Consider the following 72,089-nt stretch of genomic DNA (forward strand, 5'->3'; position numbering starts at 1 on the left):
ACTAAACAATTTGCTTAGCGAGTTGGATTTTCCATCGCGTAGGTACTGGAGACCAGACACAGCAGCAGCCGCCACAATAGTACTCTGATTACAGTTGTCCAGATCTGCTACAGTCCAGAGCTCACCTCAGTAGTGTTTATTTTGGTAGGGCCCAATGCAATTAGGATTTTGCATTTTAGTTCATGTATAATGAAATGTGTATAAATTCTGAACATTGTAAATAAATGTAATTTATATTTTGGGATTGTAAATAAGTTTGAGAATTTTTGTATATAATTTTCATATGTATGAAATGATATGATATGATTATATGAATGTATGATTATATACAAGAATATAGAAATATGAGACAGATATGAAATACCCGCCAGATGCTAATAAAACAGAAAAGGTTATGTCCGGGTTTCCACAGAAATAAATTGTGATATAAAAAAATAAATAAATAAATATTACTACATGTTTTCTAATAAGTTTAAAATTAACAATGGACACGACAAGATAAGATAAGGTGCTCCAGTACCGAATGTGACACACCTTGCTTAGCTATACTGTAGACGGGTGAGAGGTGTTACATATATATATTATTGTTTGATTTAATTTTTTTTTTTTTTACTATTTTTATAATTCATATTCTTAAAAAGACGCTGAAAGTTAGTTTTATTTAATGTATATAATTTTATAAGCATTATTGTTGTTTTATTTTATTATAAATGTTTAGTTTAATTCTTTTTTAATATATTTTACTGCTGTTTAAATTTTAAAAATTAGCTTGGCAGGAATTCATATTCATGGTAAATTATTTCGAGTTTTGTATAAATTCAATCAATTATTGTAACGGTTGAGAATATATATTTTATTTTTTAAGTTTTTAATTTAATTATATTATTATGACATTAAAATTTATAATATTATAAAAGTATAAATAAATTCATAAATTCGTCTCTATTTATATATACACATTGAATTGTTGGGCATAATTTGTAGCGAATTTTTCTCTTTAAATACTAACATAAAAATTAATTACCATCTAAAAAGATAGAAATTAATTTAAAAACAACTTATTACTAATAAATAAATAACATCTATTTCGTCCATGGTTCATGTAATATTATAAGTAAATTTAAAAAATTTATCTTAAATGACTTTAAAACTCTGTTTGGTTTAATTCTCTAGTAAAATAAATTTCATGATAAAATTTATTTACAAATAAATTTTTTTATTTGGTACATTTTATAATAAATATGAAATTTATTTCAAATGAAATAAATTTTGTGTTTAGAATAAATAAAATAAAATAATATATAATAAAAATAATTTTGTCACTTGAAATATATATGATTTTAAATTTAAAATTTATTTATAAAGAATTCCAAATAAATTTTTATTTAAACTAAACACTAAAATTTATATTCACAAATTCATTTATACCAAACATTACCTACAAGAATTGAATATGATAAAATTTATAAGAATTTTTTTGTTCTTTTCAAATATTAACCTTTTCTATATATATATATATATAAGTCATTCAATCAATAGAATAGTAGTAGAGTAATATGATGTCTATAATAATATTAAAATTAAAAAATTATGATATAACTTTGCAAAGTAGGGAAAATCTTTTAAAACACTATATAAGATATCCTTTTATACACCTTTTAAATTGTTTTGATATCTCAACATCTTATTTTAATGAAGCTTCTCTCATAAATATTGTAGTATTTTGAGAGATCAGGCTTATCCGGCACAAGTGATTAGTAATAATCCAAAATCAATTAACATTTTTCTGTAGAATATATATATATATATATATATATATATATATATATATATATATATATATATATATATATATATATATATATAAACCACCAGATATAGAGATTAACTTGTTACCTATATATATTTAGATTTAATTTAAGAATTATAATAGAATTTCTCAAATTAATGTGTCCCTCAATGTCAATGTTTGTGTTAATCTAATGTATCCCTCAACGTTCATACTGATGTGTCCTCCATGTTGTGCTGATTTATTTTTTCTAAATATCATAAATTCAGTTTTGATTCGAAATCTACTTATAAATTAAAACTGAACTAATATTTTAATACATATTTGATTCGATTCTTCATTATTTCAATTCTAATACAATTCCTATTTAATTCATAGTTTTTGGAACAATTTCACACACTGATTTTCATAAAAAGTTATATTTGAGTTAACATTTAAACTTTGAAATAAATTATTAATATACAATATATCATATAATATATATTTTATTTATTTTTAAATTATATAATCTTCAACTATAAAACATATAGATAATTTACAATTATGCATATTATATAGTGCAGCAATACAAGTCTATTATATAAATATCTTTTTATCTATTTATTATGTAATCTATAATTATTATACACAAATATAATTATGAATTAAGCATATATATATATACTTTGAAATAAATTATTAATATACAATATATCATATAATATATATTTTATTTATTTTTAAATTATATAATCTTCAACTATAAAACATATAGATAATTTACAATTATGCATATTATATAGTGCAGCAATACAAGTCTATTATATAAATATCTTTTTATCTATTTATTATGTAATCTATAATTATTATACACAAATATAATTATGAATTAAGCACATATATATATATATATATATATATATATATATATATATATATAAAAAGTGATTTAAAATATTTTTAACTAAAAATATTAAGATAGAGAAATGAAAAAATAATGTTAAATTATATATGATCTATATGCACATAAAATATATAATTATATTGAAAATATATGAAACATCTAAAAAAATCATAGAAAAACATTATGTATAAAATTGATTTTTGGTTACCGAAAAAAAGTATCAAAACAAATTCGATGGAGCACAAACTGTACACAGTCCTAACCATAAATCTGTCCTTTGTGTTTCATAGACTACAACCTTTTATACAGGAGAAAAATGTTTCAATTTGGAATTGTAAACTATTAAGTGGAAGTTAACAGTACAAAAAAAATATATAGATGTACAAAATAGCTGTTATTGAACGAAGAGAAAGTAAAAGGCAAAATGAGAAGGCATTTGCAGCTTCTGCACATTTTGTTTGGGTTTCTATGCCTAGCTGCACATGAACAACAAACGATTACTCTATCCTTCACTCCATAATCGGATACACCTTTAACTAAAACCAACAATCTGTTCATCTTCTGCGAATATACAACTACATTTTCACCTGCAAGGTAACCAACTATGCTAAGCAAGCATTTTGCTAATTACAGATTAGATTTTTTTTAGGGAAAAAAAAAAAAGCAAAAATAACTTAATTTATGCTTGCCGATAAGTCTAGTTGTATCTCGTGAATGTAGGAATAATGCACGTTCTCCGTACAAAGAGATGGAAAAAGTATTCAACCAGTAAAAAAAAAAAAAGAAAAAGTTAAAAGACATTGGAATTTCAGTCCGTGAAAGGAGAGGGAGAGATATAAATCACCTATGTTGAACTGTGCAGCTAATGAGAGAGGCGTTTGGGATGCAAATTTTTCGTTACCATGCTATGCAACTGAGAGGGTCCCACATTAGATTGGTCCTGGAAAAGGCAAAACATGATATAAGCTACCAGTGGAAGCAATATAATAATCTCAAGCAATGACATAAATACCATTTCTTGTAGACCATCATGCGTGTCGAAACAACTGGGAATAGTCTCTGATCTGCAATGTAACTGCCCCTGCAGGAACAGAAAGATTATCACTGTAACTATGTCGTATTGGATCCAGCATTATAGATGACATGTCTATATGAAGGAAAACATCAGATTTCAGTATGACTAGCCAGTTTATAGAAAAATAGCCCTAAACTGATGCATGATAGATACGTGCTTGAGAGCATCATTGCCCCCATAAACTTCAAAAAAAACACAGTAAAATGGCATACCATCCCTTGTATCCTTTGCTGAGTGATGAAATGAGCTTCATGAATACTTGCTATTGCATTTAATTGTCCCTGTAAGAAGAATAGGATTTAGGTGCTGTACCTGAAGATTCAACAAATAACAGTATCCACATCAACTACTCAAATTTCAATAAGCATTACCAGCCTTTGCATGCTATGTTCATTGCTATAATAATCATCACAGCTAGAAGCTAAGGAGTTTAACTGTCCCTAAAAGAAAACCGAAGTGTAACCAAATTAGATAATTATTTGATTACCCTAAGATAATGTGATATAAATCCAGTGACTAACCCCACAATTTGTATTGTTGAAGAAATCACATACCATTCCCTGCACAATTTGTTGAGGACCAAAATATCCATCAAGGTTTGGAGCCCTTGAGTTTAGCTGTTCCTGCAATGAACTATTTTATAACATGGAACTTCCAGAAACAATAATCATTTAAACAAGGACAGAATAAAAGTTAAAAATCATCACTGTTAGACTGCATCATTCCGTGCCTTGCATGAACAGTCACAGGCCGATGCTCGTAAAGTTGAGTGTCCCTAAAACATGTAAAGAACCCCACTTTAACAAAATCATTTAGGTCGCATTTGGCCATTTTGTTGTGGATACATTTGTAGGAACCAGCTTCAGACGTAAGGAAAGGCCCGACTAGTGGATTATGACAGTAGCATTTACTTATTTCCTAATTATTATCTTTAATGTAATTGCTTATTTTCTTCTTTAGTAATAATCCTGCTTGCATTAGGACTTTCATTCCTGATAGGATTCTAAATACAATCTGTAAACCTCTACTATAAAAAAAGGGTCTGATGAATTGACAAGGCAAGCAGATTTTCTTCAATACAACTGAGGTTTGAGAGACTCTCTATTAACGAGTTTGGGGCTCCCTCCAACAAGCTTCTATTTTCATTCACCATAGGTTCTTCAAGGTAGGGTCGTAGCCACAGCAAGGGCAAAGCATCAGCTTCAGAAGAAGACTATCCTGTTCTTGTCCTGGGAACTCAACAATTTGGTGTCAGAGCCAACCATCATGGGTGATTCCAATGCAAGAGAGGAATTAAAGGCACTCTTCCAAGAGGTGCAATCAGTATCAGAACAAGAGTTGCACAGGCCAAATCAAGAATGGAGGCTTGAGTAGCCCAATCCGAGTCCAGATTGGAAGCTCATTGCTTGCCAGCTGCAAGAACTACTCAAGGGAATGAGTAGGCACCAGAGCTGAGATTCAGATGGGGGAACAGGAAGTAGTAACAGCCATATTAATTTAGGTAACCAGACTGAGGAAAGGGGAGAAACACGACCAGGAATGGGAACAGTGCCACAATATCTAAGCTTGATTTTCCAACATTTTATGGAACCAAGGATCCGTTAATTTGGTTGCAAAGATGTGAACAATTCTTTTCAAACCAACGAACGCCTGAGATGGATAAAGTTAACTTGGCAGCATTTCTTGTGACGGGTGAGGCACAATTATGGTTCTATAGATTGGGACAAGAGAAATCGAATATCACATGGCCTGTATTCAAGGATTACTGCAATATGAGGTTTGGTCCCCCAATCCAAGGAAATCCACTGGGTGAACTAGTCAACTTAAAACAGACAATGACTGTCGAAGAGTACCAGCGTCAATTCCAGAGCTTGCTTGCCCGAGCAGCCACGGTATGGGTTGATCAACAAGTAGACTTGTTCACAGCAGGGCAGATTGGGTGTGGAGATGCAAAATCCCCCAAGCTTGATTTACGCAATGAACTTGGCAATAACTTTCGAAAGAAAACAGCAGCTAAGCAGAACGGTAGGATGGAAGAAAAGCAATTGGACAAATCCAAAGCGTATCATACCTTTGGGACCGAAGTTGCTTATGAAACCAAATGAGAATATAACCCAGAATTCAAGTGTTGGCAGCATAGGCGTTACATACCAGAGAGAGGTTTAGGAAGAACAGAGTAGAGGAGTGATTAAATGTAATGCAGGTGTAAAAGAAGTGTTGAAGCTGAGTTAGTTGATATTTGAGGGAAATATCAGTTTGTAGGCAAGGGCCGGAACAATTAATTAGAAAATAGCATAGTAGTGAAATTAGTATAAATACTGTTGTATAAGAGATAAAGATCATCATAAGAGTAATAACAAGATTCAGTTTCTGCTTCTCATTCTCTCCGTTTCTCTTCTCTCTCAATCTGTCTTCTTTCTTCCCTTTTCAAATCTATTCTCTAACTCTCTTTCCTATTCCCAGTCTATTTTATTCTATGACCGACAATTTCTCATAGATTCCTAGAATCTATTGGGTTATTCTTCCTTTTAGGTTGCAATTATGACTAAATCTGTGGTAATTAGTGCTGAGGCAGTGAAGCTTGCGGAGTTGGAGGAGAAGCTTAAGTTGGAATCCAAGAAGGCTATCGAAGATCTCATGGGAGAGATCAAGCTATTTGCTGAGTCAGTTTTGGATGACTCAAAGATTTTTGTGGCCACTCTTGTCATGATAAAGGAAAAGGCATTTGTAGTGAAGCAAGTGGGGTTCGAAATGATCAAACCAGCTGTGATCAATCTAGAAGGGAAAGGCATTTTGCCAAACCCTAAGCAGAACTTGAACACTCAATCAAAAGAGGTAGAAAGTTCTTCTACCACAGTTGTAATGGATTGGGAAGCTAGATCCAAACTTTTATGTAAGGTGGAGTTAGTTACTTTTGATGACCAACATCCTAGATCTTGAGTAAAAAATTGTGTGAAATTTTTTGAGGTGTATAGGGTTCCTAGAGATCATATGTTAGAGATGGCAAGTTTGTTTTTGATAAGAAGAGTTGATGCTTGGTTTCACAATTGGAGTAAGGATGAGAAAAAGACTTCTTGGGAGGAGTTTGAGCAAAATTTGTGTATCAGGTTTGGGGTGCAAGGATTGGAGGATATAGTGAAGGAATTTATGAAAATGAGGCAAGAAGGAAGTGTGGATGTCACTGCTGTAAATGTCGACCAAAGGCGCCAGGCGAGCCGCGAGGCAAGGCTGCTACGACTCCCCAGGCCGAGGCGAGGCTAATGCGAAGAGGCAGCCGCCCCAGACCTGAGAGGCAATAGTCGACGAAGCGTTGTGGCACCGCCTCGTCAAAGTAACGGGAATTTTTTTTTTTTTTAATTGTTTCTTAACAGCAGATAGCCGACCACAAATTTTTGGGAAAAAGGTTTAGTTGAGTTGAGTTTCTTAACAGCAGAAAAAATAAAAAGAACCCTAAATCTATCGAGACTTACCTACCCAGTACCCACCAACAAAGATTGCAAGAAGCCAAGAACAGAGCAGCGCCACCAAGCTAGGAACAGAGCGGCGCCACCAAGCCAGAACTAGGTATGTCTTCCACTCTCTCTCTCTCCCTCTCTCTCTCATCATCACATTCTTTCCCCTCACTCTCATCTGCTAATCTTCTACCCTCTTCTCCTCTCACTCACATGCTGCCCTGCGATCAATTTTTTTTTCTTTTTAATTTTGTTTCTTCTTTTGTCTGCTCTGCTTTCACGCTAGCATGTTGCTCAACCTATTCCAGCACTTTTTTTTTTAATTTATTAAAAATTTAGAGTGATGTAATTTTATTATTAAATGGGTATTATGTGATATGCTTTTAATTAAATGGGTATTGTGATTGTGATATGTTTTTACTAAATGGGTATTGATGCTTCTGATGTGTAAATTGTAATTTAGTAAATTATTGAAAAAAAAATATGTCTAATACTTTAATTTCTTATTTACTTGAATTGAGAGTTTGGAGAAGTATTGAGAATTATTGCTTTAATTAATTAATTTGTAATTTTCTTCTCTATGTTGCATTATTGTTAGTATTATAAATGTTTTTTAAATATATCAATTTAGCATGATGTATAATTATGCAAATTATTGAAAAAAATCAAATATTTAATATTTTAATTTATTATTTGCTTGAATTGATAGTCATTACTTTAATTTCTTATTTTCTTAGCTTGTATTGAATTGAGATAGCACAACCTTTATAGTATTATTTTTTTGTTTTTCAATTATGTTACTTTCTAATTTTTTTTTTTTTTTTTTGTTAGATCATAGATGAGTGATAAGCGTAATACAACTGAATCTTCTACTGGCAGTAAAAGAACGGATCCAAGATAGACACATGTGATTCAAGTTAATGCAAATAATATGAATAATCTTTAACACATCTACTGTATGAGAGTTTATAAAAAGTAAGTTAATAGAATCAAGCAGCACCTTGCTGGATATTACAAAAATGTTATTCGGTGTCCAAAATGTCCATAAAATGCAAGGAGTCAAATTCAAGACATTATTAGGAAAAAAGAGAGCAAAAATCAGTAATGAATATGGAAAGACCGCCTGAATTTGAGAATGTTGAAACATTAGAAATTGATAGGATAAATTTTAATAACTGTCCCTGAGTTTATACGGCTGTAAAACTACAGTCCTTCAACTTTAAAATGTAACATAAAATCCGTTAAAATTTTAAATTGTGCACAGAAAAATCCCTCTGACTTTCAATTATTGATTTTCCAGTTAGAAGCTGATGTGAACAGCTCTCACATGACTTTTTATCAACATTTCTCTCTCCTCTCTTATGCAAAGTGTAAAATTATTTTCTCTATACGTGAAAATTATTCTGTCTATTCAGAGGAGAATGATTCAATTTACACATGGCTTAAGAGAGAAAAGAGAAATACTGATTAAGCTTCACGCTGGAATTGTCCAAGTCAGTGTCTAATTAAAAAACTAATAATTAGAGTTAAGAGGGATTTTACTGTGCAAAATGTAAAAATTAATAGGGTTTTATGTTACATTTTGAAGTTGAGGGACTGTAATGTTACAACTAGATAAGTTCAGGGACAGTGGTTAAAATTTATCCGGAATTGATGAAAATGAGAAAGAGGATGATTTGGTGCAACAAATTAGTAATGGAAAACAAAGGGAAACAATTCATAGTAGTGGTATTAGTGCTTCAAAAAGAGTAAAATTTCTATAACCATAAAGCAATAGAGAGCCTATTGATGCTTATTTTTCCCCCAAACAGGCTATTATGAAAAAAAATACGAGTCAAACTACTATTTATGAAAATAGTCCAGCTAAAAAGGAGTTAAGGGAGCGTGCTTATGTTGCCATAGCACGATGGATGTATCATATAGAAATAGCTTTTAATACTGTGAATCATGATAGTTTTAGGGAAATGATTCGCGCTATTGGAAATTATGGAAGGGAAATGAAACTTCCAAGTTATCATAAGGTTAAAGTTTCGTTACTTAACAAGGAAGTGCAGACCACAAATGAATTTCTTCAGTCTCATAAAGAATGGGCAAATTACAGATGTTCATTGTTGTGTGATTGATGGACGGATTGATAAGGGAGAACCTTGATTAATTTCTTAGTTAATAGCTCAAAAGGAAGCGTATTTATCAAATCAGTTGATGCTAGTAATGAATCAAAGACAACAGCATTATTGACTAGTTTGATTAAGAAAGAATTGATGGAAATTGATCCTCAAAAAGTGGTTCAAGTTGTTACAAATAATGCATCAAATAATGTTGCGGCAGGTAAAGTTTTTATTTAATACTATCTATTAAAAGAAAAATCTATTTTTTATTTATTTTTATTATTAGACAAGTAGAGCACATTAGGTTAGAGGATAGAAAGAAAAAAAGGGGTAGACCTAAATTAACTTGGAGGAGAGTAGTACAATATGACCTAGAAGCATTACAAATTTCTGAGGATTTAACCCAAAATCGTTTAGAGTGGAGAAAGCGAATCCATATAGCCGACCCCAAATTTTTGGGATAAAAGCTTAGTTGAGTTGAGTTGTATTTATTTTTATTATTAATGAATGAATTATCTATTTGTCAATGACAGGGAGAGTATTTGAAGCAAATTTTCCCCATCTCTACTGAACTCCTCCCATTGTATAGATTTGAGGTGGGAAGATATTTTTAAGATAAGGGTTCTCAAAGAAATATTTCACAAAGTTGTTGAACTTACTGGTTTCATATACGACTCTTCAAGAGTTCTAAATATGTTGCGGAATTTTACTAAAGGAGTAGAATTGCTAAGGACAAGGCAAACTAAATTTGCTACTGCTTTCATAGCATTGGGAAGGTTTCATATTCAGAAGGCCAACGTTAGAAAAACGTTTACTTTAGAGAGTTGGACAACTAGTAAATGGGTTAAAGAAGTGAAAGGCAAAAAGTATGAAAGGACAATTTTGAATCCTGCCTTCTGGAATCATGTTGTATACGCTCTTAAGGTTTTTGGTCCTCTTATTCATATGCTTCAACTGGTTGGAAAAAAAAAAAAAGAAAAAAGCCATGGGATATATTTATGAAGCTATGGATAGAGCTAAAGAAATCATTGCCAACTCACTCAATGGCAATGAAGAGAATACAAAAATATTTTTGAGATTATTGATACAAGATGGTCAGTTCAATTGCATCGTCCTTTGCATACTGCCGGATACTTGTTGAATCCCAAATTTTTTTATCCAATGAAGATGAGAATTGAGCGTGATGAAGAAGTGAATTCGGGCTTGCTTTTGTGCATTCATAAAATGGAACAAGATTCAGCAAAAATTGACATGATTATTGATGAGATTGATAAGTACAAGGCAACTACAAGAACCTTTAGTTATCCTTCTGTTATTAGAGAAAGAACAGTTAGGTCTCCAGGTTATTAATTCATATTCTTATTAATTTTTCATCTTACTCATTTATTAAATTATATTATGAATTTAAGTTTGACAATCATTGATTCTATATTTTAATAGCTACTTGGCGAAAAATATATGGTTCTTCAACTCCAAACCTACAAAACTTTGCTGTAAAGGTTTTGAGTCTCACATATAGTGCAAGTAGCTATGAGAGAAATTGGAGTGTATTTGAGCATGTAAGTAAAAAAAAAATATTAACTATCATATTCTTTGTTATTTGGAGATATGGAAGTGGCATAGTTAACTAAATTATTTAACAAGATTCTAAACTCAAAGAAAATGCCTCATGAATGAAGGAGTATTTTAGTACCTATTTTTAAAAATAAGGGAGACATATAGAGTTGCTCAAACTATAGGGGAATTAAACTCATGAGCCATACTATGAAGTTGTGGAAGAGAGTTGTGGAGCATCGACTACGTCATGATACTTCTATCTCTCTCAATCAATTTGGCTTCATGCCCGGTCGTTCAACTATGGATGCGATCTTTCTCATTAGAAGCTTAATGAAGAAATATAGACATGTGAAGAAAGATCTACACATGGTTTTTATTGATTTGGAGAAGGCGTATGATAGTGTTCCAAGAGATATCTTATGGAGTGTGTTAGAACAAAAGAGGGTATCTATTAGGTACATACAAGTGTTGAAAGATATGTATGAAGGAACAACTACTATTGTGCACACAGTGGGAGGGAACACAAGAGATTTTCCAATCTCAATTGGATTACACCAAGGATTAGCTATAAGCCCTTACCTTTTTACATTAGTTTTAGATGAATTGACGAAACATATACAAGAGAGTATTTCTTGGTGCATGATGTTTGCGGATGATATTGTTTTGATAGATGAGACGCGAAAAGGAGTCAATAGAGAGCTTAGTGAATTAGAAATGCAGGTATGTACAATTTTTTTTTCCTTTTATATTAACATCTCTTATCATTATTTGTATTATTGCTTATGCTATGAGCTTTAATTTTACAACCTCACTTTTATCTTTTACTTAAGCTGAAAATGTAGGTACACACAATTTTCAATTTCTCTTATCTTATATATAAACATAATGAAAATAATATTTTTTTTTAATATACATTTTTTTACATATAAAACTAGTTAAAAGTATAAATTTTTATGTTAAAAGTACACACACACACACACACACACATATATATAATTTAGACAATGACGCCTTGCTTCGAAAAGGCATTGCCTCTTGCTTAAGGACATAAGGTCCCTTGTCGCATTTCGCCTTGATAACACTAGTGGATATAGCATCCATTATTTTCCGATACTGAAATTTTTGCCGATGATGGGACTTTCTAGTAAAACTTAGGGTTTCGCGGATGGTGAAAGCAGTGGTAAGAGTTTAAGTGTTTATTAGTAGGCTTAGTACGTTGAGACTTGAGGTTTTGGAGTTAAAAATGAAAAAGAAAAAAGGAGGACTTTCGACTGCCAAAAGTGCCTCGGGTGCCAAGAGTATTTATAGACCTAGATAGACAAAAATTGGACAAAGTTGTCCATTTTTCTCTGTCTAGGTATTGTGACACTCCAAACTTCAACTCTCTCCTGTGATTTTCTCTTTTTGGATAAATTTTGATAAATTTAAATGTTTTCTTTAGTACTAGAGTATATATGAGAGTTAAGTGATTTCAAGGGGAAGTTCTTGCATAAATCAAGTTATAGGAGTTAAAACTTCAAAGAGGTAAATAGTTTCTCTTACATGTGAACTTAATCTTCTCTTAATAGCCCGATTCCTTATGCTTGAATAAAGAAAAGTACAAGATTTTAACTTTCCAAAGAGAATAAGTCTTTGTTGATGGGTTTATGCATGTAACAAATTCAAGTTGTTATTGGTTGATGCACGTTATGTTTTTTGGTTCTTAAAGCTAGTTGTAGTGTTGAACAGAAGTTGTATGCATTTGGAATTGAGTTTCAATAGTTTAAAACTTGAATGATGGATTGAGAAATTGTTATGGATTTTAGTTTTTGTGCTGCATGTCGAAATTCTAGGGTTAAAAGAGTTAGTTGATTAGTTTATGGCATAAGCATATGATTTGAGTTAGAGTTTTGGACCTTTAGAGATGAGTTGATGGTGTTTTGGGAATGTGGAATTTCTACAAAATCGAATTGGGAATTCTGAAAATTCCCAAATTTAACTGCCAAAGTGGCTACTGCCTCCTGGGGGCAATTGTAGTTCGGCTGCTTGTGCCAACCTATTTTCCCTTTTCATTTCAAGGGTCCAAAACCCAATTTTATGCATAGAAATGACCTAGAATTGATGCTACGATGTGTTTATAAATTATTAGAGATCCAGATAACTCAATACGGTCCGTCTTTTATAGGATCGGACTTGAGAGTCCCGGGGAACTACAGTTAGAAATGAAGCTACAATACATGTTTAGTGCGTGATAGGCTTCAAGAGGTGAGTAATACTAACTTTAATAAATGATAATCTCTTATCATTTCATGATATTATCAGGTTGTATGAATCTAGAACACGACTATATTGTATTACTACATAATTAATTGTTGATGCTCGATAGATATTGGATAATCCACTAATTATCCCTATGTTCCACTAATGTTCCCTATGTTATGGAAACAATATAGATATGATATAATATGATCATGCATGATATGATGTGGTATAACCAAATGAGAACTTATAAGCCCTTGGCTCACTAATTATGATAGAAGAAGTTTCGAGGAGCTTCTTTATGAGCCTGGCATATTGGTTATTTTATGTAATAAGAGTAAGTCTTGAGGAGCATCTTTATAAGTCAGGCAAATTAGTTTTGGCAAATCACTGGTTGCAGGAGGAGCAAATTTTATTTTCGGATCTAACCTGCATTTTTCTCTACAGACTATGATGCTTCTTAGTTAATAATTTTACCATGCTTATTTAATTAATTATCTATTTATTTATTTTATTCTTAGAACTCTATGTAACACTAATGCATAAATATGTTGTTTTAATTAATGGTATTAACTAGATTATGTATGTTGAGTATCAATATTGAGGTGGGCTTCCCTAGTTGTGTATATATGATCACATTTATAATATTTTATTTTATTTTGTATGATTGGTTCTGAGTTTGGGTCTAGTAATGGATTAGTGAACAATAAGGCTTATTCCGGTCTACAAGCTTTGGGGGCTTTATACTAACCCAAATCCTGCCGATCAAGCCTAATCATAGTTATTAAAGGCTCAATGAACACTAAGGCGCCAAGGGGTCCTGGAGCCTAGGCGCAAGGAGCAAAGCGAAGGCGCACACCTAAGCGAGATGAGGCGTAAAAAAAAAATAAAAATAAAAGTAAAATAAATATAAATATTCCATCAAACTTCAAATAAGATAAAACTAAAAATAATAATAACCAATAAGCATTCAAGCACTAAATTATTAAAACTTTAATAGTCTTTTAATCTTTCATAACTAAAGTTAAAAAATTATAAAATAACTATATCTTCTTCATCTTTTTCCACAGCTTCATCCTCTTAATATTCATCTTCGAAATCAATATCTCCATCATTTCCCTCACCTTTAAGAACTAAAGGAGTATTAACTTTTTTATTTGAAAAAGATAATAAGTGGTAGTGTTTATAATGAAAATATGAGAGGTTTGTAATCTTGAGTATGTTAGTTTGATGAGATTTTGGAGACTAGTTATCACCAATGATACTAATTTTAAAAACTTCTAGATCAACAAATTTCGAGTTGGGTGATAGTGCTTTTTGTCAATGGAAGTACTCGACAAAAGTAAAAATAAAAAAGGCGCGCCTTTCTAGCCTTGCGCCTGGAACAAGGCACGCCTATGCTCATAAGGCAAGGGCCTAGTGAATATTGCCCGCTTTTCTCCTGTAGAGGCGCTAGGCCTGGAGCCTGGAGCCTGGCGCTCCTTTAAAACTATGAGCCTAATGAGTTGGGTCTTAATAGTATTGGCGTTGTTCTTCAATAAATCCTCATGCTGCGTACGAACGTGAATTAATTGGCCTCTTTAAAGCAATACAACATTGGCATCCTTACTTATGGGGAAAAGCCTTCTTAATCCATACCAACCATTTCAATCTCAAATATATTTTGGAACAATGGTTGATAACTTCTCCCTAACAACATTCGATTAGTAAGTAATTTAGCTATGATTTCCGAGTCAAACACAAGGCTAGTCAGCTCAACGAGATGGTTGATGCCATATCTTGTCGAAATGATGAAGTGGGTACCCTTTTAGCCCTTTTAGCTATATTGCAACCCACTATGGTTTGTTTGATGTTGTGAGAGGAAATTGCTCCATCCACCTTTTTATCTCAACTTTAGGATCGCATCATGGTAGGAGAATATGGCACGGACGGGTCAGTGACTAATGATCTTATTTTCTTTTACAATAAAGTTTATTTATTGTCTACTTTTCCAATAATTTTCTTGGTGCTGGCAACTATACATAATGGCACTTATGAAGGGGTTCAAAAAACATTGCAGTGAGTACAACATGATTTTTATTGGCAAGGGATGAGAAAAACAGTTTGGGAATTTGATGAAACTTGCTTGGTTTGTTAGCACAACCAAACAGAACATTTGCATCCTGTAGGCCTTCTCCAGCCATTAGCCTTACTAAACAAAATCTGGGCTGACATCTCAATGGATTTCATCGATGACTTGCTAAAAGTTAATGGTGTTATTTGTAGTAGCGGATCGCTTCTTCAAGTATGCTCATCTTATTCCCTTATCTCATTCGTATACAGAAGTGAGTGTAGCCTATGCTTTCTTTGCTAATATTTTCAAGTTACACAGGTTACCCGAGACTATTGTCAGTGACTAGGATGTTATCTTCACCAGTCATTTTTGGAAGGAATTACTTTGCTTACTCACGTTACAATCACCTATCAATCACTCAGCAACATTGCCACAAACTTGCACCTCGATACTATGGTCCTTTCAAGGTTTTGAGCAGTATTGGGGAAGTAGCTTATCAGTTGGCACTCCCTTCTTCCAACAAGATTCACGACATCTTCCACGTCTCCTTGCTCAAATCATTTCGACGGTGATCCTCCTGCCATATCTCCTACCTTACCACCTATTATTGAAGGACATGTGGTTCCTATGCCAACTAAAGTTCTTCGTGTTTGGCTCAATAGAGGCTCTTGGAAAGTATTAGTTTGTTGGGATGGTATGCCCTATGCCGATGCTACCTAGGAACCACTGGACCAATTCTGAGTTGCTTATCCTGCTTCCAAGCTTGAGGACAAGCTCTTTCTCCAAGAAGGGAGTAATGTTGTGGATGCATTCATAAGAACCAGCTACAGATATCAGGGAAGGCGCAATTAGTGGATTGGGACGGTAGCATTTACTTATTTCATAATTATTATCTTTAATGTAATTGCTTAATTTCTTTAGTAATAGTCCTGCTTGTATTAGGACTTCCATTCCTGATAGGATTCTAAATACACTCTGTAAACCTCTACTATATAAAGACGGTTTGATAAATTAACAAGGCAAACAAATTTTCGTCAATACAATTGAGGTTTGAGACTCTCTCTATTAACAAGTCTTGAGGTTTGGGGCTCCCTCCAATGAGCTTCTGCTTTCATTCACCATAAGTCCTTTAAGGCGCGGTTGTAACCGCAACAAGAACAAAGCATCAGCTTTAAAAGAAGACTATTCATCAACCTGTGACGAGATCCTTGTCCTAGGAACTGAACACATTTTTAGTTGAAAGAATTTGAATTTAATAGGAGAGTTATGATATTTATAATATGTACCAAATTCATGAATAGAGATTGCAACTTGTTTGAGTGTGAGTTTGAAATACTTAGTGTTAATAACAAAAAAATCTCCTTGCAGTTTAAATAATATACATTTTGGTCCTTAATATTTTAAAATTAGCAATTTTAAAATGTTTTAGAATACAATAATTAAGGGTCTATAGTACAATTAAATTTTAAAGCCTTATGCATCAATTTGTAATCTAATTTAAAATGTCAAGGACTAAAGTGTATAGAAAAAATATAATTTTGTAATCAAGGAATAAAATGTTGTGTTATTCAGAAGCCATAGGAACTAAATTTGCTAACTTTGAAATAGCAAGAACCAAAGTGCATTTTGAGGCAAGCCTCAAAGGTTTTTTTATTTTTTAATTTTTGTAATTAATCCTACTTGTTATCAAGATGTAATTGCAAATAAACATCTAAAATTAGAATTAAGCATATTTTTCCATTCTCCTTTGAACGTACAAAAGAACCCAGACAAATTCTCGAATTTCAATTTTCACATCCCCTGATCAAAGGGACCTTAGAATATAATGTATCATAACGTGAATTCGTTAAATGTAAAACAGGAGGTGCACAACATAACTAACCAGTTGCTGCCAGCTTTCATGCATCCCAACGCTCATGACATCTGGCTCTGAATGTACCTAGACAATATACAAAAAGGCCTGCTCATATAAACAACCATAAATGAAATTTTCATGAAAAAGCAATTGCCACCTTAAACCCAGCTCACCTGTTTTTTCCTGGAAATACTATCCTTTTTATTTGTCTTGGATACACCAGTGGCATGATTCGCTTCTTCATAGTCATGAGGTCTGCCCGGAGATGGTGAGTTTGGCTCTATTACACAATGAATAGAATTATTCACATTCTCACAGTTTCTCAATGCATCTTCTAGTGCAGAAAATGCAATATTGTAACTTTCTAAAGATAAAGAACCTTCATCACCCAATTTAAAGGCCCGTCTACATAGATCATTGTAGCGTTGAACCCTGGACTCAACCTTACCTGACTGTTCCCTACTGGTTTCTCTACTCTTCGCATCCTTTGTCCAGCGTTTCAAAATATATTGAGATGGAATACTGTGCACACCAGACATTTGCATCACAATCAACACATGTCTACAAAGGAAACCATTGAACTCAAATGAACGGCATGAACAAGAAAAATAAGATGATGTCCCCTTCCACACCACAATGAAATCTTCATTCTCTTCAAAATCTTGAACCTTGAAAGTTTTAGTTTCTCCATCTTCGTTGTCCTTTCTAGGATGACAAGCAACTACTCCCAAAACCTCAACCTGGAATTTCTTAAATATTGCATGTGTGTACAACGTTGCCATTTGCTTCCCAAAAGGTGATGGAGATTTCAATCCTGGTTGTTTATGCCAACTTTCAAAGTCTGCTTTTGCTTCCTCTTCAAATTTCCCTTGAAGAATTGCTTTGTATTGTTCTAAGAACTCTTTCAATGTGGTCTTTCTTTGCATGTGCTTGTCAAAGAAAGAGCTTATACTGTCTGACCGTTGGGTTGTAGACATACCTGCCAAAAATTTGTCTCTCATGTACATCGGCATCCATTTTTGACGATCTTCATATAATGACTGAAACCATAAATCATTTCTTAAATTAAATCTCTCAGCCATTTTCCACCATCTCTTCTCAAATTGTTCATTTGTCCAAGACTTAAAGATACATTTATTAAATTTAGTCATGAAATTTTCATGCTGCCTTATTACATTACCAAGCTTCTCAGGAATCTTGCTCAACAAATGCCACAAGCAAAAACAATGATGAGAATTAGGAAAGACCTCTGCAATGGCTTGTTCCAGGGATTTGTCTTGGTCAGTAAGTATCACCCTTGGAGCAAGTCCTCCCATTGCTCTAAGCCATGCCCGCATCAACCAAACATATGTTGATTTGGTCTCATCAGCCACTAACGCACATCCAAGCAACAGACACTGGAAATGATGGTTTACACCAATAAAGGGAGCAAATGGAAGTTTGTATTCGCTCTTAATATATGTGGTGTCAAAAATAATAACATCATCAAAGTAGCCATAATCAAGCCTAGCTTTAGCGTCAACCCAAAAAACATTTCTCAAACACTGTTCTTCATTCAGATCTATTGCATAGAAGAAGTTTGGATTCTCATCCTGCATATACCTAAAATGCTCAAGCATAACCTGAGCATCTCCCTCATCTAAAGCCAAATGTTGTGTGCTGCCTGATATGTTTGTCAAACTACGCTTCTGATTCTCTTGTTTCTTATATCCACCTGATTGTCTAGACATTGAAACATACACTTTTTTGGTTCTTGCCCTAATAGCATGCAATGCATCAACATTATTACTACCTAGGCCTATATTCCTATGACCACGAAAAAAATATGCCTGGTCTGGGTAAATTGCATGGTTGTGCTCCTTAATGAAACTACGAACAACCCATTTTCCATCATGCTGCCTCCTCTTTACATGCATGCAAGCTTTGCAATCTGTTTTTGACCAAGATCGATTTATTCTACCTCGTTTCCTCTTGACAGGAATGCTTGTTGCGACATCTGTATCCATAACTGGATGTGCCATTTCAGTCATACTAGGTTCTCTCTTGGTTCCATATCTGGTGCACACAAACTTTGCATCAATAAATTTTCCAGATATCCTTGATCTACGGCTGGCTTTTATTATGGTGGCAAATCCCACAGACTTGGCATACTCTTTATAGAATGAAAAAGCTTCCTCCTTCGATTCAAATTCCATTCCATCATGGGGCTCTAAATCCTTTGCAGCATTCAAGTTTATTCCATCTCCAACATACACTTTGTGTGTACCATCAAAAACTCTTCCACTGACAGTTGGTCTGTCCTTATCAGTCCCAGCAACGTTACAGCAATCCACAGCAACTCTATTTCTGTCATGCAATCCACTATCCACCATATCAGCATTTACATTAGGCCTACTGTCTTCCTTGTGACATTCACCTGAAGGCTGTTCAAGATCTATGCCCATGGAGAACATTTATTTTTTAAACAAGACTTAATGCATGTGTCCCTGAAAAAGATCATACATTATACAACAGTTAAAGACCAAGTTCTTAGTAAAATTAACCCCTCCAAATGGTTCAGAGTAAGATTAATTTAATTCCTATGTAAAGCAACTACATCAAAAGCAGTAAACTAAAGACCAATGACAAGATTATTTTTCAATTCACTAACAAATGTAAACAAACAATTTACCGTTATTGTCACCAAACAACCACCCTGATAGTAAAAGAACATATTGTCATGGAGAAAAATCAAGCAACAAACAATTTAAGGCTATATACATGGACAGATAAAGAGAGCAATTGAGAGAGAGAGAGAGAGAGAGAGAGAGAGAGAGAGAGAGAGAGAGAGAGAGAGAGCATTAAATGGCAATTCATAAGATGTAGCGTGGCGATCATCCTCCCAAGCAATTTTAATCTGAAAATAATGGAAAATTTTAATCTGAAAACATGACAAACCATAACTGAATTATCCAAGAACTTCAAAATCTACCATGGAACAGGATGAGATAAAAATTTGACTTACTCTACCTTGTGACACAAATCTAAAGATATATACTAGTGTAGACATGACTTGCGCATACACAATCCCACACCCAAACAAGTAATGCTTGACGAAGGATTCTCATGGGCAAGAGAAAGGTCTACACTCAAATTCTTGACTTAGACATTCAAGGAAATCCACATGTTGCAAATGTTTTTGCAGTCATCAGGCAATTCTCACCGAGGTGGAAAGTGAAGGGTCGCCACTCTAATTTCGAGGGAAAATTAGAGGAAACCTTTTATTTGAAAATTTTTAACTGACAAAAATATTTATGACTTCTAATCCAGAGATCCAAGATTCGGTGTCCGTATACATGTAGGGAAGGTATTAGGCAGCTCACAACCGTCCCCAAAAAGGGCAAATAGATTTAACAGTGTGCTCGCAATAAATTAATGTCAATAATCTTAAAATAGAGTTTAAAATTATGATATTGGTTCCTTTTATTTTTTTTCAAAAAAAAGGATAAAATACATTAATATAGGAACACATAAATGTCTAACTATTATTATAAGTTAAATACAAAAGTAAGTGAAACGACCCTAAAAGTGAATTATGACTCTATTTATTTTATTATTTTTTATTTTTTATTAATAATTTTAAGAAAAGGTTGTCGATTTTTTGATATTATTTTTTTTAAAAAAAGTACAAGAAAATAATTAAAATAACAAGACTAAAGAATACAAAAGGACGCTTTCAAATTTGACAATTAGTGAATTTGCTAGGAGATAACCATAATTTATTTAAAAAAAAAAAGGAAAGACTTAAGAGGTAACTTTGCAAGAAAAATAAAATTGGATCATGAATCCCTTGATAAAAGTTAAATGTGTTTAAAATTAGAAAGGGGTAAGCAGAAAAAGAAACATAGACATTGAGTTCTTTACTCAACTCAACTCAACTAAACCTTTATCCCAAAAATTTGGGGTCGACTATATGGATTCTCTTTCTCCACTCTAAACGATTTTGAGTTAAATCCTCGGAAATATGTAATGCTTCTAGGTTATGTTATACTACTCTCCTCCAGGTCAATTTAGGTCTATCCCTTCTTTTCTTTCTATCATCTAACCTAATGTGCTCTACTTGTCTAACTGGAGCCTCCGTATGTCTACGCTTCACATGACCAAACAAACTCAATCTCTTTTCTCTCAACTTATCCTCAATTGGCACCACTCCTACCTTTTCTCTAATACTCTAGTTACGGGCTTTATCTAGTCTAGTATAGCCACTCATCCACCTTAACATTCTCATCTCCGCAGCTCTTATCTTAGACACATACAACTCCTTCAGTGGCCACCACTCACTACCATATAACATGGCCGGTCGTATGACTGTACGGTAAAATTTTCCTTCCAACTTATTGGGAATCTTGTGATCACATAAAACTCCTGTGACACGTCTCTACTTAAACTATCCGGCTTTAATCCTATGACTAACATCCTCCTCACATCCCCCATCTACTTGAAGGACTGAGCTGAAATATTTAAAGTGATTACTTTGGGACAACACCACTCCATCCTAACCAACTCCTTCCCTATCATCATTTCGGCCTTCACTGAACTTGCAATGCATGTATTATGTCTTTGTTCTGCTTAACTTAAAGCCCTTTGATTCTATAGTACTTCTCCAAAGCTCTAACTTTCTATTGATTCCTTCTCGCGTCTCATCTATCAAAACTATATCATCCGCAAACATCATGCACCAAGGGATACTCTCTTGTATATGTTTCGTCAATTCATCTAAAACTAATGTAAAAAGATAAGAGCTTACAGCTAAACCTTTGTGCAATCCAACTGAGATAGGAAAATCTCTTGTGTCCCCTCCCACTGTGTGCACAATAGTAGTTGCTCCTTCATACATATCTTTCAACACTTGTATGTACCTAATAGATACCCTCTTTTATTCTAACACTCTCCATAAAACATCTCTTGGAACACTATCATAAGCCTTCATACATTGAGTTCTTTGCTAAGTAAAATTAAATTTTGCCTAAATTTAAAACATATGAATATTGAGGATTGAGCCATACTATCAAAAGTGAAAGCCTTTTAAAAAAATAATAATAATAATAATAAGTAAAATATTAAATTTTGATTTTGGTAAGCATATTCAATTACTACAAACAAGACATTGAATTAATTTGGATCAAGATTTTCATTCATTTTAATCGGTACCCCAATTGAAAGGAACATGTCAATTAATACCTAAAGAGTTTGACTCATTAGTAGGTACCCCCCATTTAACAAATCAAAGTCCCATCATCGACATGAATCAATCATAGTTTTAGTTCACATTAATTCAATTGAACTAATCAGAACAAATTAAATATATATTTTAGTACTTACAAATTTGCTAAAAATTCAATAGTCTTCCGAAAAATCGGACATTTCTCAATTTCAAACAAATCCACCTTGCATAGAAATTGCCATCCTAGCATGTACATTTATTCACACATTATTAGGGTTAAGGAAACCCTAATAGAGGAGAATAGAGAATAGAGAATAATAGAGAATAGAGAAGAATGTAGATAGAGAGAGAAATTGAATAAAACAAGAGTAGAGAGAGATTGTATTTCTTGTAAATTATGGAATGAATACAAGAAAGGCACAACTAAGGTATTTATACAATAACTATCTCATAACTGCCTCAGCTGACTCATCAAGCTAACTAACAGAATCAGTTAGCTCTCTAACAAGCTTATCTACATTTCCCTCAAACTCCTAACTTCCCCATCTTCTAGAATATCTAATCGCACACTATTCTTATATTTCTTCTTATAATATTTAACACACATCTTCTTGCACACCAAAGAATAAAACTATAATTGGAGCTAAGCTCAACTAAAGATTATCCTAGGCTTCAAGTAAGGCCTTAATCTAACAGGACTGAATTTAGAATGCATCTAGTTGCTATTCCATCTAGCAAATTTTTTTTTTTTTTCTAACAGAAAAGGGCTAGGGGATCCTTATTTGAAAGATAGTTTTGAAAAGAAGTTTAAATTAAAAGACTCAAGGGGACCTTACCAACAGAATTTTATAACAATTTCCTTTTAAGTGGCTCAAGGGAAACCCAAAGTGAAAGAGGATTTTTGTGAAATGATTTTAGTGATTTTTTTATTCAATTAATTAATTTTTAATAACTTAGATAACTCAAGGAGTACCCCCATATTTAAGTAATTTAAGGGGTACCCCCTTAATCACTAAAAAATTGATTTTTTTATAGAAAAAAATGATTTTTCTTTTTTAATTAATTAATTTTTATTAAATTAGATAATTCATGGGTACCCCCCTTAACCACAAAAAAATTTGATTTTTTATAGAAAAATGATTTCTTCTTTTTTAATTAATTAATATTTATTAAATTAGATAATTCGATGGGTACCCCTATTCAAGTAGTTTAAGGAGTACCCCTTAACCACTAAGAGTTCATTTTGAAAAAAGAAAAAAAAAATCAGTTAATTATTTTTTTTAATTAATTAATTCTTAATCTGCATTCCTATCATCATTATTTTGATTAAGAAATGAAAACCCAATGCAATAAATTACACTTGGGTCCCTCTAAAAGGAACTCAACCACATTTGGGTTACAAAACAATTTAAATTTTAGTAATAAAATGAACAATGTCATATAGCAGTTCAAGAAATCCAATTTCATTAACAGAAGCATATCATACAATGAACACATCACCAACTTTTCAACAACTGTTGATTCTTAAGCACATGAAAATCACACTTCCTTCGAATAACTAATGAGCAGCCCTATACGAATACCGCACTAGTTTTCAACAATTAATCAAAACCCTCATCATAATATTATTCTCCACAATAATTTCAACAGCTAACAAAACAATTCATCAAGTTAACAGGCAGATGGAAAATGGAACTAAGCCTCCTATAGCCACTCAAACACCCATAACTAAATAACATACATCAGACACATCCCCAATATTAAAGCAAGCAAACTTTCAGAACTTATGAAACACAACCAAGGAAATAACAAATTACTGCTACTGGTATTCTAACTCCACAACCCAAAAACAAAGAGTTAAATGAGGCAAAACAGAAATTTTCCTTTCTCTTTTATTTTAAAATAAAAGAAATAAACAACACCCATTCAACAAATAGCCAAAGTTCATCAAATTAACATTTTAAAATAGAAAACCAAGTAGCCAAAACAAGAATTCATTTTGAGATATAAATCTAATCGCAAATACCCAATGAATCAGACTTTACCCAAGTCACAACGTGAACAGAGAAGTTGGTGTTCGAAACCAGGAACATGCCGAATAACTGGTGATGAAGGAATTGGTAGATTTGAACGATTGTGAGTACCGGGTCACGTTGAAACAGCAGCAACTCTGTGCCGTTGAAGAAGATGAAACGAACCTTGCTGAAGACGAAGGGCGTAAGGAAGCTTGTGTGTCACAGAGGAGGCGCTGAAGATGGGTTTTGTGGGTATGCGTCGGTGTGAGCTGGGTGTGGCGCTGCGTTTTGGAGGAGATAGCTTCGTAAGGGAGGGCAGAGGAGCTGTGCCGTTGAGTGTCGGCTTTCGTGGGGTTAGGTGCTGCGTTTTGGTGCGGTAGATGGTGTCGTTTTGGTGAAAGAAAAGGGAACTAACAATTTCTTTTCTTTGCTTTTAAAACAGCACATTCCTTTTTCTTTTTCTCAATTTTATGTTTTAAAAATTTATTATTTAATTCTTAAATTTTATCACCAATAATAAATTTATCCTTAGATTTTAGAAATTAAAATATTTAATACTTCATTGTTGTTTCTGACAAAATTTGAAGTCCCTCCCCCATCCACTTAGAATGAATTTTTTTTTTAACGTGCATTTGTATGTTGTACATATTGTTTATATTTGTGATTTAATTTTTTTTAAATTAATTTTAAAAAATTTTCATACTAATTAATTAATAAATCTTAAAATATTTTGAAAACTTGTTTCTTTATTTTCTTAAATATATATATTATATAAAAAATTACATACCTCTTATAAATTAGTGTACACTATAAAATATAATTATTTATATACATCAATAGATTGAGACTACAAATATATACAAATATAATTACTTTATATTCTAAAATTATATATGATCTATGAATATGTCCTTATATATATATATATATATATATATATATATACTTCTCGAGTCTGAAGTATGGAAGCTGGATATGGAGGCTAATGATATGTGGATACAGATGGCATCAAAGATTAGACAAGTAGATAGAAAAGTACTTGGAGAGTCTAAAGGACACGGACCACCCTCAAAAGAGAGATGGTGGTGGAATGAGGAAGTACAAAAGGCAGTGAAGAGGAAAAGGGAATGGTATAAGAAATTACCTAAATGTGATAATAATGAGGCATATGAACAGTACAAGATAGCAAAGAAAGAGGCAAAAAAGGTAGTTAGTCAAGCAAGAGCACAGGCCTTTGAAAAATTATATGAGAAACTTGGAACTAAAGAAGGAGAGAAAGATATTTATAGATTAGCAAGGAAGAGAGAAAGGAAATGTCAAGATCTCAATCAAATTAGGTGCATTAAGGATAAAGAAGGAAAAGTGTTGGTGAAAGATGAGGACATTAAAGAAAGATGGGGAAATTATTTTAATGATCTCTTTAATAATAGTCAAAATGGTAATAGCGTGAATATAGATTATAGAACAATAGAAAAGAATGTGAATTATACTAGAATGATTAGATCTTTAGAAGTAAAGGAAGCACTTAAGAGAATGAAAGTGGGTAAAGCCTGTGGACCCGATGAAATACCAATTGAAGTGTGGAAGTATTTGGGAGATATGGGAGTGGCATGGTTAACTAAATTATTTAATAAGATTCTAAACTCAAAGAAAATGCCTGATGAATGGAGGAAGAGTATTTTAATACCTATTGTGACACCCCTTACCCGACTACAATGTAGCCGAGCAAGTTATGCCACTCAGTGTGCCGAGCTCTCTATTTTATCTTAATTCATTTTTATTCTTCCTTTTGAATATAACTTGTGAAATATGATTTATTTAAGCCATTTATCGAAATTATAATTTATTTAAGGTTCCGAAAATTTTAAAGAAAATCCGGCGGAGTACCGGCTAAAAATGGAGAAAACAGTCCTTCGGAACCTGTGAAAAACACTTCCAATATTCATATATTCGTATTCAATTACTCTCAAACTCCAATAATCATCATCTCAACATTTGTCAACCATTCATTTCAAAATTTCAATTTTCAATCATTCATCTCATTTGATAGTTATGTAACAATCACAGATCAATATTCACTTTTCCATTTACAAACACAAATTTGCATTATTTACATGAAAATTAAAATACATTACATAATTTTCATTACATATGAGAAAATCAAAATTTATTACAGAATGCCAAAATGACACCTAGTGTCCTACCAATGCACTGCAGAAGTTGAGGTGACACGGACACTATGCAGAACTGTGAACGGCCTTACCCAATCTATGGTTTACTGGGCCCTCTGTCCAATTCTTTCAAGCACTACGCGTTAAAGCGACGCGCTAAGCATAAAGCTTAGTGGTGCCAATAATACAAGAAAATATAATATGCAAATAAAAATAATAATTTCCTTGCTATTGTGTTCATAAGAAATGAATAATTACTAACTTATTGTTTAGTTGAGGGCTAATCATGTTTTATGATATTAACTTCTTCATGCATTTCGTTAATTATTTTCTTCATGATCTTGAGCTTCTTTGTATTTTTGTAATCATTCCTGATACTTAATTTTCGTATTTTTTTTAATAATCGCTCAATCACGCTTATACTTTTCCATGCCCAAGTAACCTATATTGGACGATCGATCGATAACGGTCGTTGGCACCGACACGCGCGTGCCTCGCCGTTATACCATGGGACGCAGTAACGCCAACCACGATAACAAGATGGCTAAAAGGCCATGATATCACATAATCGCATAAAAGCCATGAATACGCATAAAAGCCATGGATACGCATAAAGCCATGAATACAGCATAAAGCCTTTCCTTTCGCGATCTTGCTAAAACAATACCCTATTGGCATGCCAAACTATCCAAACCAATCACATTAGGCCTACTAGGCATTTTGCATTTTTAAGTTTCACAATTTTTGAATTTCAAGTTTTCATGTCACTATTCATTTCATTAGTCAACTAAAATGTTGACTTTTGCATAAACAATAGGTACATTGGTTTTAATACTCCCAACATACCACATTTTGTATTCAAAACTTGTTAGTTTTGGTCACTTTCTCAAAGCTTAGGTCATTTTGGCAAAATTGCCAATTTTTGGTTTTGGTGTCACTATTCCCTCATTGGTCAACAAAAATGTTGACTTTTGGATAGAAAATAGGTGTATTGGTTTTAACACCCCAAACATACCACATTTTGTATTTAAAACTTGTTGGTATTGGTTGCCAATACCATTTCTAAGCTTAATGCTAATTGAACAAAATTTTCAGATTTGGTGCTTCAACTTATCATTACATTTGTTATTTTACAAAGGGAAATTTGAGGAAATGGTAAACATGAAAGTTGTTCCTTATTTTGTCTAGTTGAATTTCCTTTTGAATCACTCCATTTGGAGTTTTGTAGCTCAAGTTATGGCCAAAATAAGTTTACGGTTCACGTAATCGCTCATGCCGCACTTTTGGGTTTTGGCAGATTTTGGTCCAATTTTGGTCAGTAATTTGATCAAGTTAAGTTCATAATTTGGCCTAACTTTCTTCATATGAAATGTTCTACTATGCCTTAGGTTTTCATCGGTTCAAGAATCGCCTAAATCCGAGTTTTCTAGAGAGAGTTATAGCCATCCAAACATTACTGTTCAAATGAAAATTCTGAAAATCTCAAGATAAAGAAACTTCACTTTGCTCAATGATTTAATTAGGTTAATGGCATAATTTAGATTGGTGTCCTTCATGAAAGTTGTTTTTCTATATCTTATCTTGTTTTTGTAAAAATTTCAGGTCAATTGACATATCTACAGTGAGTTATGGCCAAATGAACAGCCATCGCTCATTTGGTTATTTCGCAGTGGTTGCAGTGGTATCCTGATTGGGGCCAAATTTTGGTCCTCTTGCTTTGGTCTTTTGGGCATGGTTTCTTCAGCAAAAATGTGCCATTATAAGCCTAGTTTCATGTCCAATTGGCCAAACACCAATTGAACCTACACAGCCAAAGTTATGGCAGTCCAATTGGACTAAAATCTCAGCCACCATGCTGCTGTCTTTAGGCAGCCTACCATTCCCCTTTCCCATGCCATTTTTCAGTCCAATTTATGGTCAACATACCTCAAATGGTCACTAATTGACCCTTATAATGTTCACTTACCACTTCATAAGCCAAAACCAAATTTCACTCTCCAAAACCCTAGTTCCCATTATGAGTTTTCACCACAAACCTTAATTAACTACTAGTTCATTATCCTTATATTCACATACTTTAAACCTAATCTTTAGTTCACTTCAAGTCCATCAAAAACACTCAATCCTACTCCTTCCTTAAGGCAGCCGAAATCCATGGGCTACATACACTTAGCTTTTATTCATTTGGTTCACAAATTCATACTTATTTTAAGTCATTAACATAGAATAATAGAGATATAAGTGGAATTAGGCACTAACCTTTTTGAAACCAACCTTGAGCTTGTTATTCTTCAAGATTTCCCCTAGAATCATAATAATCATAATCAATTATAACTTCACTTTCCTAAATTAAATATCCAATAAAAATTCAACAGCATTTCCCCTTAAATTGGACTAAACTCCTATCATAAATCTTAAATCCACAACCACCCATTAATACCCAATGGCTTGTGCATTCAAATTTATATATAATGATCTAACCGTTAGATAAATCCCAAATTTTAACCATATATTCTAGACATCCCTATACAATATCAGTAAAAATTTTAGCATCAATAATCTCTATATCATGAGATATCAAAACATTCATTCAACCCTTCAAAATCTGAATTGTTGTAGAAATCAGTCTTACACAGACAGCTCATGCAAAACAATTTATATCTCATAAACCACAAGTCTAAAATTCACCAAATTTTAACCCAACAGCCTCAACATCCCAAATATCATTTGTACCAAATTTCATAATTTTATAAGCATCCTAACTATTATTTTTCTCAAATTTTAGTAGCCAAAATTCAGAATTCAACCTACAGACAGCCTGTGTTTAACAATATATTTCTCCAAATCCAACCGTTGAACAATCACCAAATTTTAACCATAACTTCCACACATACATACCTCAAACATATCCAAAAATCAGCCATAGATGTTGAGCCAAACTCATCTGGACGGAAGAGAAACATGCTGCCCTGCTGAACCCCTTTTTCTCGCATCGCTCATCTCCTCTCCTTCTTCCTTTCTTTCTTTCTTTTCCTTTTCTCTCTCTTTCTCTCTTATTCCAGCCCGTATGAAGAAGGAAACTGCTGGTTTCCTTTGTTTTTTTATCTCATTTTAAGTCATTTTTATCTCTTTTTATTGGTTTGTCAAATGGTGATTGGAGGGGGGTTTTTAAATGACTTCACCATATGTCATAATTAAGCATTTTCCTTCATTTTCTTTTCTTCTTTTCTCTACTCATTTTCAATTCAATTTTTAGCAATATTTATTCATATTTTAGATCATTATAATTATTTACTTAATTGGACAAGTCGGCCAAAAATTACCTCTGAAGGCGAAATGACCAAAATGCCCTCCGTTTGGCTTAACGGGTCAAAATTGTCTGTACCGATTGAAAAATTTTTCTAAATATTTTCTTGGCATTCTAATGCCATAGGAACCTCAATGACCCTTCTCTGGAGTCCCAAAAATTATTTTATGATTTTTCCCCCGGATCTAGGGCTCCTCGTTGCGAGAACCGCAACTTCCCTCTGGTTACCCATCGCCTGGGCACCGGCTCATTTGATTTAGTTGTATTTTATTTCTAACATTTTTACTAAATTTTGTTATTAATATTTGAGTTAATTATGGTTCCTCGCTTTAGTTTAAATATTTTTTCGGACATTCTAGTTGTCCGGACCGACACCGGTCACCGGAACAGTAGACTGTACGGAGTTGCTACGGGGAGGGTGTTACACCTATTTTTAAAAATAAGGGAGACATACAGAGTTACTCAAACTATAGGGGAATTAAACTCATGAGCCATACTATGAAGTTGTGGGAGAGAGTTGTGGAGCATCGACTACGTCACGATACTTCTATCTCTCTCAATCAATTTGGTTTCATGCCCGGTCGTTCAACTATGGAAGCGATCTTTCTTATTAGAAGCTTGATGGAGAAATATAGAGATGTGAAGAAAGATCTACACATGGTTTTTATTGATTTGGAGAAGGCTTATTATAGTGTTCCAAGAGAGGTCTTATGGAATGTGTTAGAACAAAAGAGGGTATCTATTAGGTACATACAAGTATTGAAAGATATGTATGAAGGAGCAACTACTATTGTGTGCACAGTGGGAGGGGACACAAGAGATTTTCTGATTTCAATTGGATTACACCAAGGATTAGCCATAAGCCCTTACCTTTTTACATTAGTTTTAGATGAACTGACGAAACATATACAAGAGAGTATTCCTTGGTGCATGATGTTTGCGGATGATATTGTTCTGATAGATGAGACACGAGAAGGAGTCAATAGAAAGCTAGAACTTTGGAGAAGTACTCTAGAGTCAAAGGGTTTTAAGTTAAGTAGAACGAAGACAGAATACATGTATTGCAAGTTCAGTGAAGGCCAAACTGGTGATAGGAAATGAGTTAGTTTGAATGGAGTGATACTGCCCCAAAGTAATCACTTTAAATATCTAGGCTCAGTCCTTCAAGTAGATGAGGGATGTGAGGAGGATGTTAGTCATAAGATTAAAGCCGAATGGTTGAAGTGGAGAAGTGCCACGGGAGTTTTATGTGATCGTAAGATTCCCAATAAATTGAAAGGAAAATTTTACCGTACACCCATACGACCGGCTGTGTTATATGGTAGTGAGTGTTGGGCACTGAAAGAGTCGTATGCATCTAAGATAAGAGTTGCAGAGATGAGAATGTTAAGGTGGATAAGTGGCCATACTAGACTAGATAAAGTTCGTAATGAGAGTATTAGAGAAAAGGTAGGAGTGGTGCCAATTGAAGATAAGTTGAGAGAAAGGAGATTGAGGTGGTTTGGTCATGTAAAGCGTAGACATACGGAGGCTCCAGTTAGACAAGTAGAGCACATTAGGTTAGAGGATAGAAAGAAAAAAAGGGGTAGACCTATATTGACTTGGAGGAGAGTAGTACAACATGACCTAGAAGCATTACACATTTCTGAGGATTTAACCAAAAATCGTTTAGAGTGGAGAAAGCGAATCCATATAGCCGACCCTAAATTTTTGGGATAAAGGCTTAGTTGAGTTGAGTTGAATATATATATATATATATATATATATATATATATATATATATATATATAATGCTTATCAATAAATAAAACATATGATGAGTGTGATGATATAAAAAATCAAATAGGGCAACTTTCAATAGATTTTATTTTATTTTATTTTATTTTATTATAATTTGACCCATATAAGAATAACCTTATTAATAAAATCTAGAGAATTAAAAAAATAAAATAAAAAATAATAATAAATATATACCTGAATAATGATAGCAACAGATACTACCAATTCTCCCACCATGCAATATCTCCTTCTCTAACAGATAAAAGCAAATATTAATATTTTGTTTTTAAGGTGACATCATTAATTGGAATATATATGAACATGGATACACTTGCAATTTGTCAGCACTCAGCCTGAGCATGTTTCTATTGATATAATGTTATAAGTGCAATTCTTTTTCTCTTCATCTTTTTAGTTCTTCAGTTATTGAAGAATTCCATTGTTTGTTGCATTTAAGTAAACAAGGACACTATTAATATATATCCTCTTATCATTATATTTTCATATATTAAAATAAAATAATAAATTTTGACAATTAATTAAAAATTAGCCACAAAAGAAAAAAGTCATAAAAAAATAGGCCAAAGGCTCAAATAGGCCTTTAAAGAGTAGCACAATAGTCAATTGGGCCTTTAAACTAAATTTGGATTCAATTGGGCTCTTAATATTTTTAAGATGGCTAAATAACCAAAAGTAACTAAAGTTACCCTTTGTTTTCTCTTACTAGTAGGCCCGCATAAGCTGAAACCTTAAATCCTCAAATCAAGTTGAAATCCCTAAATGCCCTAACCTTTGCCAAAAATTCCCAAGAGAAATTAGTCAAAATCCTCTACTACTTCTCCTTACATTTGCTACGTATTTGATAAGGGAATCAACATAAGAGTTGCACTTAGACATCGCAATAGTGATACTTTAATTGGGGCGAGCAAATCCAGAGGTTAATGTCATTATTTTGAGTAGAATAAGTGAAAATGCTTTGTATATATTGTTTATGGTTGTGCATGTTAACTTTTTGGGATACTTGTATCCATATAATCTTTGCTATGTGCATTTTAGGGATTTCAAATGCTCTTTATATAGTCTTGAATAATACATAGGGTTTTTCTTTATTGCTGTGATCCTTGTGAGTGTCGTTTTATGAGAGACATTTTATAATCTTATTGATTTTTTTACTTTTTTTATTTGCTAATATGGATTTTAACATATTGTTGTTTTTCACGTCTGCCTTGTATTGCAGTTGTGTTGTGTTTGTAGCTTGGGAATGGATGAAATTTTAGTTGGTGCTGTATTTCACCATCAGGGCCAATTTGTAAACAGGAATCGGGAGTTATTTTATGGTTTGGAGGGGGGGGGGTGTGGGGGATATACATGTTGAAGGAATGGAAGAGTGAATAAAGGGCATTAGAACCTTGAATTTCAAAAATTATTTCTAAGGTTACATGTCCCATATCAAGTGTCTTATGATTTTAATCAATTTTCAATGCCCAATTGCATACCAAAACATATTTTAGCATGCATTAAAATTTCATTTGCCATTAAAGATTATAAATTAATATTTAATTCAATTAAACCCTAACTAAAAGAGGGATTTTTAGGTACTAACCTCTTAATGCACAATTGAAGCCTCTTAGGATGTTCTTAGTGTCACACCCTACTTCCCCGTAAGATGTAACATGATCCCGTAGTACACCTAATGAATTATCGTACTTCGCCTACCGATAACCCATTAGATATACTACAAGGGATTTTAAAACAATTTTCGTAAAATTTAAATCATCGATTAAAATCTGGTGTTATAAAAATTTTTTTCAAAATTTCGGAAAAGTGTCGGCTGTGTTTTGAGAAAACAGTTCTTCAAACCTGAAAAGGAAGAACACTCCCGATATGTTTTCTCAAATACAACTCCAAGAAACCTCATTTCATCTCACAATTCAATCTCAATAATCAATCATTTCATTTTCAAACCAACCTCATCATAAAAGAAACATTTCATTGATTACAAGATTCAAAAATTAATATTACAAAACTATTCAGGTAAATGAAACCTCAAATTTACATTTAATTACATACCAAAATATTTTACAAGAGTTTTTATACAACTGCTCAAATAACTTACATACATATTATTACATGCATACATCAAAACCTATGTACATGGATATACCTATGATATACCTGGAGCTGACCTGAATGTGTCTTCAAAGAAGCTTACTCAATTGCTCTATGCTCTTTTCACCTGCGACAACATACAAAGCTATCACTGAGTGGTGAACTCAGTGGTGCACAACTATAATTTAAAACATAGTATAATATACATTGACAAAATTTACAGCAAATAATTTAGAAATTTGAATACTCATCAAATTCCAAAACTCAAAATATTCATTGCCAATAATATAAATTATTTGTATGAAATCACTTTGATCACAAAATTCAATTTATAAAATCACAATCAAACATTTAAGGTAATTCCAACAAAATCAATTATACATAAATCATAATTGAAATCACAATTCTTCACTATTCAAAAACCATTCTTTATCTGAAAAACCATTCTTTATCTCACTAACTATGCAAGACTAATCCGAAAAGGGCCATCTTTGGGGTGATTCTAACTCCTTCTGGTCGGGGAGGTCGAATCGGATTCTAACTCCCTATGGTCGGGGAGGTCGAATCATCGTGCACAGTACACACCACAATAATGAATCTTCCGAAAGGGCCATAACATAAAAAAACTTAGATCTAACCTCTAATAAGAGGAGAATCTAAGCCTGTGCACGTACCATGATAATCAAAACACAACTAACTCCATTGTCTTCTCAACAAATGAGAGAGACGGGTAATAACCTAGTCAAGTATCAATAGTGAGATATAAAATAATATCACAATCCTTTTAGTGAGCATAAATCACAATACAATTCGATTCAAAGTCAATTCCAATATCCAATAATTTTTATGCTTATCACAATTCAAATCATAAATTTGCATTTTTCCATGCAATTTGCCCATCACAATTCAAAACATGTTCTATCACAATTTTCCAAAACATAATTTATTCAATTCACAATAATACTTAATACTTGTGGAAATACCATTTCACAAAGCTAAATTCATACATACTATAACAATTTCAATTGTAACACCCCTATTTGCATAGCCTGATATATTTTACTATTCCGGTGACTGATATCGGTCCGGATAATTAAGGGGATTAGAACCACATTTAAGACAACTAGATAAGCCATAAACACAAATAATTAGTAATTGTCAATTAGTTAAGTATAAATAAGAAAAATAGAACATAAGAAGTTAAATGAGCCGAGAGTCACAACGATGGATAACCTTCTCGGGAAGGACTGTGAAGTCGATTTAAACTCAAATTTCGAACCGTAAAATATGACTCCACGGTCTTTAGGACTATTGCGAACACAGTGAAAAAGAGAAAATCACGAAAAAGAATTGTTAAGTCAGTCAAATAATTAGGATAGGAAGCCAGAAGAAATATTGAATTATTTGCAAACCAGGTCGAACCGGCGAGGGGCAATTTGGTCAATTGACTCCGAGAGCTGACTCCTGACCTGACTGTCAAATAAAATCGGAGAAAAAAAAAACTTCGGAATCGGAAATTAAATTAAAGAACTAATGGAAAAATAAATAGAAAAATAAAAAGAAAATGAAAAAGTAAAAAGAGATGACATCATGCATGACATCATGCATGATGCCATAAATACTATAATTAAAAATTTATTTAATTTGATTTATGGTCTTCCATAAGATTAAAAGACAAAAATAAAAAGAAAAAAAAATCCATTCTTCTTCTTCAAAACAAAAAAAACTTCCATCTCTGCTCTCTCTCTCTTTTCTCCTTAGTTTCCTACATGGCCATGAAATTCAAGCTTTCAAAGCTTGAATCAACCCCATAAATCTCCCAAAAATTCCACTAAATTATGATTATGCTTTGTTTGGGCAACTAGAAGAGGAGATTGAAGAAGCAAGAAAGAAGAAAAAAGGGAAGAAAATTAGTGATTGGAAAACCAAACAAAGGTTAGTATGTAAATTTGAATTCTTTTGTTCAATTTCTATGTTCTAAGTTTAATTAACTTAGAAAGTAACTTAAAATCATAACAAAATAATTATTGAGGGACCAAATAGAAAATTCATCCAGCTAGGGTTAGGGTTTGATATGAATGAGTTTGATGGTTTTGAATGATTATTTGAGGTGAATTAGGTGTGTAGAACATAAATACACACTTTAAATTGCATTAGGTTGAACTTTGGGTGTAGCTAGGGTTTTGAACATGTGAAAAATTGAAGAAAAATGTGAGAATATGTTAAATGGTGTGTTGGACTTGGTTTGAGGTGACAAATGGTCATTTGAGACCAATTGGAGTATGTTAGAAGTGTTGGAACCAAATGCAAATTCGGGTTGCTTAGAGTCATGCTGTAGGTAGCAGGACCAAGGTCCCTTTGAGGGATCAAAACTAAAAATTTACAAGTCCAATTTGTATGAGACCAATTGGGAATGAAAATAGACACAAAATGACACAATTTTCATTCGGGAATCATGCCCAAAAAGTGACCAAAACCTAGTGAACAAATTGACCAAATCTGGATTTCTGCAATTTGACCTGTATAAAAATGACCAAATGAACAGTGTTTGTGCATTTGGCCATAACTTGGGTTAGGTAGGTCTAAATGACCTAAAATTTTACCAGTGGACAGATGAGATATAGACCTAAAACTTTCATGAAGAACATAAACCCAAATTATGCCATTAACTAAGTCATTTGGCCACCCAAAGTTGGTGACCTAAAACTGCCAGAACCAGAATTTGCCCAGAAATCTGGGTTAAGTGTAATCCGGCAGCCATGATTCAAATGGCTATAACTTGAGCTACAAAACTCCAATTGGAATGATTCAAAAAGAAGAATAAAGTTAGGATAATAGGGAACATTTTCTGTGAAGAAAGTTTTGCCAAATTCTAACAGAAAAATGACCAATGGAACAGTGAAACTTAAAACACCAAAACTGAAAATTTACAAATTTGCCTAAAAGACGTAGAATTTGAGTAAACAACCAAAACCAATAAATTTAGTGATCAAAATGTGGTATGTGGGTGAAGTTAGAATTCCCATACCCTATTAAGCCTTAGAAAGTCAACAAATTGACTTGAATAGTGTCGTGAATAGTAATCCAAAACACAAATTTTAAACAATATCAAGTTTAGCACATTAAAGTTAGGTAAAAGTGAATTTAAATTTATTTTTGGATTTATGCTAAGTTATGGTACTGAAACACTGTGAAACTGTGTGTTTCAGTGGAAAGGAACACCAGGAAAGAACCCAAGGAATCGAGTCAAGGCCAAGAGGCGACTCGCTTAAGGTTTGTGCACGACGTAGAATTTCTGTAAATTCTCTTCTGCATATTGTTTTGAATAATTTGAAATATTGAATTGTGACATCATTGTGATGAAATATTTATTATGCTTTTGATTTAAATTGTTGAAAGTTATTTGTATATATTTGAAATGGTAATGTTTAGTAAATTGTTAAGATAAGTTTTGAAACCACAGTGTCATGATCATATATTTGAACACCTCACTAGCATGACTAGTAGGGGTAATCAGTTTCGAATTTTGATTCCTTCTCTGGCTGAAGTGTTGAGGTGTGTGCCAGTAGAAGAAGAAATTGAATGGATATCCATATATTTGAGCTAGCTAGCCTTGTGATGTGACTTCTCCTTAGCCTTTGGCTATTGAGATTATATTTGTTTTGAATGGCAGGATATAACTGTGGGTTTTATGAAATTGGTTTTGACACTTCGAAATGAAATTGTTTGGATTAAAATCTCATAATTCATGTTTTGTATTTAATTCTCATGTTCAGTCCAATTTTTGAATAAATATGATTTAAATTCTGCATAAAGATTATTTTAGTATGTTATGCACCACTGAGTCCTAGTACTTAGCCATGGCTGTTATTGCTGTCGCAGATATAGAGACTAGAGGAGCAGCAGATTGAGCTGCTGAGGATTGAGAAGCTACTTGCTTGAAGTTATCGGGTATATTTTATACCCTGACTGTAAAAATTTATTTTGATGTATGTAATATATGTAAGGTATGGACATGTAAAACTGGTCTTGAGCAGTTTGTATAAAGTTTGTAATAAATTTTAGTTGGATTTTCTTAATGTAAATTTTTGTAATGATGTATATAAATTATTTTGTCTTTAATGAAATATGAATGGTAGTATTTTGTTTTAAATTGAATGAAATTCATTAATAGTATTTTGATGATTGTTGGATATTAGAAATTGTGGATTTGAATTTTGGAGATTGATAATGATGTTGAAATTGATTGTGAATTTGAAGAAGTTGTTGAGACAGATTATTGGAAGTGCTTTTTACAGGAATTTGAAGAACTGTTTTCTCAAAATACAGATAGTACTCTACCGAAATTTTTATAAAATTTGTGGAAAAATAAAATGGGCCAAAAATTTCAACGAGCTTTCAACTTTAATTAATTGTTTTGATACCAATTAGAAAATGCTCACCACTTATCAAAAGTAAGAAAATTATTTTAAAATCCCTTGTAGGGTACTTAATGAGTTATTGGTAAGTAAAGTTCGGTAGTTTATTAGGTATTCTACGGGATCATGTTATGCCTTACAGAGGGGTAAGGTGTGACATGTTTTAGTGGTATCAGAGTAAGTTTTTGAAGTATGTTTTACTTATGAATTTGTGTCTTTTCTTTGCTAAGTACAACTGCTCAATGTCCTTATTTGTTACATACAGTGCATTACATCATAAATATGAACTAACGGAGGGAAATCTCCTTGTGTTATTTGTTCAGGAGATACCCTAACTTCAGACTGAAATGGAAGAAGGGGATCGCTTAGTCGAGCAATCTGTTGAAGCTGAGGCACAAGGGGAAGCCCCAGCTCTACAAAATGTCAGTGGATCAGTAGCACCAGCCCCACAATTGCCGCAGTTTCCTACACAGTTTGCAGAGCAGATGGCTGCGATGTTTCAACAAATGGCTGGAGGTATGCCTGCTCAAGCTCCACCCCAGACACCTGTGGTACAACCACAACCTCCAGTCAGACAATATGACAAACTGTTGAAGTATGGGGCTATAGAATTTAAAGATACAGTAGACCCGCTTGAGGCAGAGCAATGGCTTGAAAGAATGGATAGAGTGTTCAAGAAGCTGCATCGCCAAGATGAATTGAAGTTTGAATACTCTGTGTCACTACTGCAAAGGGATGCGTATGATTGGTGGAAGACCATCCCCCACAACTTAGCTGAACCACCAGTACTGACCTGGGATGACTTCATCAGAGAATTCAGATAAAAATACATCCTAGGCGCATATGTGGATCAAAAGTTACAAGAATTTCTGAGCCTAAAACAAGGGAACAGATCAGTGGCAGAGTATGAGAAGGAGTTCTCCCGCTTAAGCCACTATGTTGGGAGTCTCCTTTCTACCAGCAAGGAATGGTGCAAGAGATTTGAGACTGGTTTGAAGCCCAGTTTGAGAATGCAAGTAGTGGGATTCAAACACAGCAATTTTTTAGAACTCATGTCTCAAGCACTCGAGTTAGAGAGAATTGAAACAGAAGCGACACCTGTAAAAGAAAAATCAGAGAAGACTGAGAAAACAAAGAAAGATAAAGGTGAAAAGTCAATAGAGCCAAATTCTGGTGGTACTTCTGGTAAGAGGAAGAAATTTGGTGGACCTAGCAGAGGTCGAGGTGGAAGATTTGGAAGGGGCCGATTCTCTGGACAGAGACCCTAGGTGCAGTCGGCCAATGAGCAGGGGTTCATATCCTGCCTGCCCCTGTGAGACTTGTGGCAAGATTCATGGGGGAGAATGCTATTGGGCCACAGGAGCCTGTTTTAACTGTGGAGGTAAGGGCCATCTTGCTAAAGACTGCACTAGTGCTCCTAGATATGGTCCAGCTCTTACTACTGCCGAAGGATCTATTCAGAATCCTGCTCCTAGAGGTTCATAATCAGTTGGCAGAGAAAGAGGCAGAGGTAGAGGCGATCGAGTCTTGTTGGTCGATTAGCACAAGGAAGTGCTTCAGCCAGAGTTTATACGATGAGACAATGAGATGAAGCTGAGACTTTTGATGTGGTAGCCGGTACATTCTCTATCTCTGATCAAGATGTATTTGTGTTGTTTGATCCAGGTTCAACCCACTCATATGTTAGTGCTAGCATAGTCAGCTCACTTACTGTTCCGTGTGCTAAAATGAATTTTGAAGTACTAGTAACTAGTCTGTTAGGTTAAGAGGTTTGGGTCAACAGAATTTATAGAGACTGTCCTTTGGTGATCCAAGGACATGTTTTTCTGTCAGATTTGATTGAAATGTCCTTCAGAGATTATGATATCATCTTGGGCATGGATTGGTTAGCCAAGCATCACGCCATGATTGACTGTAGACTAAAGACAATCACTTTTGGTCTCCCTTTGTACGGTGATGTGGTAATACATGGGGAGAGGCATTTACTGCCATCAAACATCATTTCGGCTACACTAGCCAGAAGGATGATCAGAAGGGGGTGTGAAGCATACTTGGCACATGTGATAGACACCCAAGTGGGGAGCCCAACACTGAGGGACATCCCTACAGTATGTGACTTTCCGGATGTGTTTCCTGATGAATTGCCAGGATTACCTCCAGAAAGAGAGGTGCAGTTTGAGATTGATGTTATGCCTGGTGTGGACCCAATCTCTATAACACCATATAGAATAGCACCTGCAGAATTGAAAGAGTTGAAAGTACAGTTGCAAGAACTACTTGACAAGGGCTTTATCCGCCCCAGTGTGTCACCTTGGGGAGTGCTAGTGTTATTTGTTAAGAAGAAATATGGCACTCTCCACTTATGCATTGATTATCGGCAGTTGAATAAAGTGACAATAAAGAATAGATATCCATTGCCCCGCATTGATGACTTGTTTGATCAGTTGAGGGGTGCAGCTGTGTTCTCCAAAATTGACCTGAGATCAGGTTATTATCAGCTGAAAGTACAAGAGCAGAGTATTCCTAAAACTGCCTTCAGAACTCGCTATGGCCATTGTGAATTCTTGGTCATGCCATTCGGGTAAACTAATGCTCCGGCTGCTTTTATGGATCTGATGAATACTATCTTCAGACCATACCTCGACCAGTTTGTTGTGGTATTCATTGATGATATATTGGTCTATTCGAGGAGTGCAGAAGAGCATGATAGACATCTGTGGATTATACTGCAAACCTTGGAGGAGAAACAGCTATACGCCAAATTATCGAAATGTGAATTTTGGCTGAAAGAAATATCTTTCTTGGGGCATATAGTATCAGTAGAGGGCATCAAGGTAGATCCAAGTAAGATTGAAGCTGTCCTTAATTGGAGACCACCCAGGAATATCACTGAGATTCGCAGTTTTCTGGGTTTAGCTGGATACTACCGTCGATTTGTGAAGGGATTCTCTATGTTGGCATCTCCATTGATTAAGCTACTTCGAAAAGATGTAAAATTTCAGTGGACGGATAAATGCCAATAGAGTTTTGATGAATTGAAGAAATGTTTAACTGAGGCTCCAGTCCTAATTTTACCTACACCGGGTAAAGAATATACAGTTTATAGTGATGCTTCTTATAATGGGTTAGGCTGTGTGTTGATGCAAGATCGAAATGTCATTGCTTATGCATCATGCCAGTTGAAACTGCATGAGAGGAATTATCCGACACATGACTTGGAGCTTGCAGCTATTGTGTTTGCTCTTAAGATCTGGAGACACTATTTGTATGGGGAAAAGTGTTACATCTATACAGATCATAAGAGTTTGAAGTATTTGGGTACTCAGAAAGAACTGAATTTGAGACAGAGGACATGGTTAGAGTTGATAAAAGATTATGATTGTCTGATAGACTATCAGCCAGGGAAAGCTAATGTTGTGGCTAACGCCTTAAGTCGCAAGACTATGGCGAGTCTACTGGTTACTCCTTTATCTATGGTACATGAGTTGAGGTCATTACATTCTAGCTTAGAGATTAATGATGAGGGACAGATAGCAGTTGCATGGCATGTACAACCAGTGTTGATTGATCAGATCAGAATGGCTGCTTAGAATGATCAGAAGTATCAGAAGCTGTTGGAAGAAGTCAAGCAGGGCAAGAAACCAGAATTCTCAATAAGAGATGATGGTCTACTGCTACACCAGGGCAGAATGTGTGTTCCTGGTGATATTGATTTAAGGTAAATCATTTTGAAGGAAGCACATGAGTCTCCTTTTGCCATGCATCCTAGTGGCACAAAAATGTATAGAGGGCTAAAGGAGTATTACTGGTGGATGGGTATGAAAAGAGATGTAGCAGAGTTTGTTTCTAAATGCCTAACTTGTCAGCAAGTGAAGGCAGAGCATCAAGTACCCGCTGGGTTGTTACATCCACTACTAGTACCAGAATGGAAATGGGAGAGAATAACGATGGATTTTGTAATGGGACTTCCGAGGACACAGAAGAGTCATGATGTAGTATGGGTCATTGTTGACAGACTAACCAAGTCTGCTCATTTTCTGCCAGTCCAGTTGGACTACAATTTAGAAAGATTGGCCAAGTTGTACATTGATGAGATAGTAAGACTGCATGGAGTGCTGGTATCTATCATATCTGACAGAGATCCTAGGTTTACTTCTAGATTTTAGGGTAGTCTTTAGAGAGCCCTAGGAACTAGATTGAACTTCAGCGCAGTATTCCACCCATAGACAGATGGCCAGTCTGAGAGGGTAATTTAGATCTTGGAGGACATGCTACGAACTTGTGTGATTGAGTTTGAGGGCAGTTGGGACACACACTTGCCTTTGATTGAGTCTGCTTACAACAACAGCTACCAATCAAGCATTGGGATGCCTTCATATGAAGCTTTGTATGGCAGAAAATGTAAAACCCCGTTGCATTGGGATGACGTGGGTGAAAGGAAGATGATTGGGCTTGAAATTGTTTAGCAGACCGAGGAGAAGATCAGGTTGATCAGAGATCGACTTAAGACTACATCAGACCGTCAGATGTCCTATATTGATTTAAAGAGAAGAGATATTGAGTATGCAGTGGGTGAGAAAGTATTCCTCAAGGTTTCTCCTTGGAAGAGAATTATGAGATTCGGCAGAAAAAGGAAATTGAGTCCTCGTTTCATTGGGCCATATGAGGTTCTGAAAAGAGTGGGTCCTTTGGCATATCGGTTGGCACTACCTCCAGAGTTGGAGAAGATACATAATGTCTTCCATGTGTCTATGTTGAGGAGGTATCGATCAGACCCATCTCATGTACTACTAGCAGAGGAAATTGAAGTGAATCCAGACCTCACATATGAGGAAGAACCCATAGAGATTCTGCCTTATGAGGTGAAGCAGCTATGGAACAAGCAGATACCGTTAGTGAAAGTGCTATGAAACCATCATTCGGGCCAAGAAACTACTTGGGAACGAGAGGAGGACATGAGGAGACAGCACCCACAGCTATTCAGAGATTGATACCAGGTAAAATTTCGAGACGAAATTTATTTTAAAGGGGGGAGAATTGTAACACCCCTATTTGCATAGCCTGGTACTTTTCATTATTCCAGTGACCAGTGTCGGTCCGGACAATGAAGGGGATTAGAACCACATTTAAGACAACTAGATAAGCCATAAAGACAAATAATTAGTAATTGTCAAATAGTTAAGTATAAAAAAGAAAAATAGAACATAAGAAGTTAAATGAGCCGAGAGTCACAGCGATGGGTGACCTTCTCGGGAAGGACTGCGAAGTCAATATAAACTCAAATTTTAAACCGTAAAATGTGACTCCGCGGTCTTTAGGACTATTGCGAACACAGCGGAAAAGAGAAAATCACGAAAAAGAATTGTTAAGCCAGTCAAATAATTAAGTCAGAGAGCTGGAAGAAATATTGAATTATTTGCAAATCGAGTCGAACCGGCGAGGGGCAATTTGGTCAATTGACCCCGAGAGCTGACTCCTGACCTGACTGTCAAATAAAATTGGAGAAAAGAAAACTTCGGAATCGAAAATTAAATTAAAGAAATAATGAAAAAATAAATAGAAAAATAAAAAGAAAATGAAAAAAGTAAAAAGAGATGACATCATGCATGACATCATGCATGATGCCATAAATACTATAATTAAAAATTTATTTAATTTGATTTATGGTCTTCCATAAGATTAAAAGACAAAAATAAAAAGAAAAAAAAAATCCATTCTTCTTCTTCAAAACAAAAAAACATCCATCTCTCCTTTCTCTCTCTTTTCTCCTTAGTTTCCTCCATGGCCATGAAATTCAAGCTTTCAAAGCTTGAATCAACCCCATAAATCGCCTAAAATTTCCACCAAATTATGATTATGCTTTGTTTGGGCAACTAGAAGAGGAGATTGAAGAAGCAAGAAAGAAGAAAAAAGGGAAGAAAATTAGTGATTGGAAAACCAAACAAAGGTTAGTATGTAAATTTGAATTCTTTTGTTCAATTTCTATGTTCTTATTTTAATTAACTTAGAAAGTAACTTAAAATCATAACAAAATAATTGTTGAGGGACCAAATAGAAAATTTGTCCAGCTAGGGTTAGGGTTTGATATGAATGATTTTGATGGTTTTGAATGGTAATTTGAGGTGAATTAGGTGTGTAGAACATAAATACACACTTTAAATTGCATTAGGTTGAACTTTGGGTGTAGCTAGGGTTTTGAATATGTAAAAAATTGAAGAAAAATGTGAGAATATATTAAATGGTGTGTTGGACTTGGTTTGAGGTGAGAAGTGGTCATTTGAGACCAATTGGAGTATGTTAGAAGTGTTGGAACCAAATGCAAATTCGGGTTGCTTAGGGTCATGCTGCAGGCAGCAGGACCAAGGTCCCTTTGAGGGATCAAAACTGAAAATTTACAAGTCCAATTGGTATGAAACTAATTGAGAATGAAAATAGACACAAAATGACACAATTTTTATTTAGGAATCATGCCCAAAAAGTGACCAAAACCTAGTGAACAAATTGACCAAATCCGGATTTCTGCAATCTAACCTGTATAAAAATAACCAAATGAACAGTGTTTGTTCATTTGGCCATAACTTGGGCTAGGTAGATCTAAATGATCCAAAATTTTACCAGTGGATAGATGAGATATAGACCTAAAACTTTCATGAAGAACACAAACCCAAATTATGCCATTAACCAAGTCATTTGGCCACCCAAATTTGGTGACCTAAAACTGCCAGAACAAGAATTTGCCCAGAAATCTTGGTTAAGTCCAATCCGGTAGCCATGATTCAAATGGCTATAAATTAAGCTACAAAACTCGAATTGTAGTGATTCAAAAAGGAGAATAAAGTTAGGACAATAGGGAACATTTTCTCTGAAGAAAGTTTTGCCAAATTCTAACAGAAAAATGACCAATGGAACAGTGAAACTTAAGACACCAAAACTGAGAATTTGCAAATTTGCCTAAAAGACTTAGAATTTGAGTAAACAACCAAAACCAATAAATTTAGTGACCAAAATGTGGTATGTGGGTAAAGTTGGAATTCCCATACCTATTAAGCCTTAGAAAGTCAACAAATTGACTTGAATAGTATCGTGAATAGTAACCCAAAACACAAATTTTAAAGAACGTCAAGTATAGCACATTAAAGTTAGGTAAAAGTGAATTTAAATTTATTTTTGGATTTATGCTAAGTTATGGTACTGAAACACTGTGAAACTATGTATTTCAGTGGAAAGGAACACCAAGAAAGGACCAGAGGAATCGAGTCAAGGCCAAGAGGCGACTCGCTTAAGGTTGACTCATTTAAGGTTTGTGCACAACGTAGAATTTCTGTAAATTCTCTTCTGCATATTGTTTTGAATAATTTGAAATATTGAATTGTGACATCATTGTGATGAAATATTTATTATGCTTTTGATTTAAATTGTTGAAAGTTATTTATGTATATTTGAAATGGCAATGTTTAGTAAATTGTTAAGATAAGTTTTGAAACCATAGTGTCATGACAATATATTTGAACACCTCACTAGCATGACTAGTAGGGGTAATCAGTTTCGAATTTTGATTCCTTCTCTGGCTGAAGTGTTGAGGTGTGTGCCAGTAGAAGAAGAAATTGAATGGATATCCATATATTTGAGCTAGTTAGCCTTGTGATGTGACTTCTCCTTAGCCTCTGGCTATTGAGATTATATTTGTTTTGAATGGCAGGATATAACTGTGGGTTTTATGAAATTTGTTTTGACACTTCGAAATGAAATTGTTTGGATTAAAATCTCATAATTCATGTTTTGTATTTAATTCTCATGTTCAGTCTAATTTTTGAATAAATATAATTTAAATTCTGCATAAAGATTATTTTAGTATGTTATGCACCACTGAGTCATAGTACTCAGCGATGGCTGTTATTGCTGTCGAAGATATAGAGACTAGAGGAGCAGCAGATTGAGCTGTTGAGGATTGAGGAGCTACCTGCTTGAAGTTATCGGGTATATTTTATACCCTGACTGTAAAAATTTATTTTGATGTATGTAATGTGTGTAAGGTATGGACATGTAAAACTGGTCATGAGCAGTTTGTATAAAGTTTGTAATAAATTTTAGTTGGATTTTCTTAATGTAAATTTTTGTAATGATGTGTATAAATTATTTTGTCTTTAATGAAATATGAATGGTAGTATTTTATTTTAAATTGAATGATATTCATTAATGGTATTTTGATGATTGTTGGATATTGGAAATTGTGGATTTGAATTTTGGAGATTGATAATGATGTTGAAATTGATTGTGAATTTGAAGAAGTTGTTGAGACAGATTATTGGAAGTGCTTTTTACAGGAATTTGAAGAACTGTTTTCTCAAAATACAGATGGTACTCTGCCGAAATTTTTATAAAATTTGCGGAAAAATGAAATGGGCCAAAAAGTTCAACTAGCTTTCAACTTTAATTAAATGTTTTGATACCAATTAGAAAATGCTCACCACATATCAAAAGTAAGAAAGTTGTTTTAAAATCCCTTGTAGGGTACTTAATGAGTTATCGGTAGGTGAAGTTCGGTAGTTCATTGGGTATTGTACGGGATCATGTTATACCTTATAGAGGGGTAAGGTGTGACATCAATAATCATTGAATTAAATCCAATGCTTGTTAAACATAATACATAAGAAAATTATGTCATTTAATCATATAAAATATTCAGAATAAAATCAGTTAAAAACTAGTTGTGCACAAACCTTTGATAAGTGCCTCTTGGCTCTGACTCAGTGTTTCCTTCCACTTCCCAGAGTCTTTGCTAACTGAAACACACAATTCGAAGTCTTTCAGTACTCATTTAAACCGTCTCTAATAATAAGGCTTAATAATTAATTTATTGAATTCTATTATTTTCTTAGTCAACCTAAGATGTTGACCCTTGATGCATTTTAGGTGAATTAGGTTTAATGTTACCAATATGTCACATTTTATAGCCCTTTAGTGTTGGTATAAGTTACCAAATTTATTTTCAAGTGTATTGCATTTTATTGCAATTTATCGGATTTCGGTGTACTATTTTGACCTAGCCGGACAATCTAGTTCCCTCGGTTTTCGAGTTTTGGTCCAAACTACAAACTTGTAGGCCTATGTCTTATTGCACGCGGAGCAAAATTTCAGGTCATTCTGAGTTGTGTAGACCAAGTTATGGTTAATTTACCAATACTGGACAGAATGTACAAAAATGGTAACTTTAGGTCATTTTTTTGTCACTTTTGGTTCGGCCAAGTTTTGGACCTGAATTTGTGCAAGTTATTTGGCTTGGTTCTGGCAATTTCTGGGCTTTGGTGTCTTCATAAGAATTGTAGATATATGTCTCAACATGGTAAAAATTTCAGGTCAATTGGACCTGTTTTGAGTAAGTTATGGTCAAAACACTAATTACTACCCAAATGGTCAATTTTCAGGCTTTCAAGTCATTAATCCGGATTTGGTCATTTTTCAAGTCACCTTCTAGGCAGAATTTTGGTAAGCTTCCTTCATAAAAGTTGGCACATTTTGTTAGGTCTCATACCAATTGGAGTCACACACTTAAGGTTCTAAGCCAAAACACACACTGCCCTACTACACACTCCTTCATCACATAACCGTTACACATTTTATACTTATCAAACTACTTCCTTCGTGCCAATTCTGGTTTGTACCTTAACATTAACACACTTTACTTCACATTTTTTGTCATTTTGGCAGCTTGTAACCACTCTCAATATGCACACTATAATACATAATTTTCCAAAGTCCCATTTACAACAATTAAAGTCCCATTTATAATAATTCAACCACATGAACATACCTCATTTCCATGTCCAAATTCAAACAATTATTTATATACACATGCTGCCATCAATGATAACATAATTCAACAATATTTCATGAACTCAAACACTTCAATCTTCTTCATGAGGCTATCACAAGTTTACACATACCCATCAACCTCCATTTGCAATTTTCAAGCTTACAAATCAAACCTTACTCATGGAATTCAACTACAAAACAATCAAACATTTAAATCATCATTCAAACCACTATTTACATGCAAGAACAAACTGTTCATAGTAAAGTTCCATGGCTGCCAAAATGTACATTTCCACTAATTCATCAAACTTCAAAAATTCTTCCATAAATCAATTACCCACAACCTTGGTTACACTTTTAATGAAACAAGAATTGAAAACACTCACTTACCACTTTTGAAGTTCTTCAAAACCTCACCAAAACTTAACTTTCTTGCTGCCTATCTACTGCCCATGGTGTGAGGATAACTTTTAAGGAAGGTACTTATAAGAATTTATGGCTTGAAGGTGGTGAAATGAGAGCTTGCATGCAATTTGGCCATGGTGGTTTCTCTCCCTTGTTTCGGCTGGTTTTTCCCAAGGTTGAAGATGACAGAATTTTTCTATCCAAGGGTTGATTAGTGGTCCACTTAAGTGGTGTTAGTGGAGCTAATTGAATAAAAGGATATTTTAATGTTAAACTTTCTAATTTTCCACATTTTTCTCTTATCTTTTGCTATTTAGATTATGTACCACTATTTTAATTTTTCATGACATTTTCCAAGTGTAATATCATTTATTTTTAATGGATATTTAGGTCAAAAGACAACTCGAGATGTCAAATGACCACAATGCCCCTGTTTGGGTTGCATTCCCAATTTTTCAGTAACACCGAGTTTTGTCATTTTCTCGATTTCTCGTTTTTCTTTGTACTAATTAATTAATTTTTCTTTGATATTTCTAATGACATTTATACTTCAGTAGATGTTTATTTAAGTCTTAAAAATATTTTTCAGTGTTCCTCGTGGTCCAGGGCTAGTCAACGGTCCACGCCGCAACTTCCTGGTGCGGTCACCCATCGCTATGGTTCTCGGCTCGTTTAACTTGGTTACATTTCATTGCTATTATTTTTCCTTTTGTTTTTCTTATATTTTCTTTTCTTGTATTTCATTATTTTATGTCTCCTCACCTATATCTAAGTGTAGTTCTAGGCATCCTAGCTGTTCGGATAGACACTGTCACCGGAACAGTAGAATGCACTACCGAACATAAGGGTGTTATAATTCTCCCCCCCTTAAAATAAATTTCGTCTTGAAATTCTACCTGGCATCAGTTTCTGAATAGCTGTGGTTGCTGTCTCCTCATGTCCTCTTCCAAGGAGAAACTTTAAGGAATACCTTATTACCCACTGCATATTAAATATCTCTTCTCTTCGAATCAATATAGGACTTCTGATGGTCTGATGCAGCCTTGAGTCAATCTCTGATTGATCTAATCTTTTCCTCTGTCTGTTGAACAATTTCTAGCCCAATCATCTTCCTTTCACCTGCTTCATCCCAACATAGGGGAATTCTGCACTTTCTGCCATATAAAGCTTCATATGGAGGCATCCCAATGCTTGATTGGTAGCTGTTGTTATAAGGAAACTCGATCAAAGGCAAGTGTATATCCCAACTATCTTCAAACTCAATCGCACAAACCCGTAGCATATCCTCCAATATCTGAATTACCCTTTCAGACTGGCCGTCTATCTGTGAGTGGAATGCCGTGCTAAAGTTCAATCTAGTTCTTAGGGCTCTCTGAAGACTACCCTAGAATCTAGAAGTGAACTTAGGATCTGTGTCTGATACAATCGATATTGGCACTCCATGCAGTTTTATAATCTCATTTATGTACAATTTGGCCAATCTCTCCAACTATAGTCCATCTGGACTGGCAAAAAGATGAGCAGACTTGGTTAGTCTATCAACTATAACCCATACTGCATCATGACTATTCTGTGTCCTCGAAAGTCTCATCACAAAATCCATAGTTATCAGTTCCCTTACAATGTTTCATAGGGTGCCGCTTGTATGCTAGCTTGACACTTATTATTGTATACAAATTTTGTTAGTGGGAGGTATCTGTCCCATCTCCCCTCAGATTCAAGGACACAAGTTCTCAGTATATTTTTGAGGACTTATTACATTTTACAGGTTATTATTATCATTTCATTTCATTATTTACAGAAACTCAATGAGATTCAGAATTTACTTGAATTACTTATTTCGACTGTCCATCCATTTGAGGATGATAAGTTGTACTGATATCTCTAAACTTATAGCAATTACTATGGTACAGGTAGTTCACATTATTGTAACCGAGTTACTGGCTCCAACTACCTTACAAGTGTAGTCTTTCGACAGGCTAGTTTTGAAGTTGTAAATTTCTAACTAAAATTGTCACATTTATTTTCCGTAATAGCACTCTATTTCGGCGTAACTGTATCAATTTATAGATTACTTACAAATATTCTTATTTTATTGTACCACGAGGAAGCACGTAGCTCTACAAAATGATCCCGTGTCGGTACTGTAATCTGCAGCTTACAATACAAACATCAAGAACATTACATAGTCACTACGTTATAACCTCATGGACTAGGTTTTCTAACATCTTATCTTTCTCGAATTCACTAATATCCTAAACCTATTCTGATTACAATATCCCTTGACAATTACTAATAGTAATATCTTTGCCCTCATCTAGAGCAATTCTATTACTGTAACTTACTTTTAGGTCCTCTTGCCTTACATTAAGTAGGCTCGCCAATTAGCTTTATAATTTATAGTGTGTTAGAAAATACTTTTAGCTAACAATTCTTCCAAAATTAATGTCAATCATACTTGTTATTATAGTTTTTATCCTAAAGGACTAGTCACTAATACATCAAAATTCATTCCCATGTAAAGGAATAGCAACAGAACATATAGTTCTAACTCTAGCACACAACTAAGTAGTGCTGGGATCAAATAATAACTAATTATTTCTTTCAAAAATTAAGAACTTACCAGCAGCTACATCCGAAGTTTCTGTTCTTTCTCCTTGGCGCATAGTGGACGCTCTAACTGGTGCGCTAATATTTTTGGGTTGATTCACTATGTTATGGTGGTGAGGAGTACCAACTCTATTTCTATCTCGACTCTAACTGACTGTCTGTGAACTCCGGAGAGTAGATCGAGGTGCTCTAGTACAATCTCTAACAAAGTGTCCAAGCTTTTCACAATTGTAGCAGGCTCCAGTGGCCTTACGACAAATACTCCCATGTAGCTTACCACAAACATGACAGAAATAGGCAGAATAGGAACTTCTGGTTGTTCGACAACTAGATCTTGGTGTTCTCTGCCCTGATGATCTGCCTCTGTCATATCCCTGAGCTAGAGGCTCCTCAAATTCTTTTCTCTTCCCCAAATTACTGTTCAAGCTCTGACTCATAGGTTTCTCCCTCATCTCTATTTCACACTGCCCTTGTGGGGGTTGGGTTTGTGCTTGAACTTGAGCTGATAGAGTATCAGCCATTTGTTGAAAGAAAGTGGCCATTTTCTGGGCTATTTGTGCAGTAATTTGTACCGGTAAAACTGGTACAGTCGGGCCTTCGACACTTTGTGAGGCTGGGGCCTCAACTTGTACTTCTGCCATCACGGACTGTTATATTGTCTCATTCTTCTCTTCCATATCTTTTCACAGGATTTTCTATTCCTGTACAACCAACACAAGGAGATTCCTCTCCATTAGTTCATATTTATGATATAAATGTACTGTATGTATCAAACATTTGAGCAGTTATAGTTACCGACAAAAAGATTTCAAATTCACAGTTCGAAATTTACTTTAAAACCATTGTTCTGATACCACAAAACATGTCACACTCTACTCCCCCGTAAGATGCAACATGATCCCGTAGTACACCTAATGAATTACCGTACTTCGCGTAACGATAACCCATTAGATATACTACAAGGGATTTTAAAATAATTTTCGTAAAATTTAAATCATCGATTAAAATCTGGTGTTATAAAATTGTTTTTCAAAATTTCGGCAAAGTGCCGGCTGTGTTTTGAGAAAACAGTTCTTCAAACCTGAAAAGGAAAAACACTCCCAATATGTTTTCTCAAATATAACTCTAAGAAACCTCATTTCATCTCACAATTCAATCTCAATAATCAATCATTTCATTTTCAAACCAACCTTATCATAAAAGAAACATTTCATTTATTACAAGACTCAAAAATTAATATTACAAAACTATTCAGGTAAATGAAACCTCAAATTTACATTTACAATAATTTACATTTAATTACGTACCAAAATATTTTACAAGAGTTTTTATACAACTGCTCAAATAACCTACATACATATTATTACATGCATACATCAAAACCTGTGTATATGGGTATACCTATGATATACCTGGAGCTGACCTGAATGTGTCTTCAAAGAAGCTTACTCAATTGCTTTATGCTCTTTTCACCTGTGACAGCATACAAAGCTATAGCTGAGTGGTGAACTCAGTGGTGTACAACTGTAATTTAAAACATAGTACAATATGCATTGACAAAATTTACAACAAATAATTTGGAAATCTGAATACTCATCAAATTCTAAAACTCAAAATATTCATTACCAATAATATAAATCATTTGCATGAAATGACTTTGATCACGAAATTCAATTTATCAAATCACAATCAAACATTTAAGGTAATTCCAACAAAATCAATTATACATAAATCATAATTGAAATCGCAATTCTTTACTATTCAAAAATCATTCTTTATCTCAAAAACAATTCTTTATCTCAAAAACCATTCTTTATCTCAAAAACCATTCTTTATCTCACTAACTATGCAAGACTAATCCAAAAGGGCCATCTTCGGGGTGATTCTAACTCCCTATGGTCGGGGAGGTCAAATCGGATTCTAACTCCCTATGGTCGGGGAGGTCGAATCATCGTGCACAGTACACACCACAATAATGAATCTTCCGAAAGGGCCATAACATAAAAAAACTTAGATCTAACCTCTAATAAGAGGAGAATCTAAGCCTATGCACGTACCATGGTAATCAAAACACAACTAACTCCATTGTCTTTTCAACAAATGAGAGAGACGGGTACTAACCTAGTCAAGCATCTATAGTGAGATATAAAACAATATCATAATCCTTTTAGTGAGCATAAATCACAATGCAATTCGATTCAAAGTCAATTCCAATATCCAATAATTTTTATGCTTATCACAATTCAAATCATAAATTTGTATTTTTCCATGCAATTTGCCCATCACAATTCAAAACATGTTCTATCACAATTTTCCAAAACATAATTTATTCAATTCACAACAATGCTTAATACTTGTGGAAATACCATTTCACAAAGCTAAATTCATACATACTATAACAATTTCAATAATCATTGAATTAAATCCAATGCTTGTTAAACATAATACATAAGAAAATTATGTCATTTAATCATATGAAATATTCAGAATAAAATCAGTTAAAAACTAGTTGTGCACAAACCTTTGATAAATGCCTCTTGGCTCTAACTCAGTGTTTCCTTCCCCTTCCCTAAGCCTTTGCTAATTGAAACACACAATTTGAAGTGTTTCAGTACTCATTTAAACCGTCTCTAATAATAAGGCTTAATAATTAATTTATTGCATTCTATTATTTTATTAATCAACCTAAGATGTTGACCCTTGATGCATTCTAGGTGAATTAGGTTTAATGTTACCAATATGTCACATTTTATAGCCCTTTAGTGTTGGTATAAGTTACCAAATTTATTTTCAAGTGTATTGCATTTTATTGCAATTTACCGGATTTCAGTGTACTATTTTAACCTAGCTGGACGACCTAATTCCCTTAGTTTTCGGGTTTCGGTCCAAACTACAAACTTGTAGGTCTATGTCTTATTGCATGCGGGGCAAAATTTCAGGTCATTCTGAGTTGTGTAAACCAAGTTATGGTTAATTTACCAATACTGGACAGAATGTACCAAAATGGTAACTTTAGGTAATTTTTATGTCACTTTTGGTTCAACCAGTTTTTGGACCTGAATTTGTGCAAGCTATTTGGCTTAGTTCTGGCCATTTTTGGGCTTTGGTGTCTTCATAAGAATTGTAGATATATGTCTCAACTATTCATGGTAAAAATTTCAGGTCAATTAGACCTGTTTTGAGTAATTTATGGTCAAAACACTAACTACTGCCCAAATGGTCAATTTTCAGGCTTTCAAGTCACTAATCCGGATTTGATCATTTTTCAAGTCACCTTCTAGGCAGAATTTTGGTAAGCTTCCTTCATGAAAGTTGGCATATTTTGTGCCTAGTTTCACCTCCAATTGGTCTCATACCAATTGGAGTCACACACTTAAGGTTCTAAGCCAAAATACACACTGCCCTACTACACACTTCTTCATCACATACCCATTACACATTTTATACTTACCAAACTACTTCCTTCATGCCAATTCTGGTTTGTACCTTAATATTAACATACTTTACTTCACATTTTTGGTCATTTTGGCAACTTGTAACCACTCTCAATATGCACACTATAATACAGAATTTTCCAAAGTCCCATTTACAATAATTAAAGTCCCATTTACAACAATTCAACCACATGAACATACCTCATTTTCATGTCCAAATTCAAACAATTATTTATATACACATGCTGCCATCAATGACAACATAATTCAACAATATTTCATGAACTCAAATACTTCAATCTTCTTCATGAGGCTACCACAAGTTTACACATACCCATCAACCTCCATTTGCAATTTTCAAGCTTACAAATCAAACCTTACTTATGGAATTCAACTACAATACAATCAAACATTTAAATCAACATTCAAACCACTATTTACATGCAAGAACAAACTATTCATAGTGAAGTTCCATGGCTGCTAAAATGTACATTTCCACTAATTCATCAAACTTCAAAAATTCTTCCATAAATCAATTACCCACAACCTTGGTTACACTTTTAATGAAACAAGAATTGAAAACACTCACTTACCACTTTTGAAGTTCTTCAAAACCTCACCAAAACTTAACTTTCTTGCTGCCTATCTACTGCCCATGGTGTGAGGATCACTTTTAAGGAAGGGACTTACAAGAATTTATGGCTTGAAGGTGGTGAAATGAGAGCTTGCATGCAATTTGTCCATGGAGGTTTCTCTCCCTTGTTTTGGCTGGTTTTTCCCAAGGTTGAAGATGACAGAATTTTTCTATCCAAGGGTTGATTAGTGGTCCACTTAAGTGGTGTTAGTGGAGCACTAATTGAATAAAAGGATATTTTAATGTTAAACTTTCCAATTTTTCATATTTTTCTCTTATCTTTTGCTATTTAGATTATGTACCACTATTTTAATTTTTCACGATATTTTCCTAGTGTAATATCATTTATTTTTAATGGACATTTAGGTCAAAAGACAACTCGGGGTGTCAAATGACCACAATTCCCCTGTTCGGATTGCATTCCCAATTTTTCGGTAACATCGAGTTTTGTCGTTTTCTCGATTTCTCGTTTTTCTTTGTACTAATTAATTAATTTTTTTTGATATTTCTAATGATATTTATACTTCAATAGATATTTATTTAAGTCTTAAAAATATTTTTTAGGGTTCCTTGTAGTCCAGGGCTAGTTAACGATCCACGTCGCAACTTCCCGGTGCAGTCACCCATCGTTATGGTTCTCGGCTCGTTTAACTTGGTTACATTTCATTGCTATTATTTTTCCTTTGTTTTTTTTGTATTTTCTTTTCTTGTATTTCATTATTTTATGTCTCCTCACCCATATCTAAGTATAGTTCTAAGCATCCTAGCTGTCCGGACAGACACTGTCACCGAAACAGTAAAACGCACTACCGAACATAAGGGTGTTACACTTAAGACCCCAAATATTGTCTCTCTATTTTGTCCACCACAAGCACACACCAAAGATGCAATGGCAGCCCCTAGATTGGCTTCTCAAGCCTTGTCAACTAATTTTGAGATGAATTTTTGCTTTGTAAAGGTTGTATGATTGTATTGGAAGTTAGAAACACTTTCTAATAATTTTAATTCAAGAGAAAATCAAAGTTTTCCTTTGAATCAATTGAGAAATTGAAGAGGAGAGGAAGAGACCAAGTTGCTGTCCAACTTGAGAGAAAAGAGAGAAGTGATTTTTTCTTTATAACTTTTCTTCATATACTTAGGTCAAATCCTAACTTACTCCCTTGTCACATGTTACCACAAGATCCCATCTTGTTATTATTTGATTTAATCATATGAAGTCAAGTGTTAAGCTCTACTTAAATTATGACATGTGGTCTTCCATCATAGGAAGACAAGTGGCAAGATCATATTGTGCCATGTGTCACCATCTCATGGTGCCACATGTCACCATGTGAAAAGATCAATTTGCCCTTACCTTTTAATTTGAGTTCTCAACCCTAAATTATAATTTCTCCTCTTTAAATCAATTTATATCAAATATAAATTAATTAATTAATTAATCTCTATTAATTAATTTCTCATAATTAAATTCATATTTAATCAAATTAAATATAAATTTAATTTATACTATACATCCAATAACCTAGAATTGGTTTCAATTAATGCTAGGGACTTTACAATCTTATTGCAAACCAAACCTCTTTAATTAATTAATTAAACTCTTTAATTAATCAATTAAATCACATTTTAAATGGAATTAGCTTGTGTAGATGTGTGACTTGCTAGGCTCATTACTTATTGGTAATGAGAAATGATACTAACTCTTAATATCATTAGAACTCTTTCTCACTGTAAATAATTTTTCTAAATCATTTCAGACATCTTATAGACCATGATTGACACCTAGTATAGTATGCCATTGTCACTCAATTAGTAATAAGGAATACCTTAAATGAACCTTTAATCATATGTTACCATGCACTAGAATCTCTCCATTACAAAATTCCAATTCGAGCTGGAGTCATGGTTAATGTCAAACCCCATTTGCTATAAACATTATGTTCTCTTTTAATTCTAGTTCTTGATTAATTAGATTTTCTTATCGTAAAACTCTTTTCGACTAAATCATCTGTCTCCGCCGTAAACTTGAAACATAAAGAATAATTAAATGAACATATGATTTTATCCCTATTTACTTAGGGTAATGGATTCCATCTTGATCAAAACCTATCTCCATATATAACTAGTGGGAGCCAACACATGCCCATATACCCATACACAGTACAAGTATGAAAGCAGTATCAAACTCAAACCACCTATATACAAGATAACTGTGTTATCTCAGGTCTAAAGATTATATGCACTGATATGATATATGAAAATGCATTAACAAGAGTAAACTCCATGTACTTGTCATAAGCGTCACTGGTTCTGCCTACTTATCATGTATAAGTGCCTATCATGTTTGTTATGTGGCATGAGACTTACCATTCCATCTTATTTATATCTCATATAAATACCTTGGGAATAAACATGATTACAATATTTCTGGATAAGTCATGTCCTTTGTGAAGTATCCTCGATTGTGAATCAATTTATGATACTTTGTGCTAGAAATACTGTCACTCATATTCTTAACTACTTAATAATAGAATTTCTACTAAAATATCAATGGACCTTTTCTATTACACATAAATATATTATATAAACGGAAAAGTGAAATTGCCTTTTATTAATAAAATATATACAAGATACATACAAAATGATATGCTCTAGGGCATACTACTAACAATCTCCCATTAGCACTAGAGCCATTCATTATAATATCTTAGACCCATCATCTCAAGATGTCGGTCTAACTGAGTTTGTGACATAGGCTTTGTGAATGGATCAGCTGGATTTTCGGCTGATGCTATTTTCTACATAGCTAAATCGCCTCGCCCAACTATCTCTCTGATAATGTGGTAGTATCTTTTTATGTGTTTGGATTTCTATTGAGATAGGGTTCCTTAGCCTATATGACCGCTCCATTATTGTCACGGTAGAGAGGAACTGCTGACTCAATGGAAGGAACTACTGGAAGTTCTGTCACTAACTTCTTTATCCAAACAGCCTCTTTTACAACATCTGATGCAGCAATGTACTCAGCCTCTGTAGTGGAATTAGCAGTCGTACTCTGTTTGGAACTCTTCCAACTGACTGCACCTCTATTACAAATGAACACAAACCCAGAGGTAGACTTTCTATCATCAATATCTGATTGAAAATCAGAATTAGTATAACCATCCAATTGCAAGTCACCACCTCCATAAATCAAGAATAAATCCTTATTTCTTCTTAAGTACTTAAGGATATTCTTAACAGCTATCTAGTGTTCCAAACCTAGATTGGATTGAAATCTGCTAGTCAAACTAACAAAATACGCGATATCCGGCCTAGTACACAATATTGCGTACATCAAACTTCCAATAGCCGAGGCATATGGAATCCTGGCCATCTTGTCTCTTTCTTCAGGTGTATTTGGAGACATTTTCCATTTTCTTGGAAAGATGGATACCATGTCTCACTGGTAACAATCCTTTCTTGGAATCAAGCATGTTAAACCTCTTTAACACCTTTTCCAAGTATAGACTTTGGGATAAACTAATTATTCTTTTCGCTCTATCTCTATAGATGCGAATTTCAAGAATATAGGTTGCCTCCCCTAAGTCTTTCATGGAGAATATATTTGACAACCATACATTGACAGTTGTCAACATACCTATGTCATTACCTATTAATAAAATGTCATCTACATATAAAACAAGGAAAGTGACAGCACTCTCACTAACCTTCTTATATACACATGGCTCATCTATATTTTTTATAAAACCAAATGATTTAATGACTTCATCAAAATAGATGTTCCAACTCCTCGAAGCTTGTTTTAACCCATAAATGGATCGCTTTACCTTGCACACCTTGGAACTATCTTGGGATTCAAAGCGCCTAGGTTGTTTCATGAAAATGTTTTCATCAATGTTTCCATTGAGAAAAGCTGTTTTGACATCCATCTGCCAAATCTCATAATCATAGTATGTAGCTATTACTAATAGGGATGAACACACATAAATTTTATTTTGTTGTTCTTATAATTTCCACTTATCTCATGGCATTAAGCATGAATTAAGTAAAAGAGGTAGGAGATTGGACACTAACCTCAATTGATAACTCTTCCAAGTTTCCAAAAATTCCTTTTTCCTTCTTCTTTTTGCTGGCTAGAGGTTGTTTAAGATGCAAAATCAATTTTTAGTGAAGCAAGTTAATGGTTTTAGGGTGTTTTAGTGGGTTATCACAAGCTTGCTCAAGCTTCCATGGAGGTTGGGTTACGGAGAGGGTGTCGGCTGGTTTGAGGGAGGAAGAAGCAGATTGCATTTTGATTTTTTTTTATCTCAATTATCCTCTTTTATTAGTTAATTAAGTGTTTATTAAATGTGATTAGTGGAATTTTTTTAAATGACATCATAATGATGTCATAATTGGCATTTTATTTCATTTTCTTTTCTTTTTTTCTCTACTCATTTTTAATTTAATTTTTAGCAGTATTTATTCATATTTTATATCATAATAATTATTTGCTTAACTGGACAAGTCGGCCAAAAATCATCTCTAAAGACGAAATGACCAAAATGCCCTCCGTTTGGCTTAACAGACTAAAATTGTCAGTACTAATTGAAAAATTTTTCTAAACATTTTCTTGGCATTCTAATGCCATAGAAACCTCAATGACTCTTCTCTGGAGTCCTAAAAAATATTTTATGAATTTTCTCCCTGGTTTAGGGCTTTTAACTGCGAAGACCACAACTTCCCACTTGGTTACTCATATTTAGGGCACCGGCTCATTTAACTTGGTTGTATTTTATTTCTAAAATTTTTTCTTAATTTTTCTTATTAATATTTGGGTTAATTCTGGTTCCTCACTTTAGTTTAAATGATTTTCCAGATGTTCTAGCTGTCCGGACCGACACCGATCACCGGAACAGTAGAATGTACGGATTTGCTGCAGTGAGGGTGTTACAACTCTTCCCCTCTAATTTAAATTTCATCCTCGAAATTTACCTAACTTAAGTAATCGTGGAGTTGCTACCTCTTTGCTTATTCTCTTCCTTGTATTGCCTCATCAATGTTTGGGTTTGGCTCCTCCTGAGCTTCCATAGCATATACCCGTGGTGCCACCCTGACTTTGGGCCTTTCGACTGTCTCAGAAACAATCTTCTGTAAAATGTCAGTCGTCTCTGCTGTACCCAATCTTTTACCCCTTTGAACTGTAGGGGTAGGTCTATCAACTTGTACTGGAGCTATTGAACCACTCCTCTGAGGGCAATCTCTTATGAAATGATCCGTAGCCCCACACTTGAAACACTCTCCAGTTAACAGTCGACACTCCCCTCTGTGTCTCCTACTACAGTGCATACATTCAGGCACTGGGGCTGATCCCCTTGTTATTGTGCCCGGGGAGCTAGCTAAAGATATCCCAATCTGGCCTCTCTGGCCCTGTGTTTGATCTTGTGAACCAGAACCCTTAAGCTTCTTACTATCAATCAGTATACTTGACTGCCCTGGTCCAAATTCCCTCTTACACTGCCTATCTTTCCTATTCTGTTCACTTATTCTGACCCTTTTCACTTTCAGTGCAGCTTCAACAAATTTTTTGAAGTCCTTAATGCCCAAGGCAGTAATCATTATCTTAATGCTATCATTGAGCCCTTCTTCAAACCTTCTACACCTTTCTGCTTCATTGGGGATTATCTCCCTTCCGCAGTGGATTAGTTTGACAAACTCCTTCTCATACTCCGCTACTAATAGCTGCCTCTGCCTCAGACTAATAAACTCTCTTCTTCTATCTTTCAGGTATATACTTCCCACATACTTCTTCTTAAATTCAACGAGGAAGAAATCCCAAGTTACTAGTCCTGGCCCAACTTCACTAGATACAGTGTCCCACCACTGATAGGCATCATCTTGAAGTAGGGACCCAATACCCTCCAAGTTCTGCTCTGGGGTGCAATGTAGTTGCTTCAATACCCTTATGGTGTGGTCTAGCCAATTCTCAGCCGCCACTGAGTCATCTTCTTTCTTACCCATGAAGTCCACAGCCCCAAATTTTCTTAATTTTTCCAGATGGGATTTTTGCTATGGAGGTGGTGGTGGTGGCATAACCCCAGCCATCTGTCTAAAGAATTCAGCCATTTGCTGAAACATAGCCGGCAGAGGTCGTGCAGGTGCACCGCTGCCGGTGGGAGCAGTTCTCCCCGGCCCTGGGCCTCACCGCAGTGGAGCATGACTCTCCACTTCCTCATCCACTATTCTCTATGACGTGGGGTCTATATCCTAATCAAAATAAGAAAACCGAACAGATTTGCATTAGTGTCACCTCGACTCTTACAAATGCAATGCATGGTATGGACTCGATCTAGACCCATAAATGCCTAAACCGTGCTTTGATACCACTAAATGTGACACCCCTTACCGGTCTACAGTATAGCCGAGTAAGAAATGTCACACAGTGTACCGAAACACCATATTTTATCTTAATTATTTTTATCCTTCTTTAATTTATTTCTTCATAGTTATGAATTGCAATTTGTGAAATTTAACTCATTTATTAAAATTATAAATTCATTTAAGGTTCCGAAAATTTTATAGGAAATCCGGTAGAGTACCGGCTAAAACTAGAGAAAACAGTTCTTTGGAACCTGTGAAAAACACTTCCAATAATCATTTTCAATCATTCTCAAACTCCAATAACCATCAACATGGTCTCATCAATTCTCAACATTAGTAATCATCTTAAATTCTCAACATGAATCCATAATTTCATTCAAACTCAAAATCAACTAAAATTTTATGAAGATATTCTCAAATTATATTAATTAACAAAATTTTACAAAATATGTACATCAACATATGATTACATAAATTTACTATTTGCATGAGTTCATAATTTACAAATCACAAACTACTACCTATTATAAAATGCAAAAATATAATTTCAAAAGGTACCTCAAGGTCCTACCACTGATGCATTGTAGATGAGAGGTGACTCTGACTCTAGGCAGATCTATGACCTCACCCAGTCTGTAGTCTGCTAGGCTCTCTGTCTGTCTCTCCAGAACCTACGCGTGGTAAAAAGCGACGCGCTAAGCAATAATGCTTAGTGGTGCCAATAATAAAATAAAAAGAACTAAAAGGAAATATATATGTAGTGAGTGTATTGATGTCTAATGCAGACAAATTTTTGGTAATTATTTATAGTCTTATTTATTTGATACTTGTCATATTCATTATTTCATTGAATTTATCAACTTTCATTTTTGGTTACCTAAGTAACCTATACTGGATGACTGGACAGGACAAACGGGTAAACTGGCACTGGGTATCAAGTACCTCAAGCCGTCACACCATCGGTCACATATGTATCTCCTGGTGTGCAACAGAACAGCTGATAAGCTGTAATAAACACTAGGCACAAGGCCAAGTATCATCATAATATCAGAATGGCTAAAAGCCATAAAATCACAGAATGGCATAATGCCATGTGCAGTACTGCTAACTGAACCCTATTGGCATGCCAACCTATCTAAACCAATCGCATTAGGCCTACTAGAGCATGTTACACTTTTAAATTTTACAATTCTTTGAAATTGAAGTTTAATTGTTACTATTCATTTCATTAGTCAACTAAAATGTTGACTTTTTCATAGACAATAGGTATATTGGTTCTAATATCCCCAACATACCACATTTTGCATTCTAAAGTTATTGGTATTAGTTGCCAATACCATTTCAAAGCTTAGTGTTAGTTATTTATAATTTTCAGATTTCAAGCACTAAGTTTACTGTTCCATTGGTCATTTGTACAATAGGAATTTGATAAAATTATCTTCATAAAACTTGTTCCTTTATGTGTCTTCTTTAATTCCCTTTTTGAATCACTCCATTTGAAGTTTTCTAACTCAAGATATGCCCTAAAAACCATAATTGGCTGGATTGAAATTTGTTCAGAATTTCAGGGCAGAACCAATTCTGTAGTTTTTGTACACTGATTGCAGGTCAGTTTTTGGACATGTTATGGTCAAAATTTGGGTTTGTTTTCTTCATGAAAGTTGTAGGGCTATATCTCAGCTTTCTACTGGTAAAATTTTAGATCAATTGAACTTTTCTACACTGAGTTATGATAATTTGAACAAATACTATTCATTTGGTCATTTTCCAAGGGTAGCATATTGGTCACCCAGATTAGGGTAATTTTTAGGTCAACTTGGTTTTGTTTTCTGGGTAGGTTTTCTTCACCAAAGTTGTGCCATTATGTGTCTAGTTTCATGTTCAATTAGCCTTGCACCAATTAAACCTATACAACTCCAGTTATAGCTATCCAAACCTGCTGGACTCACACCCAGTCCTGCAGGTCACCAAGGGCAGCATGACTAAGCTCAACTCCATTATCCTTACTCATTTCAATTCCTCCTCACACACATTCAAATGGTCACTAATTGACCATTAAAATGTTAATACACCATTACATGAGCAAACCCTAATGTTGTTCAAGTGTCCAAGTTTTCAAGTTCCATTCATGCATTACACTTGCATTTCACTTACACTTGCATATTCAATCACTCATCTCATGCCAAGGGCAGCTCCTAAACCACTTTGCTTCAAGTAAATTCATCAACCCTAACAATCCTTAGGCTACTGAAATTATAGGGATGAACACACATAAATTTTATTTTGTTGTTCTTACAATTTCCACTTATCTCATGGCATTATGCATGAATTAAGTAAAAGAGGTAGGAAATTGGACACTAACCTCAATTGATAACTCTTCCAAGTTTCCAAAACTTCCTTTTTCCTTCTTTTTTTTGCTGGCTAGAGGTTCTTTAAGATGCAAGATCAATTTTTAGTGAAGCAAGTTAGTGGTTTTAGGGTGTTTTAGTGGGTTATCACAAGCTTTCTCAAGCTTCCATGGAGGTTGGGTTAGGGAGAGGGTTTCGGCTGGTTTGAGGGAGGAAGAAGCAGATTGCATTTTGATTTTTTTGTCTCAATTATCCTCTTTTATTAGTTAATTAAGTGGCTATTAAATGTGATTAGTGGAATTTTTTAAAATGACGTCATAATGATGTCATAATTGACATTTTATTTCATTTTTTTTTTCTTTTCTTCTCTACTCATTTTTAATTTAATTTTTAGCAATATTTATTCACATTTTATGTCATTATAATTATTTACTTAACTGGACAAGTCGGCCAAAAATCATCTCTGAAGACGAAATGACCAAAATGCCCTCCGTTTGGCTTAACAGACTAAAATTGTTTGTACCGATTGAAAAATTTTTCTAAGAATTTTCTTGGCATTCTAATGTCATCGAAACCTCAATGAATCTTCTCTGGAGTTCCAAAAATTATTTTATGAATTTTCTTCTAGGTTTAGGGCTTCTAGCTGTGAAGACCGCAACTTCCCATTGGGTTACTCATCGCTAGGGCACCGGCTCATTTAACTTGGTTGTATTTTATTTCTAAAATATTTTCTTAATTTTTCTTATTAATATTTAAGTTAATTATGGCTCCTCACTTTAGTTTATATGGGAACCCATTCTTTTTCTTCTTCTACTGGCACACATCTCAACACTTTAGCCAGAGAATGAATCAAAATTCAAAACTGATTTCCCCCACTAGTCGTGCTAGTGAGGTATTCAAATATATGGTCATGATACTGTGGTTTCAAAACTATCTTAATAATTTACTAAATATTTATTGTCATTTCAAACACAAACAATAAATCTTTCAACAATTTAAATCAAAAGCATAATAAATATTTCAATCCAATTGTGTCACAATTTAATATCTCAATTCATTCAAAAGTAATTTGCAGAAGAAAATTTATAGAAATTCTATATTGTGCACAAACCTTATACGAGTCGCCTCTTGGCCTTGACTCGACACCTCGGGTTCTTTTTCGGTATTCCTTTCCACTGAAACATACAGTTTCACAGTGTTTCAGTATCACAATTTATCATAACTCCAAAAATAAATTCAAATCAACTTATTCCTAGCTTTAATATGCTAAACTTGACGTTCTTTAAAATATGTATTTCGGGGTTACTATTCACGATACTATTCAAGTCAATTTATTGACTTTCTAATGCTTAATAGGTATGGGAATTCCAATTTCACTCACATACCACATTTTGGTTACCTAATTTGTTGGTTTTGATTGTTTTCTCAAATTTTAAGTCTTTTAGGCAAAATTGCAAATTTTCAGTTTTGGTGTCCTGTATTGCACTATTCCATTGGTCATGTTGCAGTTAGAATTTGGCTAAGTTTTCTTCATAGAAATTGTTCCTTATTGTCTTAACATTATTTCTCGTTTTGAATCACTCCATTTGGAGTTTTGTAGCTCAAGTTATAGCCATTTGAACATGGCTGGCCGGATTGCCTAACCCAGATTTTCTGGACACCAAACCTGGTTCTGGCAGTTTTCGGTCACTAATTTTGGGTGGCTAAATGATTTGGTTAAGGGAATAATTTGGACTTGTGTTCTTCATAAAAGTTGTAGGGCTATGTCTCAACTTTCTACTGGTAAAATTTCAGGTCATTTGGACTTGCCTAGCCCAAGTTATGGCCAAATGAACAAATACTATTCATTTGGTCATTTTTGTACAGGTCAGATTGCCTAATCTAGATTTGGATAATTTGTTTACTATGCTATAGTCACTTTCTGGGCATGATTCCTAAATGAAAAATGTGCCATTTTGTGTATAGTTTCATTCCCAATTAGCCTCACACCAATTGGATTTGTAAATTTTTAGTTTTGATCCCTGAAAAGGTCATACAGCCTATAGAATATCCATAACCAATCTGAATTTTCATTTGGTTCCAACACTTCCAACACACCACAATTGGTCATACATGACCATTTTTCGGCTCAAACAAGGTCAAACACACCATTTGACCAATTCACAAAATTTTATCTCCTAAACCCTAGGTCCAAAACCCTAACTTCCATAAATTGTTACATTTTACTAATTCAAAGCATATAAACATAATTTCTCAACTCATTCAAACATTCTAATATGTTTAATTCCATTAAAACACTATGAACCTCAATATTCCCATATTGGCCGAATTCTCTAGGGGTTACTTATAACAATGATTTTTTTCATGTTTTCATAATTTCTAAGTTTATTCAACTATAAACACAATAATTAAACTAGAAATTTCAAGTTTAACTTACTAACCTTTCTTTGAATTTCAAATCCTTCAATTCTCTATCTTTTTCCCTTTCTTTTCTCCTTCAATCTTCTTATCTAGTGGTAATAGTAAGTTTTCTTAAGAAATTTGGGAGATTTTATTTTTTAATTTGGGGAGTTTGAAAAGCTTGAAATCAAGCTCTAATGGAGGTTTAGAGAGGGAGAGGGTGAGGAGAGAGATGAGCCGGCTTTGGGTGAGGAAGAAGAATAATTTTCTTTTTTCATATTTTTGGTTTTATCCTTATTTTTGACTTGGTCAAAATAAATTCATTAATTTAATAATTATTTATGAGGTCATCCATGATGTTATGGAAGGTGATGTCATAAACTTTTTTTTTTACTTTTGAATTTATTTTCCATTAGTTCTTTAATTTAATTCTTGATCCCAAAATTTTCTTTTCTCTGATTTTATTTGACAATTAGGTCAGGAGTCAGCTTCGGGGGTCAATTGATCAAATTGCCCCTCGCTGGTTCGATCCGATTTGCTAGTTATTTGATATTTCTTCTGAATCCCTGACCTAATTCTTTGACTGGCTTAGCAATTCTTTTTCATGATTTTCTCTTTTTTACTGTGTTTGCAATAGTCCTAGGGATAGCGGCATCACATTTTACAGTTCGAAATTTGAGTTTAAATTGACCTCGCAGTCCTTCCCGAGAAGGTCACCTATCGCCGTGACTCTCAGCTCATTTAACTTATTATGTTCTGTTTTTCTTATTTATACTTAACTAATTGACAATTACTAATTATTTCTGTTCAGGGCTTATCTAGTTGTCTTAGATGTGGTTCTAATCCCATTAATTATCTAGGCCGACACTGGTTACCGGAATAGTAAAATATACCAGGCTATACAAATAGGGGTGTTATAATTCTCTCCCCCTTAATATAAATTTCATCCCGAAATTTTACCTGGTATCAATCTCTGAACAGCTATGGGTGCTGTCTCCTCATGTCCTCCTCTCGTTCCCAAGTAGCTTCTTGGCCTGAATGATGGTTCCACAACACCTTCACCAACGGTATTTTCTTATTCCGTAGCTGCTTCACCTCATAAGCCAGAATCTCTATGGGTTCTTCCTCATATGTGAGGTCTGGATTCAATTCAATTTCTTCCACTGGTATTATGTGAGATGGGTCTGATCGATACCTCCTTAACATAGATACATGGAAGAAATTATGTATCTTCTCCAACTCTGGAGGTAAGGCCAAACGATATGCCAAATGACCCACTCTCTCCAGAACCTCATATGGCCTAATGAAACGAGGACTCAGTTTCCCCTTCCTGCTGAATCTCATAATTCTCTTCCAAGGGGAAACCTTGAGGAATACTTTCTCACCCATTGCATACTCAATATCCCTTCTCTTTAAATCAATATAGGACTTCTGACGGTATGATGCAGTCTTAAGTCGATCTCTGATCACCCTAATCTTCTCCTCGGTTTGCTGAACAATTTCAGGCCCAATCATCTTTTTTTCACCTACTTCATCCCAACACAGGGGAGTTCTGCACTCTCTGCCATACAAAGCTTCATATGGAGGCATCGCAATGCTTGATTGGTAGCTGTTGTTGTAAGCAAACTCAATCAAAGGCAAGTGTATGTCCCAACTGCCCTCAAATTTAATCACACAAGCCCGTAGCATGTCCTCCAAGATCTGAATTATCCTCTCAGACTAGCCATCTGTCTGTGGGTGAAATGCCGTACTGAAGTTCAATCTAGTTCCTAGGTGTAACATCCTCATTTTAGCTAGTCCATACAGTCTACTGTTCCGGTGACCAGTGTCGGTCCGGACAGCTAGAACGTTCGGAAAAATATTTAAACTAAAGTAAGGAACCAAAAATTAACTCAAATATTAATAAGAAAAAAATTTAGGAAAAATTATAAAATAAGTTTTGGGACTCCAGAGAAGGGTCATTGAGGTTCTTATGGCATTAGAATGCCAAGAAAATACTTAGAAAAATTTTTCAATCGGTACAGACAATTTTGGCCCGTTAAGCCAAACGGAGGGCATTTTGGTCATTTTATCTTCAGAGATGATTTTTGGGCCAATTTGTCCAGTTAAATAAATAATTTATATAACATAAAATATAAATAAATATTGTCCAAAAATTTAATTGCAATTAAATGGACAAGAAATGGAGAGAAAATGAAAGAAAATGGATTTATGACATCATCATGATGTCATTAAAACTCACCCAACCAACCCAATCTTGACACATGGCATAAACATATATAAAAGAGGTAAAATGGGCTGGAAAACAAAAAAAAAATCAGAACCACTACTTTCTCTTTCCTTCATGCCGTCACCCATGCCCCTATAACCCTCCATGAACAAGCTTTTTCAAGCTTGATTTTCCCTAGCTTTCTTCCACCAAAAATCCTAATTGTCAACACAAAAACTTGCTCTTACACCTTGGTGATTCTTTTGGGAGCAAAAAGAAGAGGAAAACAAGGGCTTTAGCAAGTGGGAAAATCTCACTTCTTTGAGGTTAGTGACCTAACTATGGATTTTATTTTAAATTCATGTTAAGGACTTTGAATGAGTGTAAATTTCAAAGGAAATTTGTTAAAAACCACTTGTATGCTATCCCATATTTTTCGGCAGCGATGGTTAGGGTTTGATTGTGTTGAGCTTAATGAAGTTAAAAGACCATCATGGCAGCCCACAATATGTACCCACTAAGTGGATTGATGAAATGCAAGTTAAATGCATGATTTAAGATGTTAGGGTTAGGGTTTGGGTATAAAATGGAGACTATGATCATGTAATGATGAAAGTGAGTTTTAAAGGTCAATTAGTCACCATTTGGTTATGTGTAAACAAGAAATGAGGTGGTTTGATTTGTGGGAATTGCAGTTGGTGTGGCTACCCATGGTGGCTTGCAGAATTGGACATGAGTCCAGCAGGTTTGGACAGCCATAACTTGAATTGTAGAAGTTCAATTAGTGCAAGGCCAATTGGACATGAAACTAGACACATAATGGCACAATTTTGGTGAAGAAACTATGCCTATAAAACCAAACCAAGTGGACTAAAAGCTTGCCTTAATCCGGGTAACCTGCAGTCTGTTTCTGCAGAATGACCAAATGAATAGTGACCATAACTCAATGTAGAAAGGTCCAATTGACCTGAAATTTTACCAAAAACAAGCTGAGATATAGACCAACAACTTTCATGAAGGAACCTAACTCAAATTATGACCATAACCTATCCAACAAGTGAGTTGCAGTCACTGTTTACTGCACTGTAGATTTGGTTAGTCTAGAAAAATTTCAATCCGGCCAGTTGTGGTTTTTCGACCATAACTTGAGCTACAAAACTCCAAATGGAGTGATTCAAAAAAAGAAATTCAACTAGACAAAATAAGGAACAACTTTCATGTTGATTATTTTGCCAAATTCCTACTGTAAAAATGACAAATGGAATAAAAAATTTGAAGCATGAAAACTGAAAATTATGCTTAATTAACATTAAGCTTATAAATGGTATTGGCAACCAATACCAACAAATTTTAAATGCAAAATGTGGTATGTTGGGAGTATTAAAATCAATGTACCTATTGTCTATGCAAAAGTCAACATTTTGGTTGACTAATGAAGTGAATAGTAACACCAAAACTTGAAATTCAAAAATTGTAAAACTCAAAAGTGTAAAATGCCCTAGTATACCTAACAAGATTGGTTTGGATAACTTGGCATGCCAATAGGGTTCTGTTAGCAGTACTGCATATGGCTTCATGCCATTCTGTGTTTCATGGCTTTCCCATGCCATTCTGTGAAATAATAGCCTTTGGCTATGTTATTTGAGTTGATATACTTGGGTTTTAACCCTGATCATTATTACAGCTTATTAGTTGTTCTGTTGCACACCGGGAGACACAATGTGACCGATGGTGTGATGGTCCGAGGTACTTAGTACCCAGTGCTATTTTACCCGTTTATCCAGTCCAGTCAACTAGTATGGGTTACTCGAGCAATGATAATAAACCTTACCAAAGTTTAATCAAATGATAATGAAATTAATATCAGAAGTTAAGTCTACCAAAAAAATATAAAAACACATTCTGCATATTCATTTCATTTTATGTTATTTTATATTATTTTATATTGTCACCACTAAGCAGAATTGCTTAGCGCGTCGCTTTTGCCACGCGCAGGTACTGGAGACCTAGCTGGGGAGCCCAGCAGACATCAGACGAGGTGAGCGTTCAGAGCTGCATCCGGGGTCCAGAGTCACCTCACATCTGCACTGCATATGGTAGGACATTAGGACTATAGGTGGCCCTTTTGTATTTTGCATTTTGTATTAGTTTGGATTGTAACTATAAACTCATGTAATTATGTATTAACGTAAATATATGAAATTTTAAATTATTGAGGTTTTCTGCATTATGTATGTTGAAAAAAATGAAATGTTGAGAATTATTTGTGAATATGCTTCAAATGATGAAGTGAACAGAAAAGTTTTAAAAATAGTATTGTGATTTGAGATTGAGATTGACTTGAATGTGTATAATGGAGTTTGGATTTGGAAATTATTTTAGAAGTGTTTTTAAACAGGTTTAGAAGAACTGTTTTTCCAATTAAAGCCGGCACTCTGTTGAATTTTCTATAAAATTTGCAGATAAATTCAGATTTATCAAAATTGAAAATAAATGAATTATAAAGGGACAAATTATAATAGAAACATAAATTGGTGCTCCGGCACACTAAGTGGCATAACTTGCTCGGCTACACTGTAGACGGGTAAGGGGTGTCATACTAGGGCTCTCTGTAGACAATCCCAGAATCTAGAAGTGAACCTAGGATCTCTGTCTGATACGATGGATACTAGCACTCCATGCAGTCTTACTATCTCATCTATGTATAACTTGGCCAATCTTTCTAAACTGTAGTCCATTCGAACTGGTAGAAAATGTAACACCTCTATTTGTATAGCCTGGTATATTTTACTGTTCCGGTGACTGGTGTCGGTCCGGACAATTAAGGGAATTAGAACCACACTTAAGACAACTAAAGAAGCCATAAATACAAATAATTAGTAATTGCCAATTAGTTAAGTATAAATAAGAAGAACACAACATAAGAGGTTAAACGAGCCGAGCATCACAGCAATGGGTGACCGTCTCGGGAATGACTGCGAAGCTGTTTTAAACTTAAATTTCAAACTGTAAAATGTGACGCTACGGTCCTTAGGACCATTACGAACACAGTGGAAAAAAGAAAATCACGAAAAAGAACTGTTAAACTAGTCAAATAATTAGGTCAGGGAGCCGAAAGAAATACTGAATTAATTGCAAACTGGGATGAACCGGAGAGGCAATTTGGTCAATTGACCCCAAGAGCTGACTCCTGACCTAACTGTCAAATAAAGTCGGAGAAAAGAAAATTTCGAAATCGAGAATTAAATTAAAGAACTAATAGAAAAATAAATAGAAAAAAAAAGAGAAAATGGAAAAGTCAAAAGGTGATGACATCATGCATGACCTCATGCATGATGCCATAAAAAAATAATAATTAATATATTTACTTAATTAGATTTTTTGGGTCTTCCATAAGGATAAAAGCGAAACAAAAGAAAAGAAAAAAAAATCAACTAAAAGTCATCTTGCTCCCAAACTTGCCGCCTCCCATCCCTCTCTCTCTCCCTTACCATAGTTAAACCTCCATTAAAGCTTGCTTCAAGCTTTGAAATTACCATTAAACCTCAAATCCTTCCATAATTGCTTCACAAAAACTTGATTTAGTCACTTGAGAAGAAGGTTGGTCATCAAAGAAAGAATAAAAGAAGAGGGAAATTAGAGAATTCAAATTCAAGTGAGGTAAGCACATCAATTTGAAAGTTTGAGATTTAATTGTTGTGTTTTTAGCTTGAATTAGCTCGTAATATTCTTAAAATGAAAAGAAAAAAATTGTGAGGCACCATTACTGAATTTTGGCCAGCATGAGGGGGAGGGTGATTTGCATGATTTGAATGGGTTGAATGGGTATATAAACCTTAGTTAGTTGAATGACTATGGTTA

The 72,089-nt window shown here is 34.3% G+C and overlaps 1 protein-coding gene across 3 annotated transcripts; it reads right to left on the minus strand.

Annotated features, from left to right (window-relative positions):
- Nucleotides 1-2,931: 2,931 nt before the first annotated feature.
- LOC110659802 (protein FAR-RED IMPAIRED RESPONSE 1) lies at nt 2,932-24,636 on the minus strand. Of its 3 annotated transcripts, XM_021817848.2 has the most exons (10): nt 24,259-24,636; nt 17,459-19,496; nt 17,184-17,290; nt 17,038-17,094; nt 4,302-4,370; nt 4,119-4,187; nt 3,960-4,028; nt 3,685-3,753; nt 3,517-3,612; nt 2,932-3,259 (listed from the first exon to the last, which is right to left on the minus strand). In XM_021817848.2, the coding sequence occupies exons 2-9, from the start codon at nt 19,461-19,463 to the stop codon at nt 3,535-3,537; spliced, it is 2,523 nt and encodes an 840-aa protein (XP_021673540.2). In that variant the 5' UTR covers nt 19,464-19,496; nt 24,259-24,636; the 3' UTR covers nt 2,932-3,259; nt 3,517-3,534. The 3 variants fall into 3 exon arrangements, with proteins under 3 accessions (XP_021673540.2, XP_021673539.2, XP_021673538.2); XM_021817847.2 differs by having other exon boundaries at nt 4,302-4,364; nt 17,184-19,496; nt 24,259-24,635; XM_021817846.2 differs by having other exon boundaries at nt 17,184-19,496; nt 24,259-24,635.
- Nucleotides 24,637-72,089: the final 47,453 nt, after the last annotated feature.

The sequence above is a fragment of the Hevea brasiliensis genome, chromosome 4 (assembly GCF_030052815.1).
Source record: "Hevea brasiliensis isolate MT/VB/25A 57/8 chromosome 4, ASM3005281v1, whole genome shotgun sequence".
In the NCBI taxonomy this organism is placed as follows: Eukaryota; Viridiplantae; Streptophyta; class Magnoliopsida; order Malpighiales; family Euphorbiaceae; genus Hevea; species Hevea brasiliensis.

What these genes read in the sequence shown, in the direction of transcription:
- LOC110659802 (XM_021817846.2), bottom strand. Translation starts at nt 19,463, where the DNA reads ATGTTCTCCATGGGCATAGATCTTGAACAGCCTTCAGGTGAATGTCAC. An exon ending in GTATTTCCAGGAAAAAACAG is followed by an intron (nt 17,095 to 17,183) that starts GTGAGCTGGGTT and finishes TATATTGTCTAG; the next exon opens with GTACATTCAGAGCCAGATGT. An exon ending in AGCAAAGGATACAAGGGATG is followed by an intron (nt 3,754 to 3,959) that starts GTATGCCATTTT and finishes CTGTTCCTGCAG; the next exon opens with GGGCAGTTACATTGCAGATC.